The sequence below is a fragment of the Notechis scutatus genome, chromosome 3, assembly GCF_049901735.1.
Source record: "Notechis scutatus isolate UNSWTSFEM ecotype Mainland chromosome 3, rNotScu1.2, whole genome shotgun sequence".
In the NCBI taxonomy this organism is placed as follows: Eukaryota; Metazoa; Chordata; class Lepidosauria; order Squamata; family Elapidae; genus Notechis; species Notechis scutatus.
In genome coordinates this window covers 88,197,937-88,261,298 of record NC_142011.1, presented here as the reverse complement: position 1 = coordinate 88,261,298, position 63,362 = coordinate 88,197,937, and the positions used below count along the sequence as shown (strand labels likewise).

Genomic DNA, 63,362 nt, shown 5'->3' with positions numbered 1-63,362 from the left:
GATGAAGCTCCCACAACTTTTGAGGGCAAGCTGTTCCATTGGTTGATTGTTCTCATGAGAAAATACAACTTTACTTTTGTACATATCACTTTGGATGTGAAAATGCCACATCAAGTTGGATTATTCTTAAAGTAACTTGGATGGGACATGGTCATTTCTAAGATTTGAGGTCACCACTCACAGTGGATTTGGGTGACTTAGTTTCTGCTAGCACTAGCTGCATCTTGTCAGACATTGTTCAGACGAGAGATTATTAAAGGATCCAGGTCTACCTTCTCGGATTTACAATTGGGTAGCAAAAAACTTTGAGAATAGTAAGAACAAAAATATACATATTAATTGAGTGTCTTTTGCAAACAAAATTAATATAAAACTGTAGCATGTGACTGTAGCTGATGACTCCCAAGTCATCTTCTAAAGAGCAAAGGTGATTTTTATAGGTGTGTTATATAGTGGGTTAGATATCCATTCAAAATTTATTGTTTGCTTGCTTGCATGTACATTGGCTTGCAAAGGGATCTCGTTAAAAACAATAAAGCAAGAACTTAACATCTGGTAGGCAAAAGTGAGCACATGACAAAAGACATTTTGTTATCAATTGTGACAATGCTATTGAGACAGTAAGGAGCAGCATGAAAGGTAAATAGATTACCTGTGTACTAGGACACACACACTGAATCTGTAAAAATGCAAACAATTAGTTTCACCTTTGCTGTAAGAAATCAAACACTGTGTAATGTTTTAATATAAAATATCTGTTCTTAAATGTTATTTCATGTTAATCTAACCTAGTGCCAATTTAGGGACTGGAATTAAACCAGGTTGAACAAGTTATTTCAACTTGCAGGAATTTAATAGGAAATAGAAGATTATAGGACCTGATTATTACAAGACAATAGTCCATCAACTGTTTTTCTCTAGTGCTAGCTTGATTGAACTAGAAACTATGAAAAACACAAGAAATTACTCCTTCTATAGAAGGAAACCTCTAATTATAACTACAACAGACCTAAAATTGTGCTTTGAAGTCTGCAATTGGCAGGCTGTTTCAGCAATTAAGTTTTATACAAAGGATCTGCAATCTAATTTTTATGGCCTTCAGAATCTTTTTCCAAGATGCTATTGTCAATATTCAGGAATACATTTTCAGTATTGCCGACTTTCATGGTTTTATTAAAATAAGGGTTAGAAAAGATGCTTTTCACCTCTTCTTTATTCATTGTATTTTTTTGCTTTTAATATCCAATTCCACCCTTAGAAATGAGCAAACTAGAGACTTGTGCTCTCTGGAAATATCACTCCAAGCCTCGCAAATTCTAGATGTCAATAGGAAAAAAATGCAGCCCCCATAAACAAAAATGTTTTTCTACCTTTATTTATTGATAAAAGTATTGTTTATTGATAAAAAAATTCTCAAAATGTTAGACGGCCATGAGGAAAAAAAATAATAAAATTCAAGAGCTGGCAAAAATATTATTTCTCTCAAAGGTGAGGAACCAAATAATGACAACTGCAGATAAAACTGCATTCAAAATAATTCACTGTTGCTTAAAAAAAGAGAGAAAGAAATTGAGGGGACTAATCAGAACTTTAGGGAGGAATTAGCACTGCACAGCTGTAAAAGTTTTTTAGAGAAAGCTTGAAGCTTGATTCTTTTGTCAATACATTCAAATAAAACGCTTGAATTTCCACATACAATGAAATCTTCTCTCAGGGACTAATTGCAGGGAGTGGGTGTCCATTATTTCTGATTGTCTATTAAATTGGAAAGAATGTCATTTGCAATAACATTATTATGTGCCCAATCCAAATTATATTACTTGCACCGATCTTGTCATTTGGGTAATGACATCATTATACAAATGACATAAAACGTTGTAAATACAATGGTAACCAAAATCTGTTGCACCCAGTTCCTCTAAATTGAAGGGTAGCATAAAAAAATCAACTGTAACCTCTTCCAATGCCAAATATACATTATCAAGTATTTGAGACAGAAATTCTCTGCATTAAGCTCTTAAGGGAGATGATCAGTGATATCAAATAAAAGATATTGTGGAGATGTTCCTTATTTCTTTATGCAACACTACTGGGGTTTTTTTTTTTACTTAAAAACCATGAAGAAAAATTGGGAAAGCATGGTAGAATTACACAGGAAAGACAGAACTGTCTAGGATTCAAATAAAATTTTATGAATGCAATAGGAAAAAATCACAATAAAAGATTGCCCTGAAAGACCCAGAGTGAGCCCAAAGACAATTGAATAAATAGGCTGATCTTTTGCAAGAAGGACTAGAAACAAGCATAAAAATTCCTGTTTATTCTCAAGTTATACAGATAGTCCTTGATTTAGGACACAATTGGGATCAGAATTTCCATTGCTAAGCAATGTGGTTGTTAAATAAGTCACGTCCTATTTTACAAACTTTTTTTTTGCTATGATTGTTAAGCAAATCACTGCATTTGTTAAATGAATCATGCAGTCACTCAGCCAATCTAGGTTCCCTGTTGACTTTGCAACTGTCATAAATACAGGTTGATTGTCAGGTCCCCAAATTTTGATCACATGACTGTAGGAATGCTGCAACAGTCATAAGTGAGAGGACCAGTTGTAAGTCACTTTTTTTAGTGCTGTTATAACTTTGAACAGTCACTAAATGAAAGGACTACCTGTATAAGTTAATGATTACAATCCAGAAATACGTTAACCAGATTGTATGCATTTGCCATACATGATCCATCCTATAAGGAGATAATAAATCACTTTTTTAATGTAGGATTACATAAGATTGTGAAGAACTTCTTAAAAATAAAGCTGCAACTTTTTAAAATCTAAAATGCTTCTTTTATGAGTTTAGGCATAGAGAAGCATATATTTATGTGCACTGAATGCAATTGCAAGAGCTCTTCCAGATCACTTTCACTGCTTTTTGAATGCTACATCTATATTTATCCATGGATTTTAAGCCTAATGTTACATTTTTTTCAAAATCTCATTTTCAAAATATCAGTATTTAATCTATAATGCCTAAACTAACAATATATGTGTGAAACCTGGATATATCTGTTAAAATGTATTGTTACCAAATTGAAAAGGGCATGCCCTGAATTACAACTTTAAAAACTTCAAATATTGAAATCTGGTTTTATCTAACTATAAAAGACTTTTATCAAATGGTTGGGAATCACCACTGATAACAGAATTTGTAAGGGATCATCATCCTGTCAAAAGTAATGAAAAGGAAATCCTTACCTGTGGATGATTGTTTCTATCATCCGAAAAGTTTTTATCCTGTAAAAGGTCAATATAAATTACTTCAGTACAAGTAAGGGCATCTGAAAGAAAATAATCATACTCTCTACCTCACAGAAAGAGGACACCTTCCACTAAAAAAAGAGTATATGATATACATTTATATATGAGTTTGATTCTTTCCCTTTCTTTGACCTGATGGGAAGTGTGTTGATGCCCAGATTGTACCATAATATCAGAATTGTAGGGAAGAGGGAACAACCAATCTCTGTTGGTTCATACAAAACTCCTTTTTTGGCTTCCTGGTACGTCCGTTCTATTTCAGTTTTTTTTTGGGGGAGGGTTCGGAAAGTGTGGTTGTTGCTTTTATTAAATCTTTACTTTCTCTCCCACAACATTTCTCTATTCAAGAGCAAAGAAGGAACAGCAAAGTATGTTCAACAGCTGGACCTGGCAAACAATAGTCATTGGAGCTTCTTCTGCTTCCTTCTTTCTTCCCTCCCTTTCCAAGGACTTTTTACACTCCAAAGAGTTGTGAATGGCAATCTGTTGTGTTAAGCAGTTTTAGCCACAGGTAAATAGGTACCATCTTAAGATGGAAAGAGGAAGGTTCTCAAATGGAATAAATAATCCAGTTTCCCACTCTTCGGTTCAGAAGATCTTCACTACAACAGCAGATTAGAGTCCCAAAGGGCTCATCCTCCATCCTCTCTAACCACTGTATAAACATGCCCCATATTTTTTTTTATTATTCCACATCCTTTCAACTGTATCTTCATCTGAACCAGTAAAGGCAGCTAAACACCATCTTTAGCCATACCAGTTTCAAAATAAAATTTACCTCTTCTCCCAAAAATTTTTTGGCCATGGGCACAATCTGGCATGATTCACTGAGGGTGTAAATTGCTGCAGTTGAGGGACACTATTTTGACCAACTCCTGTTGGCCATTCTAGGTTATTCTGTTTGTTGGGAACCATTTTATTGCCATTTTGGCCAGATTGTTGGAAAGCCCAGACGTCTGGCAGAAGCAAAGGCTCAAACACTGACCAGTGCTTTCTGAAGGACTTCTCAGATCTAATGTGGGCTCTTTATAAACATGGGTTTAATGCTCTTTCTGAAAGAGTGCTAGACTTGCTTTCAATCATTGGTTTAGTGCTCTTCTGAAAGACCTCTGTTTAAAGGTCTTAACTCTACCTTCTACTCCATACAAGATAGATTTAAGCTACGAAGAACTAGGTTTTTCCAATAGGTTTTTGCTGGTTTTCCAGCACAGGGCACAATATATTTTTCCACAGTTTTTCCAACAAGGGATTTTATATAACCATACTTTCCATACTTTAATGTGGTTGGAAAGCATCATTTCCCTTTCCCTGCTATATTCCTCTTTAATGGCCATTCACAAGCTATTCTGGGTACTCCTCCCTACAAGGACTTGCTGTCTTGCTGCCTGTTTCCATTCTCTTGCATCACTAAGCAAGATCAAAGCTCTGCAGAGCTCCACCATAATTCAGAAATGAATCTCCCGAGAACGCAAACCTGTATTCTGGAGTTAGTAACAAAGAATCAAGGACAAGTGTGAATAGATAAATTGCTTTTATTGAAGACACCAGAATAGCTTTAACAACAAAGAACAATTACAGAGGGTCTAAAAATCAAAATACATTTGTAACAAAGCCAGTGCTTAAATATCATGTCTCTTCTTTACACACTTATGTGGCAATTTCTCAGTCTTAGATGTGTAAAACACCTGCACATTGCTTCTGGCCCTGTCAACTTCAGTCCCCACACTATTACTTTTCTCCCTGGGATCTGGACATTGCTATTTCTCTCTTACTCTCATGTGGGATAGGCTAATTTTACTTCCCTGTTTCCTCCCTCCCTCCCTATTTATCATGTAGAGCAGACAAAATTTCCCCACCTTAAGGGACATCTGTTATTATTATTCATTTATTACATTTATCTGCCCTTCCTTTCTCTTGCCTGGGGTACTTCCTAGCAAACATTGGAGAAGTTCTCAGTATCTTTGTCATCATTTCTCCCTCATCCAGAATTGTCCCCGTCCCCCACCCCATTAAAAGTTTGGGGTGGTAGTTTCTGTGTTCCTCTTGTTACTGATACATTTGCTTTCCTCCTTTTCCCAGGTCAGTTTCCTTTACAGAGAAAGGACAGAGCTGAAGTGCACAAAGAGCAAAAGGGGCATTTTTGACCCAGGAAGGATTGGCAAAAGACCAAATGTACTTTTAGTATAGATGGAAGCTGCACACAAAAGTTAATGGTATTGATCTATGTAAGTTCCACAAACAGTCCAATAAACTTGGCATACAACTTCTTAGACAGTTGCATTGAAGACTGGAACCTAGGAGAAAGCCAGTTGTATCTTACAGCAATAGAATGGTCTTCCTTTTGGTATGGGTAGCAGGGCATTTGCAGGATCCTTGAAGAGTCACAGCATATCTTGCAGTTTATGGTAAAAATGGAATGAGAGGAAGTCAAGAAGTATCAAGCAGCAGGTGCAAGCAGTATCATAAACAGCCTGAAATTAAGACATTTGAGTAGAGGCATGAATTAATTGAACCACAGCTAAACCTCAGGCCAGGTTTTGAGTTGGTCATTTATGCAGCAAAGAAAGTGTTGTTCTTCCCATTCCTGTCAGATTGTGGATGACAAGTGGAACTAATTCAATTGTCGATACAATGCCATTAAAAATGTTCTGTGAATTGAGTGGCCTCTGTCCAGAATAAAATGATCAGTCAATCTGTGGTTCTCAGGAATGTATGGAAGGCAACAAAAAGGGATGAAAAGCGCCATTTTAGAGAAAAGGTCCAGTAGTATTATAATGGCATCCAAGCAAACATGTGGTAATGAGTAATAAAGTCCAAAGCAAACTGTGTTCATTAATCCTTGTAGTTATGGGGAGAGTGCAGCAGTTCTGCTGTCTAGGTAGTATGAAGCTTCATACAATGATAAAAATATCAACTTTCACATCTGTTGTAAATTGAAGCCACCAGAAACCAGGGAATAAGAAGTGAAATCCAGAAGAATTCCAGATGAAAGGAATTGGGTTATGATCTCTAATAGTTAACAGAGCTCATGATGTTGTTGATGTTTTGGAAGGGAGAGCTGAGGATCTGAGAAGGATATTGCCATGTAAAGTGGTCAATGTGAGCACCGTACAACCCAACTCCAGGGCTTCAACATCCAAAGTGTCCAATTAGTTGACAGAGAAGGATAGAACAAGAGATAATAGTGGTGACCCATCCATTCTCTGCCACAGTTCCTCAGACCTCCCATCAATCCCCAAGCATAGTTGGATTAATATAGGCAAAGTCTTTGTAATCCTCTCTTTTACCTGATAGTACTGCTTCCAATTAGCCATTTAAGCCTCTTTTATTCCAACTGGCAACCTGACTGGAGATCAGCAACATACTTTCATGTGGAATGGTTTCCTTGTTAGAGAAGAGAAGTTACCCATTCTGATTCACCTTCCAATTATAAATCTTGAGAGCAATTTGTGGGAAAAAAATCCTTAAGTGTTAGAGAGGTGTACAAATCATACAGAACAAGAAAGGCAGAATATTTGCCAAGATTCCTGTTGTTGTGTGTCAGGTTTTTTTTAACTTGTTTCTACAATTGCTGGATCTTTGGTAGAGGCACACAAGAGCCCAATAACAACAGTTCCGCTTGTTCAATCTGAGTCAACCCATAATTCTGATATTGGAATAAAAGGTCGGCAACCAATATAACCATCAGTTAATTTGCAAGAAGGTTGATAGCCATGGTTTTAATCTTGGAGTCTTAAAAGAATTCTCTTCTTCTATGGGACTGGGAATAGGAATAACTTGTTTTGCTATCAGAGCTTCACGTCGTGCACAGAAATAAGTCTCTTTCTAGGAACTCAAACCTGCTCTCTGGAGCTAGCAGCAAGGAATCAAGGACAAGGTCAGATAGATAGGTTGCTTTAATTGTAGATTCAAAGAAGGTCAGATAACAAAGAAGTTCAGCTACTGCAGGACCTAGGAAGCAAGCCATATTTATATCAAACCATTATATTTGAACACTCCTTCTTTCTCCCACCCTTATGTGATAACAGACGTCTGCATTCTGCAGCCTTGGGTGTGGAGCAAATAGGATTTTGATAAGGGACTCAGGTTTCTTTCTTCTAATTTTTCCAGGCTCAACCCACCCAGACAACCCACCCAGACATCGTAACACCTAAATATGACATTTCAAGCACTTGCTTGTCCTCACTCAACCTTGCCCACATTAGTGGAAGGATTTCTGATCATTCTCCTAAACAAGCAGAAGGCAAGGCTTTGCAGGTACAGGAAAGAAATTGGGAAAACCCATCAATCATTTCCTTAGTAATTGCCTGTGTTGTTATTAAGGCAATCAAAGCCACACTTTTCTGTTGGTTCAAGAACTGATGAATAGCACTTTAACATGGTAATCTGATTAGGCTCTTAAAAACCCTAATTCTAGAAACTATTTACCAATTTAAATTTACTATTTAAACAAAATGAAGCTGAAATTCTTACCTGGTCATGAATTTGTTCTGAATTAAAGGGTTCGTTCTGAAATAAAGATAGCAATTAAAGATGCTTCATTATGTTGTTACAAATTATGTGAGAAATATGGGCCACCACCCATATTCAGTGCTTCTTGACTGCCTACCACCTCCATCCACGTGTTGTTTGCCTCTTTTGGATCTTGCTGGGTTCCTTAGATATTCACAACTTTCAGGACTTGTATAAGATGGAACTCACTTATTCTAATTATTACCTGCTTCCTCCTGCTCTTTCAGTGAACAGGTCATATATGTAGTGGAGGGATTGCATTGATCAGAAGCTTTAGGTAAGTTCCCTCCCACTTCGCTCTGTATCCTACTTCTTTAACTGCAATCTGTCAGCTGGACTATATTTTTAAATTCAGGTTTATCTTCTTTCCTGAAGCATGTTTAGTCATGCTTAGAAATAGCTATGAGGACAACGCTGGCCTTTTGCTGTAGTAAAACAGGGGACAATAGTAAGAGCGGTATATTTTATGTTGGCGCATACTTTTTCGCCACCTGAATAATTGGTAGATAACATGAATTTGGGCAGGACTGCCTGGAAGAGCCTTTTGATGCCATTTATAGTATCAGCACTTAGATGTATATACCACTTCACAGTGCTTTACAGGCCTCTCTAAATGGTTTACAGAATCAGCATATTGCCCCCAACAATGGAAGACTGAGTCAACCTTGAGCCAATCAGGACCAAACCCCTGTAATACTGAGTTCTCACCACTGTGCCACCACAGCTCCTTTATAGTTGTTTATAATCTATTTATTACTTCATGCTTCTGTAAAATGTCATTTTATATATCCCTTAAAACACACTACGTGGGATTTATAATGCCCGCTCTTGTCTTTAATGTCGTATTTCATAAACCTGAAAGTGCATGTTGTAAACAAGACATAAATACTGTAGTGTTCAACATTTGTGGAAAACTTCTATTTCTTTACATTTACAAATTGTACTGGTTTATCAAAATATAAAATACAAAATATACAAAGAAAAATAAAAATAATGGAAAAATAAGGATGAAAAGGGAAAGAGAAAAAAGTTCAGGGCAGAGGGAAAAAGAAAAAAAGGCTTTGATTTCTGAATTCTTTTGGTGCAGTAGAATATGGTAGTAACTTAAGGCTCAACTTTTTACTTTTATATAATAATATATACTAGTAGAAAACTTCTATTTCAAGCAGTCCCAAGTTTAAATGACGGACATAATCAAGTCTTTTGAGGTTAGAACATTTTGAGACCGTAACATTTTGTAAATTCTGAATATATAGGAGTTGTTGTTTTGGTTGGAAAAGTCATAATTTGAAATTTTTTTGGACAAAAAGTCATAAAGTATTTCTTTGATTCTGTTATTACCATGGGGCACGCATATTTTCCCCATATAGAAAACAATTGTAGTGTGTATTGAATTTTGGGCAGTTCTATGACTGATGGAAAGGAATTTGAAGTTCAAATCAAAAGTAAGAAAATAATTTTTGTCAGTGCTTTTTCACTTCTGGTTGCTCTTTATTTAGTTTTCTTTTCATTTAATGCCTTGGGAAACTATAAAAATCTAATCAGTAAGTAATGACTATTATACCAAGAGATAATCATTGGGAGCTCATGCACTAGTTACTGAGATAAATCAACAGATTGTGAAAATACACTGTTCTGATATGACATTATTGACCAAGCCTTCTTTGGAAGATAAAACATGTGCCAACATAACTTTTACCCTAGCATGGAAATCAGCCAGCAATATCAACAGTTCCTCTTCTAGATACAGATTACTTTGTAGTATTAAAAATGTAGCAGGTTATTATCTTTTCTGAATGATTTTTTAAAACTTTTCAATTCAGCCTGTAACTCTGGCATTCCTCAGTGGTTTCCCACTGCAGTTACATATCAGACCTGATGCTACTTAGTAGTTTCTGAACCTAGACACTAATCAATTAGAATAGAAGATGTTAATTGAAAATATAAGTAGCAACCAGAACTGGGATAAGCAAATAAATGTGTCTGATTATTGTCAGAAATAGTGTCTTTTTCTCTTAAGGGTTGACAAAGAGATCTTTATATCTGAAAGCAAAAGAGCTTAAACAGAGGTGGTATTCAGCATGTTCTGACCGGTTCTAGAGAACCGGTAGCGGAAATTTTGAGTAGTTCAGAGCAGTAATGGTATTCAAATAAAGTTGCTACCGGTTTGGTGGGCGTGGCTTGGTGGGTGTGCTGTGCACGCGCATGCCAAACGTGCACTTTGCGCAGGCGCAGAGGCATTCTAACTCGCCTTCTGCAAGCCTACACGATGCTGGTTGCTGCAGCAGCTGCCACGCAGTGCTATTCTGCACCACGCAAAGCAGCTGCACTTCGAATTCTGGCCATAAAAGTGAGTATGGGAGGCTGGGCGGGTAGGTGGGCCAAACACAGAGCAGCGGAGAGAACCGGTTCCGTCTCCGCTCCTTATTGCCGCTATCGGGCTCTCCAGAACTGGGCAGAACCAGTCGAATGCCACCACTGGTTCAGAGAACCTATGGTAACCTTCCCCCAGGAGTGGAGAGGGAATGTAGATTTTACAGTATACTTCCTCTGGAGTAGGGTGGGAATGGAGATTTAATCCTTCCTCTACCATGCCCACCAAGCCACGCCCACAGAACCGGTAGTAAAAAAAATTTGAATCCCACCACTGAGCTTAAAGTAAAAACAAAACAAAACACCCCTCACATTCACAAAGCAAAGTGAATCAGAACTTATAGTGATGAGAAGCACATACCCTCTTTCCCCGAATCTTATTGATCAACGTCTTAAGTATATTCTGTGGAAGAGAAAACACAAGTCATAAACCAGGTTAGTTTGATGCAGGAATCCTTCCTACTTTTATCTGATTTAAAGAAAATCTCCATTTGGTTAGCCAGTGTACTTACTGGAGCTGATGCAGCCCTTTTGCGTCTACAGTTTCTTGGGTTCTTCTGTTAAAGTAAAAATATTATAACAATGAAATGAAATGAAAACAACCGGTCTTTGGTGTCCTAAATTATGCCAGTGCAAAGTCAGTCAGATCTATCCACAGCTTGATTGTCAAAACATCCGAACTAACTTTTCCCACTTGGCCAATTTTATCTGAAAGACTACAGAAAAATATGGGTAAAAGGTACTTTTAAACAATGCTCATTCTATCAGAATAGGCACAGCTCTAGCATGGTGAAGTCACCATATCTTGTATTACAGTTCCTGGAATTTCAAAAAGCAAACCAATAATCCACTCAGAATATTGTAACCTAAATAAGAATACTGTACTAGGAAATCCACACAGCCACTAGATGGCAGCAAAGAGGTACAGGAAACACTATATTGTATACAATGTAGTGTGCAGCTCTAATTTGAAAGGTTTATAATTGATCCCATATAAAAATCTTGCTACTCATTCATCAGAAAAAGCTGAACAGTAGTGCCATTCATAAGTTAAGAAAAGCATGGGCGCAAAATAAGTGTAAAAGCTGTTGCAGGAAAAATCCAAGACAGCCAACGTCTTCTTTTCAAGTTCGAAAAAAAATTTTCTTCAAAGAAAATTTAAAATTCAAAGAAAAGACACTAATTAAAAACAACAACCAAGGGAAAGTTAAATATTTCGCTCCATTGTACTCTAATTGTTTCCTTTTCTTCAGAAAGGATTTTCTCCAAATGCATAGAAATGAAAACAAAGTCATAACGAAACATAGAAATCTTTTTTTTTTCCCCTTGAAGGCCTTTCTTATGTTAGCAGAGTTGTGATCTGTTGGAGGAATAAATAAAAACTTTGGAGATAAAGTCTAAGAAACAAAGGACTGCTTTACAACCAAAGTAATATTAGGTGTAACTTCTGTCATTAGGATTATTCTGAATTTATATAAAACATAAAGTGGAAGAAAAAAGTATTTCCTAGTATTACGTACAATTAGTAGAGACTGTTAAGAGATTTGAAATATCATCATAATCAACAGTCATGACAACTAAGGTAATAAAAGTGATCTAAATATATATTCATATTAATAGTTCTAATTGAGGAATATTGCCTTCAAAGAGTCTAGAAACGGCATGAGCAAAAGAGAAATCTTTAATTTAACCAAGCACTACTTTTGAAACTGCTTTAAATAGGAAAAAAAAAAATGCTCAGACTGATATAGAAGTGATATAGCATGAATAGGTTGTACTGACACTTTTAAATGGTATTTGGTGTTATTAAAATGTGTGAGAAAGAAAGCAGAAAATAGTTTTTTTTAATATCAACTATAATTTTACCGACCCATATTGTAAATTTGAAAAATGCAAAGATTTCTGAAAAAAAACTTTCTTAATCTTAAAGAGCCCTGCTTTTTATCTACAAATAAAAAAAAAATTATCTACAGAAAAAAGACAATACATTCATATTTTGAATGATACTTTTGATGGAGCATATTCATCCCTTAGTTACCACACAATTTAAGGTTCAGACAAGCGAAGTTAAACTGCAATTAAAGTAGAAGAGAAGTTCCTAATCTCATCAAGGGTGTGTGCCAGGGGAAGAAAACAGCAAGGCTTTATTCATTCTCAATATTGTGTTTTTTTCACAGGACAGGCAATTTCATTATGGCCAGTTTTGGAAATTGCAGATTAATAACATCTTGATACTTATTTTTTTCATTTTACGATCCTGTAATCCCTTTTATTGGGATGGAGTCTAGGTGATTGAACAGAGCTCAGCGTTTACTGGCCAGATACCCTTCCTGAATCCTACGAGGAGTTCACAGCTGATATTTTCTCCTTGCATCTTAATAGAGAAACATCTGTCACTGCCTAGGATTGAACTCTCAGCCTCCTGAGAGTGGGAGGCGAGTGTCTTCACTTCTAGGCCATTGTGTCGCTCATTGTGATACTTGAACATAATAAGCATTTCTAAGGGATATGGTTGAGTGGGGTTACAACTTTATGTCATTTGAGAAATAAGTGAAAGGTTACTATTTCAAAATAAAATATTACTTATTTTATATGAACTATTCTATACTTACTTCACCACAACCCTTAATATTGGAGCCTCCACTAGTTTGTGAACCCTGCCAAGGAAATAAGAAATGGATCCAATTATTTCTTAACATGAGAGAGCCACTTAAATATCATAGCCTGAGGAGCATGGAATTAAAAAATTATGCAAGTGTGTCTTATCCAAGAAGGTCACCCATGTTGACAAGAATAATAGAAAACAATTACCCTGGGACTGTTTTAGAAAAGTGTTTAAGTTGTCCAGGCAGATGATAGATCGGGGGTGTCAAGCTCATGGGCTGGATACAACATGTGCAGGCCAGGCCCATCCCAGCTCCACAAATGGGAAAACATTGCAAAATGTCACGTGATGGCAACATGACACTGCAAGTGTGACATCCATGTGATAGATAGATGATAGATAGATAGATAGATAGATAGATAGATAGATAGATAGATAGATAGACAGATCTTTTTTACATTCAGAGCAGAAATAAACATCAATGTTAAGTTTTAAGAAATAGTTTACATCTGTCCATAAAATATATTATCTATACATTGCTCAATATTTACCTTTCCATATTGAGAGCTGCAGCACTCAGTACAGAAAATGCATATAAAAATATTAATATATTTGCACAAAGCAACTGAAAGTAAATGGAAATGCTCATCTTTCTTTGTATTATCTATTGCTATAAGCACTTTTTTTTTTACATACATCATACAATAACAGTTTTTTACCTGTCCATATTGGCTGCTGCTCCCATAGGATCCGCTCTGCCCAGCCTGAACAAAAGATACATTATAAAACATTTATTTATTTCTTAAATTTATATGACTCCCATCTCACTTTGGGTGGCTTACAATACAATAAACACACAAATATACAAACATTAAAATTAATAAGACTTAGATAAAGCGAGGAACCCTTGCAATATAGAGATAGGACCTTCTCTCTTACTTTTACCAGCCACCTCCAGTGTAAAATGCCCCCCATTAATATAACTGCTCTAAGCTGCTTTTTATATTCCAAAATTACAATAAACAGAAATGCCCATGTTGTTATATTTAGAAGCAGCAATAAACCAAAACGATCATTTTGATCTATTACTATAGCACATTTTCTACATGTGTCATACAATAAAACAGTTTTACCTGTCCATATTGGCTGCTGCTCCCATAGGATCCACTCTGTCAAAAAATACGGGGGGAGGAAGAATCATAAAACAATACATTTAAGCAAGGCTGCTTTTTTATACTCAGAAGCTGAAATACATAGAAATGCACATTTCTTTTTTGTGATTATTTATTACTGTAGCATATTTTCTACACAAATCATATGGTAACGCAATTTTACCTGTCCATATTGGTTGCTGCTCCCATAGGATCCGCTCTGTCCAGTCTGTACAGAAAATACATTATAAAACATTTATTTATTTGTTTGTTTGTTTATTAAATTTATACAACTCCCATCTCACTCTTTAGAGAGATTTTGGGCAGCTTACAATAAACACACAAATATAAAAACATTAAAATTAACAAGATAGTAACCCAGTACATTTGCAGTATAGAAGTGGAATCTTCTCTCTTATTTTACCAGCCATCTCCAGTGTAAAAAAGGCCCCATTAATATAACTTCAAAAACCTGCTTTTTATATTCCGAAATTACAATAAACAGAAATGCCCATGTTATTATACTGTATTTTAGAAGCAGCAATAAACCAAAATGCCCATTTTGATCTATTGCTAGAGCACATTTTCTACATATATCGTACAACAAAACGATTTTACCTGTCCATATTGGCTGCTGCTCCCATAGGATCCGCTTTGTCCAGTCTGTATAGCAAATATATTATAAAAACAATTCATAAAGCTGCAGAAGAGTGCTACTTACATTCAGAAGGTGCAAAATGCTCATTTTTATTTTTATTGTAGGCCTTTTTTTACACACATTATATGGTGAGAATTAGTTCGGATTCAAAGAAGGGACAGGTGGTATTCCAGGGGAGCAAGAGAGAGCACAGTTGAGGTAGTTTGGTTAGGAGGAAAAGGGTCAAGAGAACTCCTCCCTACAGGTTCTCAGTGTCTATCTTTAATGATGCAAGTAGTCTGGCAAGATTCTGTCCATAGGTCAGGAACAATAAAGGAAACGGCTTTCTCTGCATATCTTTCTTTGGGGTTTTTTTGGAGCCTGACATTATATGGTAGCATAGTTTTACCTGTCCATAATGGCTGCCGCTCCCATAGGATCCACTCTGCACAGAAATATAAATTAAGATTTAACATTAATATACATTACTTCAAAATGCTAGGCCTGCAACTTTCTATATGTTATGACAAACAAAGCATTTAAAAATGGACAAACATAAACACACACACACACACAAATAAATTTTAAATAAATCCCCTTCTTCCTGCTAGGAAGTGTCTTCTGTTTCCCAGGGAGGCAACTTGTGAAGGTAGCCTCTGCCCATATGTGTGCCTTTGGCTTTCCTTCTGGCAGTATCTGGTCCCTCACTTTGGAATCCTGGCAAATAATCTTTCCCCCTCTAGTCTGGATTGCTGGCATTTCTGCCCAGACAGGAATGTTGGGGCTGCATCTTGTGTAGATGATATTCCTGAAACAAGTTTTGAGAGGACGGTCATAGTAATCAAGACCCCTCCTAGGACAGTTATGTCAGGATTGGCAGTGACAAGATTATGATCTATTGAATCTGTGGGGCTGGTACTTATGGCGTTGTCTTCTGCAGCAGTACAGAAATGTGGGCTTCAGTACGTCCTCATTTGTCTGTGGGAACGTATCGACTGTCTCATGTAAGTGTAGTACAAAGACCTAGAATCTGTGATGCCCAGGGGAGGGCATATCAAAAATGTTGAGTGGTGGTCGTCACTGTGCAGCTGAAGTCTTTCCACCTTTGATTAGAAAAAGGAGTTGGGCTTCAAACTCTCGTCTTGATTCTTTTTCATAGCTCCAGTGGAAACTCCTGCCCCTTATTACTTGGCATTGGTTGCTTTCAGGAAGTCTGTGACCAGAACTAAGTTTTCCAAACCACATTTGCATTTTCTACCTGAGGCTTTTCTTCCCTTCCGTCCTGGACTGTTTTTAGGCATTGGATTCAATATTTGGCCTCTGTCCACAGCAGTTACATAACCTCCTTCCTTTGACTTGATCTACGTATAGGATTTCTTTGCTCATCTCTGGCTATTGTCACATATTGCCATTATTAGATATCTACTGTATTTAAACGATAGTTTTACCTGTCCATACTGGCTGTTGCTGCCATATGATCCACTCTGTAAGAAAACGTTTAAAAATTACAATTTTTATTTTATGATACTTTGGAAGAGACATTTCAGATCTCTAACAAACCGTTCTGCTATTAATTAAAGCAAGTCCTTTTTTTCCTTTTTTGCAAGCCCTGAAAGAAACTCTGCTTGCATTAAAAGTAACCCTAATTTTAATGAATCCCTTGAAGGAGGTGCAAAACACTTCCGAAGCATTTTAGAATCATGTGCAGCCCTAATATCCTTATCTATCAGTATTACTGAGACCTACACTATATTGAATGCATTAGTAATAGCCAGAAGTTTTTAAGCTGTCTACATTAGCTGCTAGTGCAATATGACCCACTCTTCAAATAAATTATTGATTTGTTTGCTTGTTAGTTACATACAGTATATTTATAGACTACCTAATTCCCAAGAAACTGAGTGATTTAAACATTATGAAAGAACAAGCTTGATACCCATGCTTCACTACGAAACTATGTGGTTGGGCTTAGTTTTTGGGGAGAAAAATAAGGGGAAAAAATCTGCCTCTGCCTACCAGCATCCATCTGTATTCATCTGGCTAGCGTCCTGTCAGTGTGTGAGAGTTGAGGGCTGTTTGGAAACTGAAACTATTTGTTGTGTGAGCAAGGAGACAGCAAGGAGCCTGGGTGTGGCATATCTCAACTATTCTGTATTAAAGCTGGTTGCTGCTATGAAACTAAAACTGAAACTGAAACTCCTCTCCTCTCCTTGTGTTTTGCATTTGGAACAGATTTCTTTCCAGGTGGGGAGGGGGAGTAGAACTCCTTAGCATCAGAGCATGTTAATAATAATATACAAAATACTAATGTTCTGATGGTCATTTCAAAAAATCCTTTCTTAGTGAGCACCTAGAAACCAAGAGGAACATATATGTCAAATTTCAAGTTTGTAGGCTTTACGGTTCTGGAGATTTTGTGATGATGATAAATAGATTACATTTATATGTATATATTTTCTATTAGGCAGAATAAGTGAGTGGCTGAGAGTGTGGTGGTGGTGGTGGTGGTAGTGGTGTGTGTCTGTGTGTATGTAAAGGAGGAACTTGAGAAGATGTGGAAAATAATACGATCCTATGCAGAATCCTCAAACTCCCAAGCCTCTGGTACAGGACCCAAGATTAAGGAAGACATAGACCATCTATTCTATAGGGGTGAGAAAGGAATTTATTTTTTTCTGAAATGAAATTATAATCACCCTAAATTAAGGCTGTATTAAACTGTAATATCTTGGGGATACTGACTCTGGAGAAAAAAACATTTAGACGGATAGCTATGTTCAGACACATATGAGGAAGACCATTAAAGAATGAATTTCTATAACCCAAGAAATTATGGATCGTTATGGTTATAAGTCACAGGTACCTTGATTTCATTTAACTATGAAGGAATTCCTGACAGTAGGATCTATAAGACAGTTGTTTTTTAGATTGTTCTAGATTCCAACTCTACAATTCTAGCTTTCTTTTGTGTTATTAAGGCATATAACCTCCAAGGTCTTCTAATCCAACTTCCTGCTCAAACAGGAAATTCTATGTCATTTTGGACAAATGTCTGGTCAATGTCTTCTTAAAAACCACCCACAACTTCTGGAGGCAAGTCATTCTACTGATTAATTGTTCTAATATATACATATATTGTTCTAATATGTTGCATATATTTTTTATATCAAAAGAATATTTACCTGTCCATATTGGCTGCTGCTGCCGTAGGATCCACTCTGACCATAATGTGCAGAAAATAATCAAAATTATCCAAGGACAAAGTACAAAGCTGCTATAGCCTCTTTTTGTCTTACTTCTATATTTTACACACACACACACACACACACACACACACACACACACACAAGAGAGAGAGAGAGAGAGAGAGAGAGAGAGAGAGCTACCGGTACTTCTCTTTCCTAATCTCTTATCATTCTCCTTTACTAAAGTAATACAACTGGTGAAAAAGTATTCACTCCTTACGTATATCATCAAGATCCATGCAAAGTTCTAATATTGTTCAGAATATCAAACAGGGCATACGTTTTTTCCTCAGAAATGTACAATGATATAATATCTACACCAAACAATATTTTTACCTGTCCATATTGGCTGCTGCTGCTGCTGCTGCCATAGGATCCACTTGATACCCCCTGTACAGGAAATGTATAAAGTTAATATGTGCAGTTAAATTTTTTTCTTGAATAAATGCATTACTCAAAACAATGACTTCAATACCCACATATGTCACATGTACTCTCTATGTAAAGAGGCCTATCATTTGTGTATAGAACCAGTTAACAGTAGAGGGCAATATTGGCTATGATTTGAGGTTCCTCAAAGGAAAAAGCACAATTAAAAGCACAATTGCCCTTATCCCACTTATATACCTGTTTTCACACAGAAATTATTTGAACTATCTAGATTACAGGGGTGTCCAACCTTGGCAACTTTAAGACTTGTGGACTTCAACTCCCAGAATTCCTCAGCCAGCTTTGCTGGCTGAGGAATTCTGGGAGTTGAAGTCCACAAGTCTTAAAGTTGCCAAGGTTGGATACCCCTGAACTAGAACATCCCAGCCATGGATAGAATGAATATGATTCCCGTTGGTATCTTTTTCCTATCAAATTGTACAATTACAGGGAGGAAAAACATATTTACCTTTGGACAGTTGCTACTGCTGATTATTTTGCCAATAGTGCTCTGGAAGGGAAAACACATGTTCATGTATAATAAAAATGTACTCTTTTTTGTTTTGGGGTAATTTTTCATTAGGAACTACAAGTCTTTCCGTTCCGAGACAAACAAAGATTAAACAACCTAGATTAATGGACACAGCTATTCCCTCAACAACGTGATGAAAGTAATTTGCCATATTTTTCTGTGATGCTTTTCAGTTTAGTTTACACTAGTGGTGAAAGTGAGGCTGGTAGTTTCCATTGATATATGAGTCAGCTTCATCCTGCTCAGGTTGCATATTTAAGTTTTATCTTTCTTCCTTGTCAAAGTTGAGACTTTTCAATCATTGCAAAATAAACTACACCTTTGTAATCTGATTTAGTGTACATTCTAGATCAACCCTTCCACCTACAACATGCAGTAAAAGCTTTCAATTATTTTTTTTATTAGCTATATGAAGGGAAAACATAAGCAATTTATTTTGCATGACTTCATAAAATATTTCCATCATTACTTGAATGTTAACCTGTTTGTTAACCTATTTGTTAACAACATTAACTAGGAGGTTTCTAGTTTAGCTTCATCTCTTAAGTAATAGCTTCAGAGTTGCTTTTGGTGAGTTGGGCAGCTATACAAATTTGATTAATACATAAATAAAAAGGTTTTAGCATATTGCAAACAATACATTTCCTTAGTGACTTACAGTTTCTAATATTCGATGCACATTATTCTAACATGGCTGAGAATTAGTTTAAAATACCATAACATAATTGAGAATGCACAGAAGGAAAATAACAGAAAGTCTCCTTTGACTGAAGCTATTGTATTTTATTTAAAACAAAACGTGAATTATCATGCTATTACTTAACATTCCACATAAGCTGCAATGTTATGATATTTGCCACATCCAACAGCCATTGGGAAAGATTGTCAGATTAATCTGCCATTTAAATCAAGGTAGGTGGTTTAGAAAAAAGGACCTACCCCATCACACGGATTTCTGTTCCCTTGAGAATACGAACCACCCTGTAGTAAGGCAAAAAGAAACAAAGGCATACAGCTATTTCTTTTTAAGAGAATATAGTATCTCAATCACTGCTATACAGTATATTGATCACATAGTCAGAGATGGGCTGTTGGGGATTCGCAGGGGTTCGGGAGAGCTCCTAGCTAAGATTCTGTGCAGTTCGGAAAACCCCCAAATCCCACTCCTGGCTGGCCCTGCCCACCCCACCCGCCCCTCCCAGGAGTCCCCACGCACACAGTAGTTTTGGATGCAGGTAAGTGCAGGCACATGCAGAAGCTCGGTGAGGGCGAAAAACGGGCCTCTGGGAAGTTCGGGAGGACCAGAAATGGGCCTGTTTCTGGCTTCTAGAGAGTCTCCGGAGCCCATGGACGCCATTTTTGCCTTCCCAGAGGCTCGAGGAAAGCTTCCGGAGCCCAGGGAGGGCAAAAATGTCCCCCCACCATGGTGCAGAGGGCCAACTAGGACACACCCACCATGGCCACCTCCACCCAGCAACCAGGCAGAGAACCCATTGCTAAAAATTTTGAAGCCCACCCCTGCACATAGTGCTTCCATTGTGAGTCAACATCCCAGCCTCCATGTGGCATGAACAAGCAGGAGATGGCTACGAATTGCTAGAAAAATAATGGGCCCCTGTGCTCTGTAGGTGAAGTGGCACCCATCCCCCTCTTGGTGCCCTCACCCATCTTACATTTTAAAAAATGCAACTGAAGATAAAACTCATTTTGTTGTTTCGCCAGTTATCCTGGTTTAAGTCGGATAGTCTGGGTTGTAGAACGTGGGAGAGTATGCCAAAGTGCTCTGTAGGATTAATTGCTCTCATTAAGTGATACTGCTAAGCTGCTCCTAATGCCAAATCATGGAAGTCCACACATATCTCTTGCAGAGCAGTAAATTAATCTCTTGCCAAAGAATTTTGAAATCAGGCTGAGAACCCATGGTATAAGTAGAACTTGCTCTCGATGGAGGTAACAACAAAAAAGAACTGGAAAAAAAGCAGTTCAAGGAGATGATTTTTCACTGCTTCTTAAGCAGTGGAAGAATCCTACTAATAAACTGGTGATTGCTCAAGCTCTGTGGAGTAGAAAGCATTGAAAAATAATTCTCAAATTTGCATCAATGTTAGGAGAAAAGTCTGTAACAGGCACTGCTACAGCATTCCCAACCAGCATTCAATAGCTGCCAATCATCAGTGGTAAGTGGATTAAACATCACACCAAATTTAGAATGCCCATTCTAAAAGAATAATGTGTGTTTGTGTATGTTTACACGTGCATGCAATCTATAACAAGAGGTTATTTTTCTTGTTGAAAAGATGTTCTATACTCTGAGTACAAAATAGGCAGAAACTGCACAGGTACATGAAATTTAATTGTCTGAAAACAAATAATGGTTTGTAAAGGAAAGCTTACTTCATCTGATGCTACTAAGAAAAAGGCTTTGGTTACAAGGCAATTGGTCAAGAGAGTATATGCACTAGATTTCCAAGGGGAAAGTGTGGGATGCCCTAATTTGTTCCTATGCTCATCTAGATTGAAACTGGTGTCTGTGAAGGTCTGGAGCTGCCAAAGCTCTTTAACTTAAGTCAGGTTGTTGGGAAAAAGAAATAAGAAAATAGAATGCTTGTTTGCTTATTTATTTGTTTGCTTTCTATCTATTGACAAGAGCAATAGAAAGTAAACCCACCCTTCCTATAAAGGAACAATATTCATTCATTCAGTGCAGACTGGGCCTTTGTAAAATGGCCCATCTTTTTAAGCAAGAGTGAAACAATTAAAATGATGGGATATTAAAGATAGGTCAACCTGATTATTTCCAAAGATTGTTGTGATAAGCCATCCAAAAAGATGAATAGTTTTTAATATTATATTATGGTTGGTGACACAGTCAGCCAGATGTTTAGACTGGGTTTGGGGTTTTTATCCACCTATTGACTTTTTTCCCAAGGACCTGAGATTAGCAGATGTGGATGTTTGATGGTGTTAAAGGTAGGATGAAAACTGTTCCAAGTAAAGTTGCCTTTTGCAATTGATTGATGGTGTTCAAACAATGCCCCAGATGTTTTGGGATTGACCCGAGGGACACTTATTCTTATCATCATCATCATCGCTTTCTTTTGCCACAGTTGTTCTAATTATTATTATTCGAAAAGTACAGAAAACCAAGCAGCAGCTTTTGCATTTTCTGAAACAAATTCACTGAAAGATTGATTTTACCTGGGAACCATAACCTTGCTGGGATGAACCACTCTGCAAAGAAACAAGGTTTTTTTTATATATAAATTGTCTATTCAAAAATGCACAAAATTCTTTGTAGGAATAAACCAATACAGTATGCTCTGTCCTTACCTGGCTACTTCCAAAACCTTGCTGAGATGATGAACCAGCCTATGGGAAAAATAATGAGTGAAAACATTATAAATATGGATCTTATACAAGTACCAAGGATTATACAATATATCTTTTTAATGAAGATGTGCCTATGGTTTTGGCAGGAGGTCTTAAAACAGAATTAAATTCAGCCAACTTTGGATGGGTTGCTTTTTATTTACACCATAAGAAAAGAATGAGTAATTCTGGATTCTTTGCCCAAAATGTTCAAAATAGCCTAAATGAATTTAATTTCTTCCACTGAACAAGACAGTTATATTATAATATTCAAACAGAGCATGATTGTTATCTAATTTGATGAGTTATCCTGCCAAATAAGTTTTACACTCTTAATTTTAAAGAACTTCTTCATAGTGCAAAAACATGCTTTTCTCATTAAAGTGACCTGCATTAAACAAGTGTCCCTTCCTCTTTCATCATGGCTGCATTTTGACAAGTTAGACTGATTGCTCAGCTGCTAATGACTTCCAAGCTCTCTTTATAAGGATCACCTGCCATATTGTCTGAACATGAAGTTGTGACTTCTCCCAGTCCAGGGTAAGGCACATTTAAACAAAACAAATATTGTTTCAAATTTGCTGGAATTCTCCTGCAGACAGGATATATTTCCAATGGATGTTTTTGTGTAAATGATAAACCAAGATTGCTGTTTTGTCCAGATCTGCCCTATGCAAAAATGACTATGCAACATTACAACTTAAAATGCTAGCCTGGGGGAAAAACTTTGGGGGATATAGGAACTTTATTCCAAAATTTATATTACATCAATCCTTTATTAGGATTTTGTGATTTTTCTTATGGGCCCAAATGATATCTTTGGTTTTTTTTCTAGTCTTAGGTTATTTATTGAATATATATTAACTATATAGGTTTAGCTGTCCACATATGGCTGACTGGGGCATTATTACAATGAAAATGTATGCATGTATATGGTTTATATCTACTTCAAAGCATCCGAAGGTTTTAAAACATTTACTGTGGAACAGGTTCAAAGAAAGAATTTTTCTGTTCTTTTTTTTTAAATTGTGCAACCATTCTTGTTTTATTCATAAAGCTTTACATATCAGATGTTGCTGTTTTCTGCTGGAATTTTCTGATGTTTTCCTACTGAGTTTCTCTTTTTTCTTACATTTCTACATTTCTATTTAGTAGGAACAGTACACCTTTTGACTATATTAAAAGCCAATGATTTAAAAACAACTGAAATGTTTTGAACTTAAGAAACCTTTTACAAGTTCTCTAATCCTAATTTAACTGTCCATGACATTACATAGGAAAGAACAATTTAAGGAGAAAATCTTGTCAAATAATAAATAAGTTTTGAAGAAAGTAAAGACAAATAAGAGAGCACAGTGGCAATCTCCAGCCAGAGCACTTTTCTTTTGACTTAATATATTATGTTGTATAATTTCACATAATAAAAAAAATCAAATCAACACAGTTCTCCAATGTTAGAACATAGAATTTTACACAAGCCTGTAATGTGGCCAATGCAGATTTGTTTAAGTTCAAAGGAAAACAGTGTGCCCTTATTTTGTGTTTAGCATTTTTCTTTGCCAAAAAAAAAAAAAAAAAGAATGACACAGCCTTGTTAATTAGTTAAAAGATTGGGAAGATTTTGTCTAAAGCAATTTCTCAAGCACACATTAGCAATGCCACCTCCTGTTCAGTAATGGACTGGCATTGCTTTTTGGATGTTTAAGCACTAGATGTCACAATGATAATTATAGAGAAGAAAATCCAGAAGTTCAAAAATCAACAGCTGTTAAATCCATGTTTAGCTTGTCACTGGTTTCTCAAGGCAAAAGAATTTGGCAATTAAGGAAATTAAAAGCACATCTTCAGTGACTTTGGGGCAAGAATGGGCAATAGGTACCTTTCTGACATCAAAATATAACAAGTATTTGAAGGACCACCATTTCCCCTCAATGGTAAATAAATCTTACCGGTTTACAAGGATTCTTGTCAGGGGTATTTCCCTGTGGGGGAAAAATTAAATAAACAGCTCATGAATTGATGGTATCAAATAAATCATTAAAATATTGGTATTTCCACATTACAGCTTAAGTTGAGAAAAAAATGCCTCAACTGAAGAAAAGATGTTGCAATCATAAATAGAAATAGGAGTTCTTCACAGCCAACAGATGGATTCATGACTCAAAATTGATTATACAATTTTCTGTTAAAATGGATACAAACAGGCATTCATCAGATTATGGAAATAAAGAGCTGGCTCATATATAACTCTAAAGAATAGTTTAATGTACTGAAAACAAGTCACAGCAACTTTTCATATTCTCTTTACTTCTAATGTGGCTGGGGAAAAAAGAAGAAAACCTTGCTTCTCTTTTTTAATTATGAGCCACGGTGGCACAGTGGTTAGAGTGCAGTACTGCAGGCTACTTCTGCTGACTGCCAGCTGACTGCAATTTGGCAGTTCGAATCCCACCAGGCTCAAGGTTGACTCAGCCTTCCATCCTTCCGAGGTTGGTAAAATGAGGACCCAAATTGTTGGGAGCAATATGCTGACTCTACATAAACCACTTACAGAGGGCTGTAAAGCACTGTGAAATGATATATGTCTAAGTGCTATTGCTATTAATTAATTGTTGCTTGTGATGTCATTCAAATCTAACAATCCTGTTAGCTAATTATACATTAAAACAAGCTGTTTTTTATTAGTCAAACATAATTCAAATAAAACATGTATAATTTTGCTGATCTCCTTGCAGCCATGTTGGATGAGTAGGACAAGAGAGTAGATTTACTCTCTTTTCCATCTTATATAACCATGGCTTAAGATTATATGCAAGCTTTCTCAATGTCAAGTTGAACTCCAGCTATTACCTTCAAATTTTGTTTTCCATAATGTAGGATAGGGTGTAAAGTCCTCTCTTCACAAGAAGAACATAAGAAACACTTTAGCAGGTTGTTTTTTGTGAGAAAACACACTAACCTGACCCAGAGGTGGTATTCAGCAGGTTCTAACCAGTTCTGGAGAACCGGTAGTGGAAATTTTGAGTATTTCGGAGAACCGGCAAATACCATCTCTGACTGGCCCTGCCCCCATCTATTCTCTGCCTCCTGAGTCCCAGCTGAATGGCTGGGTCTTTTGTTCCCCTGCACAGAAGAACGGAGCTGGAAAGCAGATTAGTGGTGTGGGGAGGGAATGGGATTTTGCAGTATCCTTCCCCTGCCATGCTCACCAGGCCACACCCACCAAGCCACACCCACAGAACCAGTAGTAAAAATTTTTGAATCCCACCACTGACCTGACCACAGGGATTACTGCCAGTTGATACAATAGATCCACTGCTGCCAAATGTAGATGATGATCCACCAGAGGGTCTCCCACCATCAACTATAATCGAGGTTCCACTACCGCCAACTGAAGAAGGTCTACCTTCACTAACTATAACTGAAGTTCCACTGCCACTTACTGAAGTAGAAGGTCTACCACCACCAACTATAATCGTTTCACCCTGATGAAAAAAAATAGCACAACTGAAGACATTGTTTTTGTATGAAATGGAACATATTTCTTAAAATAACCCCACATCTACAAATTCTGGTGTGAAGAAAACATTGTCATAGAATATACAAAGGAGGAGAAAATTAGTTTTCAATTGCTAAAAGTAAAAAATAATACTTTAAGCAAATAGGAAATATAAAATTGTTGAGTTCAAGAAGGACTTCATATGTAGATGTTTTGGAGAAAGATGGGTGGTTGGGTGGATGATAGATATAGATGATAGATAGATGATGGGTGGGTGGATAGATAGATAGATAGATAGATAGATAGATAGATAGATAGATAGATAGATAGATAGATAGATAGATAGATAGACAGATAGACATAGATTAGACAGACAGACAGTAATATAATCCAAAATATAATCTCTTTTGTACAAAATCTGAGTTGAGATGGATACTGCAAGACTCCAGATATCATTATTGTCTGTATTGCAATGGAACCAATACTGATAAAGAATACAATTTCTGTCAAAAAAAAACCTTCCCAGGATGAATGTTTTCTATAACTTCAGAGATCATTTAGACAACTAATTTCTGCAGGCTTATCTGTAGCTAAATAAGCGATCACAAACAAAATTAGTGCCATATCCATGAAACCTCTTGTGCATCCTGCTGCTGGTTTGCATGTGACAAGTTCTCTGAACAAACCAAATTTGCTTAGTTTTGGGAGTGAGTAAAGGATTACAAATATTCTTCTCTGCACTTATTATTCCAAGTGAAAATTTGATAGTATAATTCAAGAATTTTAAATATGTCTTTGAGTGGAATTCTAGCAGCCTTGCCTAAATAAATGGATAGTAATCTCTATTGGAGAAGATTGTTTCTATGAAGAAACAATGCATGGGGCTGTTGTATAAAGAATTCCTTTCCACATTTAGCTTCACCCTCCCAGAAAAGGGAGTGAATTTTTATCGGAAGGAACTATACACAGGTTCCTCCCACCAGACTTCAAATGTTTTAGAGATTTTCAGAAGTGTATAGTGAGGAATAATACTCAAACTGTAGATCACATCATGACCAGGTGTAAGTTGAGGGCATATACTGGTCCAGTATCTGATTTTATCAATATAAACAATGCTGTGCTTCAATGGTTAGATGGCCCCCTAAACCTTGGTATTTGAACATAGATCTTTTTAACACTTATATTTTATTGTGTTTTACTAATCTAGGTGAAATGTGAATATATTTTGCTACTCTGTGTATGATATATCATATGCCAGGTGTCCCCAACCACCAGTCTATGGACCTCACCAGTCCATGGCACACCAGCAACTGGGCCACGCAAGCAAGCAAAGCCCTATCTGTGGCATACAGGCAGCATGCAAAGCCATGCACCCTTGAGTCCACGGAAAAATATTTCTCCACAGAACCAGTGCCCAAAAGGTTGGGAGTTCCTGCCATATGCTACATAAATAAATCATCTAGATTTCTCACATTGATATGTATCATCAGAAACAGCCCCCCTTCTCAAATCCTAGTGAAGCCAACAGGACTCATGTATGACAAAAGAAAGTTTACCTGAGAGACAGAAGAAGTACCACTCTGAGATGAAGAAGACTGTATAGTCTGTTAAGAAAGCAGAAATGTATTTTGGAATTGTAGATCCAAAGCTTGGAACGCTGATATGAAAATTATTATGGATGTACTGAATATGGATGGGAACAAAAATGATAATTCCTCACTACAATTTTGGGATCCTTCTGTGCGCTGCTTTCTGTTTAACAGCTGGCTCTAAATCAGCATAATGCAGAAGACAGATTTTCCACTGTCAATGTTTTGTGATATGTTAAAAATAAGGGTGAATTTGCTATTTCTCCTTCTGCATTTTTCTCTTTCCATAGAATAGAATAGAATTCTTTATTGGCCAAGTGTGATTGGACACACAAGGAATTTGTCTTGGTCAAATACTCTCAGTGCACATAAAAGAAAAGATACATTCATCAAGAGCCAAGAATCATAAGGTACAACACTTAATGATAGTCACAGGGTACAATAAGCAATCAATCATACCTTTTCGTATATTTAAAAAAAAAGGTGTACAAAAGATACACATTTGATAGTGTGTATCAAATACCAAATGACCCCAAAGGAATAAAAACAGTTTCAGTTTTGAGAATATATTTACCAATTTACAGGCTTGGCTGTTGTAGGAAGGAGAGGTCTGTTTACAAAAAAGAAAGAAACAGTTATTTGGAAATGAAGTGATGGAATGATTAGAAGTAAGAGAATACTTCTAAAACATACATAAAGTATATGTAAAGTTTTCCCTGACCAGTTGTGTCCGATTCTACAGTTCAGTGCTCATCTCTGTTTCTTGGCCAAGGGAGCCATTGTCTTAAGACATTTCCTTGGCCATGTGGCCAGCATGGCTACATACCAGAAGTGCACAGAGTGCTATTACCTTTGAACCAAAGTGATACCTATTAATCTATTCACATTTGAATGCTAGTGGAGAGGGGAGCTGGGGCAGGAACGGGAGCTCACCCTGTTGTGCAGCGCTCGTAACTCGAACCTGGGCTGTCCACTTTCCAGCCGACAAGCTCAGTGTCTTTAACCCCTGAGCCATTGTGCCCCCAAAGTATATGTAGGTCTTCATATTTCATATTTTTGTGGAATTCTCTTGGTAGCATTTTATAGCTGCAGAAGTCCAACATTTCTGTTTGATTACAGAGATGTTCGGTTGACAAGTTATGAGGAGATCAGTCATCCTTGATTTAGTATCTTTTGGCAGATTTCAGGATGTTACTGTTCAGTAGACTCCATATGCCTTGCTGGTGTTACCACCTTCACCACAAGCTATGATTCAGCAAGGAAAAGTAGACAGTTTTGCCTCTAATCATTCTTTCTGGAACAAGGAAAAGCAGCTGCTTGTCTTCCTCATCCGCATATTAATGTTATCCTAGAGAGAATACCTCCTGCTTGTGGATCTAACGACAGTCTCTAAAGAGTTCTTCTCTCCTTATTCAAAGCCTAGCTGCATGTTGCCATTTGTTGCCACATCAGCCACATCAAAGTCCAGATAAACTATCTAGCTAAGCCTAAAAGCAAGAATTAAGACGGATGGTTGAAAAGTTAAGCCTGGCTCAAAGTTTTGGTGAGAGTAGACTTCGACCTGGTTTAGACCAACACTTGCACTGGTTCTCCAGTAATAGTGAGTTAGACCTTTGACTCTAGACCTAGCTGTCCAGTCTAGCAGTGAAGGACAGATTTATCCTCCTCTAATTTGTCAACTTATCCTTCAAAATTAGAAGGATACCTATCAAACTACATTGATTCAGTGATGTTGAAAGAGTGCTTACCTTATCACAAACTTTCATAGGTTGTCCACTCTAGGGAAACATAACAGAAGCCATTTTAAAAACAAGAAGCATTTCATGTACAGGTGGACCTCAACTCACAACAGTTCATTTAGTGACCGTTCAAAGTTACAACGCCACTGAAAAAAGTGACTTATGATTGTTTTTCACACTTATGACTGTTGCAGCATCCCCAAGGCCGCATGATCAGAATGCAGATGCTTGGCAACTGGCTCATATTTATGACATGTGCAGTGTCCTGGGGTCATGTGTTCTGCTTTTGCGACCTTCTGACTAGCAAAATCAATGGAAAAGCTAGGTTCATTTAATAACCATGTTACTAACTAACAAATGCAATGGTTCACTTAACAGGAAGTGGCAAGAAAATTCATAAAATGAGGCAAAACTCAGTTTACAAATGTCTCACTTAGCAACATAAATGTTGGGCTCAATTGTGGTCGTAACTTGAGGACTACCTGTGGTTATGTTACAAATAATACATTAGAAGAATATGTTGGAAGAACATCCGATACAGTATATAATTATGATTGCTTTTCCTGTTAAACAAACCTAATCTCTTGAACGTAAACATTAATTGGGTCTATTATGTTAAGTGTAATTAAGGTACTGAATAGAGAAGCAAGATCTTTATAGTTTTTCATTTTTTCTTAATATTTTTCTCACAAGTGCAAGGTCAAAAAGAAAAAAGATCAACTGAATGTTGATACATAGGTTGTAATTCACTGACTAGGGAGCCTGTTGCTCGAATCTGATGTTGTGGGCTGAGAGAGAACGACTGATCCAAGCCACCCAGCTGACTTTCATGCCCAAGGTGGGACTAGAATTAGATCTCACAGTTTCCTGGTTTCTAGCCTGGTGCCTTAACCACTGGACCAAACTGGCTCTCTAATCAGATCTTGATAGTGAAATTTAAAAAATCAACCCAATTCAGGTATAATACAGAGAGGGTACTAAAAATATTTTCTGAGGAAAATGAATGGGTATCAAGAAGAGTAATGCTTAATTTTAGACATTAAAATGTGGGCTAAATGCAGAACTAAAGGAACTACATATGCTCCAGGTCAGCTGTCCTAACCTGGCATGAACCTGATGTATTACGATTACAACCAATAAAATTTCCAGTGATCAGCTTGGCCAAGAATTCTAGCTATGGTAATTTCTCTTCTGTTTAAGAAAATTAAGCACTTAACAGAATCTAATTTTCATTTCTTATCTGTGTTTAACATCCGGGAACTGGCATCTAAATCAGATCTGCATATGGAGGAAGCCAGGATTAAATTCTTAGGATTTTCCAGCAATTATTTTAGGATGGCCTGTTGTCCTACTCTCAAAATTTTCAATTAAAATGCCTTCCAGGTCAATATAACTGCAGCTACTCTTCTTTAAAATAGTCAACACAGCTTTACACACTAGGCAGATCCAAATCTGGATTAAAACTCGTGAATGTGAAAGGCCTATCATAAAGTAATCTCAAAGATTGCCCATTATTTGCTCAGCATCAGGTTTAGGATTCCGAGCATTGTGACTGAATTAATGCATTGCTCTAAACTATGATTTGTTTTAATGATTTATTAAACAAGGCCTGCTGGTCTGAACCATATATTCTGGAAGCAGAAGCCAGGTGACATTATATGATTTAGAATGTGAATGTACTTAATGTATAACATCTGTGGGGGGAAAGCAGCTCATGATTTATTTTTGAAAATAGGATTTGCAGTTTAGTGATCCAAAGCACATTAGGAGTGGACATAATTTTTATGATTTTATTAACTGAAGGCTTGAATGCAAATAAATAATGGTTACCTGAATTGTAATACGGATGTCACTTTGAGGATTTGAACCCTGTAGAAGAAAGCGATAATTTTACATAACATTAGTTGTAGAACTGCACCTATTTTATAGAGTTTAATAAATTTTTCCTAGCCTTCAATTTCTGTAACTACCAGTTGGGATACCTAAGGGTAATAGGATTCTGGGGCACTGACAAACCTCTGAATTCTTTACTCTTTATCCACAAAATTTGTCATTGCTAAACGTGAACAAATAAGTACATTTTCCTAAATGCAGATATTAATTTTAGAACAATGTTTCCATTCTCACACATCCAGAAGATGAGTAGTAATTTTTAACTCTAACATGCCCAAATCAATCAAACACATCTACTAAATAGAGTGTTAGATATCACTAAAAAAAAGGGTTAAATTTCATAAAAACTTCAAAGAGTGATTTAGAACTGGAGTTTTTAGCTCATGCAGAACATATATAACAGCAGCCTCAAAGAAAATCATTCTGGATAAAGCTCAGAGAAAACTTACATGGCATAAACAATTCATACAGTAACCATTTCTCCACTCAAAAAGGAAGAACAATTTCCTTTATCGGTTGAAAATACCATTTATATTGTCATACGCTGAAATAATCTGTGAGGCAAAAACTATTCATTGCGTACCATTTTAGGATGATGCATCAAAGAGGCTTTATTTTCAGTCATTTAACCATAAATAATTAATTACAGATACAAAAAATGAAAACAGCCTTCCTTTTATCTGAGGTCTTGTGAATGAGATGAGTGGGAATGGCAAAGCCTAATTAGGTTTCTCAGCAGATGGCACTATTTCTAGGAGAATGAAACAATTCCCTCTTTTTTTCTATTGTCTCCCACACCCCTTCAAAATCTCTTCCTATAAGATCTCCCAGGCTCTGTTGCAGATTCTGAAAAGTTAACAGGAAGTCACAAGGATGAGGGCGAAGAAAAGAAGTCCCCACACTCAGATTTCATTCAAAATTATGTACTAGTACATTGTTTCCATACTGAAATTTCTAATTTAATGTACAGTGCTTCCTCTCCTTCAAAAACATACAAAACAAAAAACACAGAACTGCTGCCAATGGAAATTTGCATGATTATCAGCTGGCTACATCCGCAAGTAAGGTTGTAGTCCAGATAGATTACTCCATGCTCCTATAGTAGCATCATCTCAACTCAATGTAGTAATTTGCCATGAGATTAAAGAATGGAATTTAGCTATCCATTTTTTATCTGTAATTCATGATTAATGTATGGTTAAATAACTGAAAAATTTGAAAGGAATAAATGAGACAAGAAATAATACCTGGCTCTGGATCTTTTCACCGTATTTAGTGCTCTGCAAAAGGATGGATATCAACATTAATTATGGTATTTTCTTGCAGATTAATCCCTGTGTTGTGGAAATATATACTAAATGCATTTTAGATTAGAATTTTACCCTAATTATTTTGAGTCTACAATAATTTCTCTTCTACAAATGAGTACTCTTTTCATCCTTGGAGATAGATAAATAGATGATAGGTAGGTAGTAGGTAGGTAGTTAGATGTGTGTGTGTATTTGTGTGTGTGTCTATGTCTGTATATATGTGTATATACATGTACATGTACATACCGTGTTTCTCATATAATAAGGCTGGGTCTTATTTTTTTTTGAGCCCCCCAAAAATGGCTAGGTCGTCTTTTCGGGGGTGACTTAATTCCCCCCCCCTTGCATCTTCGGGCGGGCGGGCGGCGACAGCTTGGATGTTGACCTCGGCGTTGGTGGGGCACTTCGTATCGGGGTCAATGCAGGCAGCACCATATCCGGGTGTGCAACAAAAGTACTTCCTAATGGCAAGCCCCCCCACCATTCCCCCCCATTTCACATGTTTTAATATAGGCCTTAATTTGGGGGGAGGGGCTTAATTTCATTTCATGCCTATAAAACATGCTGGGACTTCCTATTGGGGGAGGCCGTATTGTTGGAGAAACAGGGTATACATACACAGACACACACATATACATAAAATATATTTCCATAGCTGTCCGCCTTATATATCTATAATCTCAGATGGTTTACAAACAAGAATAAAAAGAGTTAAAAGAATAAAAACTAATAGAAAAGGTTCTGGCAACATCTCCACAAACAACCTAACTGGGCTCCAGTCTTAATGTATCCCAGGTCTTCAAGGCTTTTCAAAAGGCTAAGAGAAGAGAGGCCTCCCAGCTCTCAAGGGGTTGCATGTTCTAAGGATAGGAGTTAATACCATGAAGGTGCCCCTCCCATATTATCTCCACTTTCCTCCTGAATATTTCATTAGTACACTGAATTTGGTGTAATATGCCAATTTGGTGTTAAGGCACCAGGCTAGAAACTGGGAGAGTGTGAGTTCTAGATCCACCTTAGACCTGAAGCACATTGGGTGACTTTGGGTCAATTACTTTTTTCAGCCCTGGGAAGCTGGCAATGGCAAATCTTGCAAATCTGAAATCTTGCTAAGAAAACTACAAGGATTTGTCCAGGTGAAGAACCATTTTGGTCTAGTGGTTAAAGCATAACCAGGAGACCAAAAGGTCTAGTTTCAATTCTGCCTTAGGCATGAAAGCTGGCTGGATAACTTTGGGCCAACCATTCTCTCTCAGCCTACAATGTTTGACTCAGGCAGCAAGACTGTCAGTCAATTCCTGTTGCAGCCAATGGATCAACATTCTTGCACAAAACACGAGGGGAAAAAATAAGCAAGTGCTCTGAGCAAGTGTTTATAAGCTAATCATTCAAAACAGGGGTCCCAACCGCGGTCCGTGGACCGGTACCGTCCGCGAACAAGTCTTACTGGGCGCAGGTTGCTGGCGCCGCCATCTTTTTGGTAAAAAGTGCTTCCGGTGAGCTTTTCCGGTAGAAAGCTCACCGGAAGCACTTTTTCATCAAAAGATGGCGGCGCAGCGCTCGGTGAGCTTTTCCGGGTAGAAAGCCATTTCTACCCGAAAAGCTCACCGAAGAAGTAAGCGCCGCCATCTTTTCGTCAAAAAGATGGCGGCGCCCAGTTGATGCCGGTACCGGGCCGCGGCGCCCAGCTGATGCCGGTACCGGGCAGCGGGCCAAAAAGGTTGGGGATCACTGATTCAAAATATGAAATTTATTCCTCTTTTTCAAATCTGCCAGTGGGCTTTCTGCATCAATAACTGACATTATGTTTTAAATAAAGCAAAGGAAAACATATTTACCTGAATATGCTTGTAGTGGGAGTTGGCAAGTTGCTATAAGAATTCAGAAAAAAAAGCATTTGAATTCTCTACATCACTCTAATAAACGTATCTGTGTATATTGGCAGCATGGAAGGTTATCAAAGAGTTAGTAGTGTGGCGTGGACCCTTCCCCCCCCTTTCCAGGTATTTGTACAGAAAAGTTTATTTAGCCAGCTGCAGCAATTTATATATTGCAAATTTGTCCACACATTTGCTTAGAAGAAATTGCTTTTGAATGGATTGCATCATCGTTATTGTTAATTACGCTCATCTTGCTCCTTATTTAGTGTTCTTAGTGGAATTTGTTAACCATTAAGATAAAAAAGATGATTCACCATTCCACTAATCTAGCACTTTTGAAGGGAGGGGAAACAACACCTGCCTAAAAGCAATGTTTTCATAAACAAGGGGACACTTCCAAAGATATTGATGAAATATGTCATCAGACCATCCCTGGGCACTGTGTACTATAGACTCTCTACCTTCTTTAAAAATATTCTTGGCAAAGGATGCACCATCTAAAGTTATGATCTTATAAGCTGTGCTATCAAGTCATTCCCAGGTGTCTTGTTTATACTTGCTGTCTCTTAAGTCTCTTAAGTAAAATATAAAACATTTTTGTACTTTTCTTCCCCATATAGTTTGAACCTTGGTGTAGATCCAAAATCTCAAAAGTTTGCTGTATAACTAAAAGGATTTGGATTGGTATATTTTTCCCTGTTAACTCTCTCAATATTTATTTAATAAACTCCTCTTTGGCATTTTATTCTGGATCAAGTCTATTGCTTTTGAACTGTAACAAACCTGCTGATTCTCATCTGGCCACCAGGTGCCAACACACAATGTAAGAAAGTAATTCTGGAAGAATATTTTTATAGCAATTAGATGATAACTTTGGAATGAATGAAAGAAAATGGAACGTCTTTTCTTTAAAATGCAGCAATTAAATTGTATTTTGCTTGCTAGCTTCTTGCATGTAGACAATGCAATGACGTTGTGTTTTATATTCATGTAGCATGAATCAACTGTATAAATTCATTCTCATTTACAGGAAAATGCATTCTTTGCAGAAGGTTGTGAACCAGTTTCTAGCAAAGTTTGAATAACAAACTGTTTTTTTCAATTCTTGGTTCAGTCTGGAAATAGTGCGTATGAAAATTTGACATACAAGTGCCATAAAAATGTAAATGTATGTAAAGAATGTAGAGGAAAAAAAGTATGTTACCATTTTAGAAGTCCCCAAGCAGGCAGATCATTTGCACAAATAAATTTGCAGGTGCAGAAAATTGAATGCAGGAATTTAAAAAAATTAATTATTATTTCCAGAAGAAACTTTTATGGTGCATTCACTTTGCCTTGTTTAATGTATTTATTGTAAAGGAAAGTGTGAGTGTCAAGATGGCATAATTTCCCATTCATAACCTTCACATGGTTCCTTACTATTATGTCTCCTTTCTTTTTTCTTTACCGCAGAAAAATTGCAGAAGAAAAGATGGAAAGACTATCCAAAATCTTTTAAATGGATTAGAAACAGAGGTGGAATTCAGCAGGTTCTAACCGGTTCTGGAGAACAGATAGCAGACATTTTGAGTAGTTCGGAGAACCGGCAAATACCACCTTTGACTGGAGATTTTACAGTATCCTTCTCCTGCCACGCCCACCAAGCCATGCCACCAAGCTACACCACGCCCACCAAGCCACGCCCACAGAACCAGTAGTAAAAAAATTTGAATCCCACCACTAATTAGAAAGAAATTGACTTGAGTCCCATTGGGGAAACAAGCATTCTTACCGATGTATATGTTTCACGCTGTGAAGAAAGAAAGGATAAAAAAAATAAGGAAAAACAATAGTTACAAGAAAATCCTCTCTATTTGACTAGTCAGCAAAAAGTGCTTCGCATGATCAATGGGTTGCAATTAGACATTCACTTTGCATTCTTTTACAGTAATAAAATTAAAGAATTAAATAAGTAGGGCTTACTTCAGGTGGGAAAGACTTCGTAGGAGGATATACTATGACCTGTCAAAAATCATCACAGAGAAAAGTTAGATTTTGTTTAATTGAAAGAGCCGGAGTCCTTTAGAATTTATTTGCTCTCTATTATAAATTTGTTGTAAAATTTGAATGAATGGAAAAAAATCATTTGGAAATTGAATTGTAAAAGCTTTTAATTTTTTACACCAGGAAAAAAAAAACTATGAAATGGGAGAATGATTCAAAACTATTCTTCCCAAATAACTGATATCTGGAAAATAAGAAGGAAAACCGTATAATCATTTCTCTTTTTCTGCCCAACTGAACAGACTATTGTTAAGCATCATTTTACACAGAAATGGTGGCAGGCTGCCTCCTGAAAATCAGTGGGTGCCTAGTCACTGATTTAAATGAGAAAGTAGAATTGTAACTACAGTTATAGCTATGCATATCAGGTAGTAGTGTCAATACTGCCTGAACAAATATCAAATGTGCATCTGTATCCACATTAGCTACCTGTTCAGGAACTGAACAGGGCAGGGAAAGCTAATCTGCATCTAGACCATGACAATAAAAATGCACAGAATTAAGTATAATAGATTCAGTTTAGTGGCTTAGGAAAACAGGCTTATAACATAGCCTTTTGCTTGATTATCCCAGGTGGTGAGTTCTTCACAATATTGTAATTGTGTAGCGTTGCCCCATGGGTGGAAGAGTTACTGCTTTATCATAGGCAACCAAATATCTTAGCCCTTCTTTTCATGAGCCTAATGTTAGTCAATCTACTTCTAATTTTAGTTTTAAGTAGAGAGGCAGGATAATGACTTAGATTGAAAAGCAGAAGAGAAGTTTGTTGCAAGGAATGGTTGCACTTTTAAAATAAGGTCCTACATAAGGATATTTCAGAGATTTAGTTGAGGGGGGGAAAAACGTACCTTCCCTTTATCTGAAATAGTTGAAACAGACTGCAAGAAAAACAAAAAGCATGTGTTATATTTTGTTGATTGTAACATCACCCGAGGGAATAACAGAGCAGTCTATGCTACCCCTTGGACAAAAGTTCCATACAGAGGGGTTTTCAGGAGCAAGGGACATCACAAAGTCAAGATGTTGGTCAAACTTGTGTAGTCAATGCCCCTCCTCTTGATAACTCCCTCCCTGTGAAACCCCTGGTTCCATACAGGAAAGAATGAGAAAGAATCTCAATATAGCCCTGCCTTGATCCTAATTTACTGTAACAGGGAGGGAATGAGGGAGGGAAACTAAGTCAGCATTTCCATATTCTGTTATTGCAATATAGCCTATATCCAGGGGTGGGCTGCTGGGGGTTCGGGAGACCCCCTAGCTAAGATTCTGTGTAGTTCAGAGAGCCCCCAAATCCCACTCCTGGCTGGCCTTACCCACCCCTCTCCTCTCCTCCCAGGAGTCCCCACGCGACCCGTTTTGAATGCAGGTAAGGGCAGGGAGTGCACGGAGGCTCAGGGAGGGTAAAAAAATGGGCCTCCTGGAAGTTCGGGAAGGCTGGAAATGGGCCCATTTCTGGCTTCCAGAGAGCCTCTGGAGTCCAGGGAGGCCGTTTTCGCCCTCCCGGAAGTTCAAGGAAAGCCTCTGGAGCCGAGGGAGGGCAAAAACATCCCCCCCCCATGGTGCAGGAGGTCATCTAGGTCATGCCCACCGTGGCCATGCTCACCCAGCAACCAGGCACCAACCCTTTGCTAACATTTTTGAAGCCCACCTCTGCCTATATCAATAAGGTAGACTTATATTTCTTGTGGTGTCTGTTTCCTGACAAGGGTCTACCCTGAAAGGCTAGCAGTATACCAGTTTAGGAAACTTCCTTCCTCAACTGTCTCCATATTTTAGAAACCTTTAACATAGCGATTGATTTCTTACCTGCCCATAACTGCTGCCGCTACTAGTGTCTATGCCTCCCTGCAAATAAAATAACACCAATGTAAACAGAACTGGCAGAATTTAAGAGATTTGCATTTATAACAGGGTGTTCTTATTCATTAGTGTTTAATTTAAATCTCCACCTAAGTTAGGATCCTAGAGGTTTTTAGATGTTTCTGGACTACAATTCACACAATACTGATCTTTGGCTATGCTTGGTTATTGGGACCAAAGCGAGTGGAAGTCAATCTGCAGTCAAGGAGCCCACAGCATTCCAATTTCTAAACCTTGAGGAAGAACTTTGAAAAATCCTTGGGAGAATTTGTTAGAATACCAAATAGAATGATGCTGAAAATGCAGCATCAAGTTTATGGCAGGATACTTCCCATCCAATATTTTTCACTCTTCACGACTGGATCTGGACCTGACTGATCTTATGATGACATTTTGGGTAGGGGCAGTTGGTTCATTTCTGACTGTGCTCTTATTCATTAGAAATTGCAGCATATTTGGGTTTTGTTTAAAAAAAAAAATCAGTTCCACACAGTTGAATGGCCCATTGGCCCATTTCCCAACTCTTATTTTGCTTTCTGGCTTCTGGACCCAGAAGTTTGCAGTACTTTTCTCAAGTCTGCATATATTACAAGAGAGGAAAATGGGTGCCCAGGGTTACTAGCAACTTTTGTTTTCTTTTGAGAATGTAGGTGAGGTGATTTCTGTTACTCCAGGACCAGCCTCCAGTTGGAGGGGAGAATGCAGGATAGTGGGTGCTATTGGTCAACCGGAAAAGGGGAGTGAGCATTGATTGGCTCCTGACATTCTGTGTATTTTAAGATTTGCAGAAATAAAGATTATTTTGGATTTTACTTCAAATTTCTTTATGGAAGTTTAGGGAAAGGAAATATTGGTGTGGATGTGCTCATAGTTTGTATGTGTGTATGTTTAGTTTTATGGATTTTATATGTATTAGTTGCAACACAAATCGTTAAACATATGTGTCACTTTAAAAATTAATTTATCACAGTACATTCGGAAGGGGATTCCATTTAGTGGGACTCATTTTCAGAAAAATAAGAGGAGAATTATATTTTGAATATACTGAAAAACACAGGACTATTAAACAGAATAAATGCCACCAACAGCACCATTCAAACAACAGAAGAAGACTTACATCACCACAACCATATTTGTTGTAGACACTTGCAGTTCCACCCTGTATGAAAAATAGAGAATTAAATGAAGACACTTTACAAAATAGGAATATTTTGCATCGGGGATGAAGCTTTCATTCTTTTCATATACTGTAATGCTTTTGCTATGAAAATACCTGCTTTATTCTCAAAATAAAGACAACATCTAAGAATGTTGCCTATATTTTCAAACAGTCTTCTGTTTGCCACAATTTCTGTGGTCCTTTTTGAAGGGTTTATTTTTTAAAGGAGCAAACAAACAAAAAAGCCACTAGATCTTGATTGCTAGGACTGGAAGCCATCTTTCTGAAAGCATCATTTGTGGAAATTGTTTGAAATAGGGAATTTCTGGAAACACACTTTCCAAAATTGTTACTATTCTTGGAAGTCTAAACAAGATACATTCCAAACTCTATCACATCTGTAAGTCAAAAGCAGCATCCTCCATTACACTAAGAAGATAGAGAACTGGAAGCCTGTGTAATACAATGGCACTGCTGAAGTTATAACAATAACAATAGCACTTAGACTTATATATTGCCCCACAGTGCTTCACATCACTTTTTGGATGGTTTACAACAGGGGTGTCAATCTCAAGGCCCGCGGGCCAGATCTAGCCCACGGGGTGCTTAGATCTGGCCTGTGGGACTGGCCTGGAAATATCAAAGGACCAGCCTGTAGTACCTCTGCTGGCCAAAAGGGGGAGGGGGGCACATGCACCCCCTGTGGCCCATTTTTAGGCAGCAGAGTGCTGCAGGAGGCCGTGGAGGCTGAAAATGGGCTATGAGGGGCCATGCGTGCTCCCCGCGCCCTGTTTTGCCTGGCTAAGTGCTGCAAGAGGCCATCTAGGCTGAAAATGGGCCCTGTGGGCCCTGTGCCCTGTTTTGGCCAGCAGGGTGCTGCAGGAGGCATCTGTCCCATCTACCACCCCCAGCCCGTGGATGAGAACTACAACACTGATCCGGCCTCTGAAGAAATCCAGTTTGATACCCCTGGTTTACAATGTCAGTTTATTGCCCTCAACATTCTGGGTCCTCATTTTACTGATCTCAGAAGGATGAAAGCCTGACTCAACCTTGAGTCCATCAGGATCAAACTCTATAGTCTGTGGACAGAGTTAGCCTGAAGTACTGCATTCTAACCACTACACCACTAGGTCTCTTTGTTATGCTTTCCAAAGACTCTTGCCAGTTTTTATAAGAGAGCATCACTTAAATAGATGCACCAAAACTTCAATATTATTATCTGGTTTTAATTACAGCTATTTGAAGGCAAAGATCTAAATCATGGACAGGCAGATTTTGTTGTTCCTGTTATTGTTTTGAAGTCATGCGGTATCCTTATTTAGTTCATGTATTTCTTTTTTCCCAGGATCTCAAGGGAAATCCCATTGTCTATTTTTTTTTTCAAAACAACAACAATCTACATTGGGCTGAGGGAATGAATGATTGGCCCAAAGTCATCTGTTGAGCTTTCTTGATTGAAGGTGGATTAAAATCTTGGCCTTCCTGTTACTAATCTAATAATTTAACCACTATTCCACAGTGGAAATGATGTCACCAGAACAGGTAAAGCTAGAAAATATTCATCTTTTTCTTCATTTCTTGGGAGTTGGGAGAATGTATAGGACTTATGTGGGGTGGAGAATCACCTTAAAATGTGTGACATGGCAATATAATCTTGGTGGGATTCAGGATCATTAAAAAAGGTGGCCAAGCAGTTTTATGAAGGTTATGAGCTATGGGTGTCCCATCTCTGACCTATATGGAAATGGGAGAACTGTATACTTACACCAAGGCATCCAACCTTTCTGATGCTTCCTCCTTGGTAGATTAAGCCTCCCTAGAAGAAAGCAGGAATAGGTTATTCCTTTGCCAATGGTTTCACTTACTATGTCAAAAGAAACTACAAAGTAATAGCAGAGTTTTACTATTGTTCATCTACTCAAAAGAAAAAAGGCTTCATTGAGAATAATTATTGGTGTCCTTGGCAACAAGATATATAATTTGGAAAAAAACCAAAAGTTACTGATTTTGGTGCAGAAAGGGAATGAAACTAAATTATTGCTTGGGTTGATTTATTTGCTTTGCAGGCAAGGAAAAACCAGGAAGAAGATACAGTTTCTCCTATTTTCCAAAATCTAAAATTAGGGATTCACAAGTGGGGGATTCTAATGATCATAGGAGCCTTGTAGTTCAAATGCCAAAGGGATTGCATTGCATGTTGGAAATATGATAGTAGAAGAGATTCATGGTAAACATGGTTTCCATATCAGTGAGAGACAGACAAACAGATCATGGAGGGGATCTATCAATCTGTTGGGTACACAAGCATTTTACTGACTGAACCATATGCAGAGACAACTTAATCATATGCAAAAGACACCTTTTTCAGGTGAATCTATTGAACACATTGGCTTAATGTTCTTTCTTGTAAAACAGTTATGCTGATTTAGCACTGTCTCTATAATTCTCTCTCCATTAGTCATCCAAAGCCAATTTTCTTCAGGTTTGGATCCAAGCAGTTAAAATTCAGATCTCTACAAAGAATTCTGCTTGGTATCTTTTGCCAATGTTATATTGAGTATTAACTGTATACTCTCAATCCATCTATAGAGATTATACATTTTTTAAAAAATATATCTTTGTCTTAAATTAAACAACTTATTTATCTTTTAGAAGAGATCATTGGTAATTTTATAAATAGTTCTTTGTCAGACAACTCCAGAAGGAAACATGAGGGGGGGGGGGAGAGAGAGAGAGAGAAAGAGGGAGACAGAGAGAAAAGAACTATTCTACACTGACCTATGTTAGATTTAGTCTGTTCCATCCAATATTGTAGAACAGAAAGAAATAACATTGTGGCTTAAGAAACACTTTTTCTTGATATATATTTTTTTAGTAGAAGAATGTGGAAAAATAAGAGTAACTAATGTAAAACAATGTAATCTCTCCTTAACAAACCCAAGGATGGCTCTGCATAAATCTGTACAATTTGTACAATTAAAAGATTGTCGAGAAATGTGATACCAGTTACGGCAATTACTGCATTCTTCTCAACAATGTCTCTAATACTAGGTCTTTACCTAGTCCATGGGTCGGCAACCTTAAATACTCGAAGAGCCACAAAGGTCCTAACCGGAACCGCCTCCCCCATTCAATTCCGGAGCCAAATGGAATTCCAGGTCCCCCACCATAGAATCTCCTCCTAGTGTGGCATTTTTTTTCCTCTACCTGTCCTAACCGGAATTCCTATCAATTGTGGAGCTGACTGGAAAAATTGCCTTTGCCATAGAGTCTGCTCCTGGCGTGCTGTGCTTTTCCCCCTCCAACCGGAAGCTCCTCTCAAAATTGTGGTGCCGACCAGCGGTAGGGAGCCACAGCAGAGGGATGAAAGAGCCACATGAGGCTCCAGAGCCACAGGTTGCCAATCCCTGACTTAGTCCTAAACATAACTAACATTGAGGAGGAGGGGGGAGGAAATTCTTACCTGTGATTGACTGCTACTACTCTGTGAGGAAGATGTGGAACCCTGCGAAAAAACCACATTAGTAATTTATTCATAGAAAACGTAGATACTGATAATAGCATAATCAATATTTCCACATCCTATCCTTTCTGGTGAAAGTCAAACAATATTCAAGATGTGTAAGCTCCCGCATATACTCTTTTTCATTTTCATATAGCTTACTCATCTTGAATATTGTTTCATTTGAAAATCAGAAAATGAGGCCCAAAGAAGGGCCCTCACTATTTTTTTTCTTATCTACTGTAGTAGCTTACAATCCCCTCAAAAAAATGTTTGTACGTCAAATGATGCAGAGAATTATATAGTTTAGCTTTTCTGACTTGACATCTACTAATTGTTCTGAACTTTGGGAATTCCCTGCCAATCTAAGCAAACCTAATCTAACTGGGAACTATAAACTTTCCAAATATGACTGGTGGGCAACAGGAAAAATATGGTGGCCTAGTTGCGTTCTTCACCAAAGTTCTTCTTATGTTCTTGAAAAATTGAATAAATTACCACGTGAAAATACACCAAGGCTTGGGGTAAGACATATTGAAGGAATAATAATGCTTACCTGGACACATTCACTGCCACTTCCATAAGAACCACCCTAAAGTTATAAAATACTATTAAAATTCTAGATAATTTCATCAACATAATGCAACTTCAGGTTCAATACAGTATCAAGAGAGCATAAATGAGCAATTGCTTTGAAAATAATAACCTGATTTCTCATTAAAGCAGCTCAAAGTATTTGAAAATGCAAATCAAGTCTAAATACAGTAATATTTTTCTTTCCTATCACCCATCTTTTTTCCCCGATGTTCTTTTGTGAATTAGAGGATTGCACACTGAACCAAAGAGTGTCATAGGCATTTTATAATAGTTTGCAAAGAAGCAAAGAAACAGGAAATGGGATTCATCTGTATGTTGCCCCACCCCTTATGTCTGTTTAGGAATCTTGCTTCTCTTGTGCCATGCTTTAAAAATGCAATATGGTAATATATTTAGCAGAAGAGAGGTAAGCTGTTACATAAATAAATTAGGAGTACCTTGACATGCAATATGTGCACTGCTTCTAGGAATTGACCCTGCACCTAATGGGATCCATTGCCACTTCCAGTTTGGCAGCCAAATCTATTCATTTTTGCTTGAACTGTGATTCACTAGGAGTCATAATGAAGATAATTTCCAATGGAAATATTGGTGCTCTATAGATCTTTATGATGGATTATTTCTCCTGGCAATAATTTATGTCAACTTGCTTTACAGTGGGTTCCCAATGCTCTCTCTTTCTGTAGAGATTAGTTGCAGAAAATTATTTTATAGATGAAGCAGAGAGATAGCCTGCTGGTGATGTGGCAGTCCATCTCTTTGCAAATGTATAGAATTTTTGCAAACACAATAGGATGCAGGAAAGACATTAACTGGATGCTGTTTTTTTGCAAAATTCCACTGGTCAGCTGGAGAATGCACCCTTCCCCTCTTATAATATGTTCTGTATGCTGATGCTGATGGGAAGAGGATAAACACAAATCTCCTTGAGCCTGATTGAAAACAATGATGTTAAAGAGACTGTGGTATGGTAAAATGTAAACTGGTTTCCCAGGAGGGAGGGGCTGCATTCTGGAGGACAAAGAGGCTACAAAAGTTTGGTTGGCAGGAAGAGGGTTAAAATGGTTCCTCTCTTGCAATTGCCAGAATGTATCTATAGTAATGCATATAATTGCTTTAGTCAGGCAAGATTCTGTCTGAAGGTGAAGAACAATAAAGGAAATTACTCAGAAGTAGCTCTACATTACTTCTTAGATCTTAGGGCCTGACTCCTATGAGCTCAGATTTAAATGTATTTACCATACAAATCAAGTATTCAATGAATAAGGGCAATTGTATTGGAAATTGTCCAAGAATTCTTACCTGGCCACAGTTTACTCTTACAATAATGTTAGAAGACTGTAAAGACAAAATTAAAAACAAAAAAAACATTTTAATTAAAAAGCTTATGCCAAAATTTGATATGGTGTTTTATCATTTCTTGATTTTTAGTACACTTTCTTGATTTTTAGCATTTGACTACCGTGTTTCCCTGAAAATAAGACACTTCCCCCGAAAACAAGCCCTAGCCTGAATTTTTGGGGTGAGCCTAATATAAACCCTACCCCAAAAATAAGCCTGGGGGATGGGGGTGGCCTGCCGACCCCTTGGCACAACGCAGATACCTGTAAGTCCGAGCACGGAGGCAGAGGTGATGGAGAGGCAGGTGATCCGCATGTGCTGCATGGCTCCTGGCTCACGGGAAGCTTGCAGGAGCCTTGTGTGGCACCAGCAGGTGCAGGCAAAGGTATGGGGGATGGGGGAGGCAGGTAATCCCGACGCCCCGCACAGCTGCCTGCCCAGTGCAGCCACGGGCAAGCCGCGAGACAGTGGGATGGAGTGGGTAGCATGTTGGGATAACCTGCCTCCCCCCCATGCAGTTTTCACCCAGAGGGAGAGGACACTTCACCTGCTTGCAAATGGTATGCTCCATTTCAGTGTCCCATTTGCAAGCAGATAAAGCTTCGAATCTCCCTCATTTCTCCATCCAGGTGAAAAGTATTTGGGTTTTGGGCACCTATGGGTCGCTTTGGAACGGAAGGTTTTGCCTGGCTGCGTTGCTCGGCCTCCTGTTATACATGTTAAGTCGGAGTTATTTCTACAAACCTTTTTCCTACTTCTTGATGATGCACTGGTTTCTTTGGCCACATCAGCCACTTTGCCATCATTTCCTGCTGCATTGGAATCTCTAGGGAAGAGGATTTTGTTGGATATAACAACCCAGTATCTTTCCGGATCTTGAAAAACAGTTGCTCTGCAAAGATAACATAATTTCACTAGATCATATTTGGATTATGGTGAATTTCTGAATTATATTTTGTACATTTTTTTAGAATCAACATATCATACAATATCAAGTAAGCCATATAATAATTGAGAGCCAGTTTGGTCTAATGGTTAAGTCAGCATGCTAGAAACTGGGAGACTTTGAGTTCTAATCCTGATTTAGGCATGAAAGTAGGATGGGTGGCTTTGGACCAGTTACTCTCTCTCAGCACAATTCACCTCACGGGATGTTGTTGGGGAAAATGGAAGGGTGTTTAGATATGTCCATTGCCTTGAGTTTTTAATAAAAATAATAAAGGCAGGTAATAACCAAACAAACAAAAAATAAATAAATGCCACAATATCTTAAATTCTATTCCTTCTATCTTTCTAAAGTTATTTATTTTATTTATTTAGTTATTTCCTTATCTTAAAATTATTTCAGAATACTAATATTATTTTATAACAAATTATTCCAGAAAACCCTTCTTTATTTGATAATTTTTGAAGGCTGTTATTTCTGATAATCAAGATTTCCTCATATGATGTCTCTGATGGTATTGTTTTCTTTTAAATGGCCGAGAGCATTTATATATTTATATCCTCCACAAAATACATTCTTCCTTTAACATTTCATTTCATCATGTAGCAATCAAGGGGCTCGGTGCAAATTAATTGTAATGAAAGATGACATCTATGTATTTTTGCTCTGTTTACCTTTTTTACAATACCACATTAAATAGGTAAATAGGTGGCAAGCAATTTGTGAATAGACAAGCCTCAGTTGGCAGCTCTTTTTTTGTTAACTAAACCGAATTCCAAATTCCAAATATGTTCCAGTTAAAAATGACTGACTACCTCTGACATATGTAATAAATAATCTCACCAGGGACATCTGCAAAGGAAAATCAAAAAGGAAAGATGGCAGCCAAAATTGCATGACTGTGGCCACCATTTTGGTTTATTTGATACACACAGTCATCCAAACACACACACACAAATGCTGTATGCTATTAAGACTATGTATATGCTTGGCTATAATTATAAACATAATTAGACAATGATTATGTTTGTGTCTATGTCTGTGCCTGTGTAGGTGTGTGTAGGCATGTGCACATATGTCTCTACACACCAACACACATACAAAGTATGTAAATGCTGACACACACTCCTTACAGAACAGAAATTCTACATTGATATAGAGTTTCCTTATACGGTATGTACTTACACAAACTGAACTTTCTTAGCCTCTGGTGAAATCCAGACAGATGTAACATTATATTTCTCATCAGAGCTCTTGTGGATTAAAGTTGAATTCTAAAAAAAATAGAGATGAATCTGATGTATTATTTAGATTAGCGCTTCAGAAATGGGTAGGACACAGATATACTGGATTACTAATATCATATGCAGTCAGTATCCCAATTGCTACATTCGCTGGGGATAAGGGACCTTTAATCCAACATGCATATAGAGTTATTGCAACTTGGTTTGCTCTTCTAAATTCAAGGCATGCATGGAGACAGATGCTCTGAAGATAATATAGGAAAAAGTGGCCTTCAAGAAGTGTTTACATCCCAGCATTGTGACTCATAGTTTTCTGCCTCATTAGCTTTTGTGAAAAAAATTCATGTTCTGTTTTCTATATATTCTTCTGTCTTTTAACAAAATAGGCTTATTTCCTCAGTCAGAAATGTCTAGGCTTATTTCTTAAAGTAAAAAATCTTCATGCAGAACCTATAAGTTACATTGCTGTTCATTATAGGGTACATTCCAGATTCATGTGAGCTGTTGGCCTTCTCTTGTCAGAAGGAGCCCAGTGACTTGACTTCTTGAGATATGGAAACTGGTAACTTTTGAATGCTCCATTTGTGTCATTCAGCAACACTTCTATCTCATAGAGCAGGGGTCCTCAACCACCGGGCCGCGGACCGGTCCCGGTTCGTGGAGCACTCTGTACCGGGCCGCAAAGAATTTTTTTTTTTTAAATGGCGGCTTTCTTCGCCTTCGGTGAATGCTGCTGGGATCGGGGATCAAGGACACAAATGAGAGAAGGGGAGGGACGAAGCAACCAAAGCCTGTCCTGCTCTCTGGCTCAGCGGCTTCGGTTTCCTCCCGCCTCAATCCACAGTGCTCCGTTCTGCCTGCCTGCCTTCTTTGTTTCTGGTGAGAATAATAACTATTCTCCTCTTTTTATCAGCCGAACCTGCTCCGAAACGAAGAAGGCAGGCAGACAGGCAGAACGGAGCACTGTGGATTGAACCGCGCGCGGGCGGGCGGGGTGGGGGTGAACGGGCGCTTCGGAGGAGCTGCGGCGACAGGAAAAGCCACCCCCCCGGCTTCTTTGAAGCAGTTTCTTCCTGGGCTGGTGGAGCAGCGAGAGAGCGACTGAGAGAGGAACGAGGCAGACACCTGAGGGAGGGAGGGAGACACCTGAGGGAGGGAGGGAGACACCTGAGGGATGGGGCTGAGGGAGGCAGGGCCGGCGCTCCCTGAACTTGGTGGTTTGCTGGCAGACGTTTTATTACCCGACTAGGTAACAACATCAGATGTTACCTAGTCAGGTAATGAAACGTCTGCAAGCAAACCACCAAACTCAGATTCTTCCCCCGGTCCTTGAAAAAGTGTTTGTGCTTGAAACTGGTCCCTGGTACAAAAAAGGTTGGGGACCACTGTCATAGAGAATTCTGGGAGCCTTCCCCACGTATTAACTCTTGACAGAAACCCTGTGCTTGGAGACTAATGACTAGAGTCGGAGGTGGTAAAATAGACAATCAATTCTCTCATTACAATTTTTTTTAACATACACAAGCAATACACATTCTGATTTGCTGTTAACGTAGCAACACTGAGTCTGTCACATACAGAATTCCTGAGAATTCTACAAAATTATCCCCATGACTGAAGTTAGTATGTAGTGTAAGAGAAAACTGGAGAAGAGGATAGGAAAGCCCTTTCTGAATTTCCCCGAGTCAAGAAGATGCCATTAATCTTTAAAGATCTATACTAATGTGTAGAGATTGTATCCCATCATTCAATGCTGCTGAATCACACACATTTATCACAGAAGGAACCAATACTTTTAATCATATCACACAGACAAACAGAAGGAATAAAGACATACCAGCAAATTGTAACAGTCATGGTTCTGTGTATTGGGGTCTACAGTTACAAATGAACCAATGGGAACATTTTTTTCAATGTCTCGAGCTTGTAGCATGAACCATTTGAATCCAGCACCTGATATTCCTTCCAGATCCACTAAATGAGAAAAATATTATGCGTTATATTCTAGTAGTGCTAAAAAGATAATACATTCCCTTAAAGTTTCGATAACTTTATCTCAAGTTGCTATATTTGCATTAACGTGTTTATTATTTAGTTGTGGCTGTTAATGATACTTCTTTTAAATATTAAATATAGGAGTGTGATGTTTGTTTTATGACTTGGAAGTTAGGGAGACAGGCGCAACTGATCTACCTGCTGGAGCTTCATTCACAAATAAAGGTTCATAACTATGGTTATACAGCAATACTGTGATGTAAGGAAGGGCGAGTCATTTAAATCTTAGGAGAGCCATTTTGTGCTCTCCAATTACAACAGTTTTGTTTGGTGGTTAAGACACCAGACTAGAAACTGAGACCTTGAATTCTAGTCCTGCCTTAGGCACATTATCTCAGCCCTAGGAAGCAGGCGTTGGCAAACCACTTTTGAAACCTTACCAAGAAAACTGCAGGCAGTTGCCAGGAGACAAGATTGACCTTGAAGTCACTCCCCCACTCCCACCCCAATTACAACAGTAGCAGAACAGAGCCATCTAACAAAGGGGTGAAACCAGATTAGCCTTTTGTTTTCAGAAAACACTGGCGTCTAGGAAAGGATGGAGGAAGTGAGTAAGAAGGCCATTTTTGATATCTACCATTCTTCTGGAAATATGGTAATCCAAAGGGCTTCCCCAAACCTTCTAGAGCTACTTTTGCAAGGCCTATCAGGCTGCAGGGTAAGACAATGCTTGTAAATGCTCTTCTTTACTCAACTCTTGTTAAATGCTAGGTGTTTTGTATTTTTTATCAGATTGATCTAATCAAATGTCATGTTAACATATTCTATCCCCCCTCCCCCAAGAAAAAGGCTGGGAAAAAAGAATGAAAAGATGCAGAAATCAAGAAACAAAACATATGGAAAGTACCTTCAACTTCACTTCCTGGGTTATATTCCTCGGCTGATACCAAAAGGTGGTAGGGTGATGCAGATTCCTCTGGTTTAGTTAGGTTTGTTGACATAGTTTCACAGTCTATTGAAAAATTTGTGGATTGAAGGCCGATGACTCCAGAGATTAAGACTCCGCTCCACAGAAGCGCAAACAAATGGAATCTCTCCATCTTAAAAAAAAACAACAGAGGACATCACAATAGATGAACAGTACTGAGAGATGAAACCATTTATATTTTTATTTATTTATTTATCTGATTTGTCAATCTCTTACAAGGTAATAGGTATAAGTATAAACATGAGTAAGAAATAGCTACGAATAAATACAGGAAATAGCTATGAATAAATGGGGACAATAGGACAAGGACGGTAGGCATGATGGTGCACTTATGCACGCCCCTTACAGACCTCTTAGGAATGGGGTGAGGTCAATAGTGGTTAGTTTGAGGTTAAAGGAATAGGGGTTAGAGGATGTAACAACAGAGCCAGGTAGTGCATTCCAGGCATTGACATTGATATCATAGGAAGTAACAATGATGGCTGGCCCAGAGAATGAGATTATGCTAATATGATTGTGGGTGCGTAGATGAGGATGTGTCTTACCAGTGGCAGCCCTTCAGTACATATTTGGTTGAAAAACTATACAGGATAATTGTTAGAATTTGTTTTTTATTTATTTGATTTGTATCCCGCCTTTATTATTTTTACAAATAACTCAAGGCTACGCATATATCCAACACACCTTCCTCCTCCTATTTTCCCCACAATACCAGCCCTGTGAGGTGGGTTGGGCTGAGAGAGAATGACTAGCCCAAAGTCACCCAATTGGCTTTCATGCCTAAAGAAGGACTTGAACTCACAACTTTCTGCTGCTAGTTCTGGTGCCTTAGCCACTAATCCAAACTGGCTCTCAAAACTACAGGGGTATACCAGGGTGATAGGCTGTTCTATGAGGCTAAAATATATTCTGGGAAATGTCAGTGGCAAATCATTTCTGCACTGTTGCCAAGAAAATTATATTGATGGATCCAAACAGTCATCAGGAATCAAACTTCACTTGGAAATTTTCATACATGCAAATTCACAGAGGCTGTAATAAAATGTTCAAGAGTCAAGTGAAAGATTCTTAGTAGACTTAGATCATAGAATAACAGAGTCGGGAAGGGACCTTGGAGGACATCTAGTCCAACCCCCTGCTCGAGCAGGAGCGTCTATTCCAAATATTAGCCTCTATCTAGGATCGAATTCACAGCCTCCTGATTGTGAGACAAGAGTTCCACCCCTAGGTCACTAGCTAACAGAGATGAAGTTTAAATCAATATATTTTAAAAACTTTCCAAATACTGATATCAAACAGTTCTTCAAATTACAGTACAATAATTTTCACCACTGCCTGACTCCCCAGCCCTTCTCCTTCTGAAGAGTGTCTCAAACTTTCTCTGCATGCATTAGATATACAGTAGCACCTGTGCTACAGGTTGGCACCCACACAATGGTGTCAACAACAAAAAATCTACTTCTGCATCTTTTTCAGTTAGCTCATTAATAGGTAGCAATCTCTGTCATTTGCCCATCTGAATTGGCTTGATTTAAGAAGGCGTCTTTTCATTTGTTTTTCTTAAAATCTGCCTAGAATGTGAATGAGAATAAATGGGATTGACAGCTGATTTCTCATCCATTTTCTCACCTGTGTTCAAAATATTGTTGAGTGGCACAAAGCCTTAGTAAGACCACACCTGGAATACTGCATCCAGTTTTGGTCACCACATTACAAAAAAAGATGTTGATACTTTGGAAAAAGTGCAAAGAAGAGCAACTAAGATGATTAAAGGTCTGGAGACTAAAACATATGAAGAACCGTTGCAGGATTTGGGTTTGGCTAGGCTAGAGAAAAGAAGGACTAGGGGTTCCATGATAGCAGTATTCCAGTATTTTAGGGGCTGCCACAAAGAAGAGGGGGTCAACTTATTTTCCAAAGCACAAGAAACAATGGATGGAAACTAATCAAGGAGAGAAGCAATCTGGAATTAAGGAGAAACTTCATAACAGTGAGGACAATTAACCAGTGAAGTGGCTTGCCTTCAGAAGTTGTGGGTGCTTCATCATTGGAGGTTTTAAAGAAGACTGGACAGTCACTTGTCTGAAATGGTGTAGATTCTCCTGTTTGAACAGGGGGCTGGACTAGAAGACCTCCAAGGTCCCTTCCAGCTGCATTTTGATTGGTTGATTGAATGTCAGGGCCTTGGCACACTTTCTAATTGTATTTGTAAACGTGACATTAAATCCATTGGATTAACTCTAATGCTGAAGAAAAAAGATTCTTACTTATGTGATGGGTTTTTTTTCTGCCTACTTTTCTGCTAATTCTTGAACCTTCCAAATCTAAAGTATACTGCCATAAAAGCTGCATGAAAAGAGAGAATGGCTTCCTCCTTAGTTCTGCTACAAAGTGTTTGAAATACTGAATATGATCTATTGACTCAATGGCACACACCCATCTTCAGGTGTAGATAGATCCGAATTGGTCCTTTTCTCAATGGAAATGCTCCTTCCATGAATAGAATTCAGTCACATACAACACGGATTCCTTGCTAGAGATTGGTGTAGAAGACATTCCCTGGATTGGTGTAGAAGACATTCCCTGTCTCTTCCCTGCATTCTTAAAAAAATGGCTGTATTTTATAAATAACTCAAGATAGCAAACATACTGAATACTCCTTCCCCCTCCTACTGTATTTTCCCCATAACAACAACCCTGTGAGGTGGGTTGGGCTGAGAGAGAATGGCTGGCCCAAAGTCACCCAGCTGGCTTTCATGGCTAAGGCAAGACTAGAACTCAGTTTCCCAGTTTCTGGCCTTAACCATTAGACCAACTGACTTTTAAACTTAAAATATTATTAAGAAGAGACAGATAAAATTGACATAACATCTTTGAAAGGAAATATTAGTACTCTATCAAATCTTCATTTAAGATGTTTTGGTTCATAGAAAAAAAAGTGAGGGACGCTTGAGTTTTGTAAGAAAATAAAGTGTATGAGAAATGACTGCAGTAGAAGACAAGCTGTATAAGGCAGAAATCAGAGAAGAAAAAGTGTCCTAGTTCTCATGCAATCTAAATGATGATATTTATAATGTCTTAGCTTTCATTAAAGAATTTGGCCTTTTTCTTATTTCTACAAAAGTAAGAAAACTTTTTGTTATTGTCAACATTTTAAATACTGCTTCAGTACTAGGTATTTTTTCAAAAGTTCCTATGAAAATATCAATACCATTTTAGAGCATTTGCTTAACATGTTGTTGCGCTCAGTAGATATTCATCTTTCTCCATAATATTTCTACATTTCTCTTCAATGAGGTCTGTCAATACATCAGAGTCACTATGTGCATGGTAGACAGTCTATTCTACTAGTACACTTTCAATAGTGAGACATTTTGTGAAGTGGAATGAGAGGAATGCATATACCAGAGGTGGTATTCAGCAGATTCTGACCAATTCTGGAGAACTGATAGCAGAAATTTTGAGCAGTTCGAAATATCAGCAAATACCACCTCTGATTGGAGATTTTACAGTATCCTTCCCCTACCATGCCCACCAAGCCACGCCCACAGAACCGGTAGTAAACAATTTTTTGAATCCCATCACTGGCATGTACAGTTGGTTTCTATGAAATTAGAATTTTTGCTGCCTTGATTTTAGCAATCCTGTGAAATTCTCTTCACATGTGAAATTTAATGGGTAATTTACTGTGACTTCCCTAGCCACCTCCCTTTGAATCATTTATGCAGCCACATTTTTCTCAGACTCACAGAAACTGCTTCCCTGCTATCTCTTCAAGTGTGCATAGATACATAAAGTCAGGAACAATTTGTACAGACTTGGAAAAAAGGCACAATGCTTTATTTGAAGAAAGATGTTCCATATGTGCTCACCCATGTTACAAATCTCTTTTTTCTAATGCTTCACATAGCCCTGATAATTTCTGAAGTGTATAAATATAAGTTATTTCTGGTTTGGCACTTATTAATAATAAGAAATTTCTGAAATGGGCCCTTTTCTATCTAGTGGAGCTATTTGGTTATTCTAGTTAGATTTATTAGTATTCTAACATACAGTCCATCCAACAAGGAACAAAAATGGTTACACACATTTCAAAAGCATCCAAGGTACATACAAAAGTAATACATCCTGATAAAGTCTAACAGCCATTACCAAAACAATCAACTGATTATCCCAACTTCACAAAAAACACAAGCAAAACATAGAATCAAAAAAGTGTAAGAACAATCCATGAGTTTTGCCATCTTAGATTGCCTATAATAGAGGGCTTTTTCATTTGAAAGTGGAATACTCACTGGAATGCTTGGGCTGTAATCTTAATTTTTTTTTTTTTTGCTATTAAATATTACTAATCAGAGCCTGATAATACAGTGCACCTTAAAATCTTGAAGATCAACCAACAGATTGCACCATGAATACACAACAATCTTTTCCATGAGTTGTGCATTCCACAGGGTCTTATCAGTGGTCTTATCAGTTGTTTTCTGGAATAAATTTACACTGAAAAAAGAAATCTTGTTTGTGAGCCAATCAATGGAAAACAAAGAGATCTGCATTGGAATTAACAAACCAATCAATCAATGTGAAATTGGACTCCATTTTTGCTTAATGTATCTGTGACCATGAGAAACATATCATTTTCTTCACCCACCCACCCAGCATCACAACAGCTGAATAGAAGCACATGCTTATATGTGTAAGATCCAATCTCTGGCTACTCCAATAAAATATAGAAAAACTGCCCAATCAGGGTAAAAAATAATGATTAAACAGATCACTTGATTTATTTAGTTTCAGCTCAAATTCTCAACTTTCTATTTCAGATGCAAAGCCCTTAGCAAACAAGAATCAATGGGTTACTAAACATTTCCAGAAGAGATTCCAATACTGCATTTGAGGTGTGTGAACAGAAACCAAGGACACAATAAACCACTGTTAGTAATTAGATGCAGAGATTGTGAAAATTCTTGAGTAAGGAATTAAATTACACCATAGGTACAGCCCAGGAAGAGTTGCTTAGGCTCTGCAAATAGTACAGTCAATAAAAGGGAGTGAACAATCAGATGGTTGTAGAAACAATTGTTCCTATTAGGAGTGGGAAGGACAGATTGTTTCATCTGAGGTTGCCAGGAGAAATTGCACTCAGGTGGGAGTTTTTGCTTGTGTTTATTCAAGTATCAGTACAGTAGGTGTGGTTGCTCACTTTCCTGCAGAGATATTGACCTGGCTTGCCTCTAATTAAAATTTAAGTATAGCACGTGGGTGCTGATCTATTACAGACTGTGATAAACAATGGTTTAATATGAGCTTGTCTCTTGTTATTCAGATCTTTCTTTCTGACTCATAATAGAAGTACTGTAATATATTCCTCTCTTCTTTTCCAAAATGTAGCATGATAGCAAAGTGACTTGAGAAATAAGAGTTTAACAATTATTCTGCCCCTGAAAATGTTACTTTCTAGAGAGAAAAAGGGCTAAATAAAAACAATCCCACCCCACCCCCCAAAATAATCTTAATTATCTTCATCTTCATCACAATCATTCTAAGATGCTTGATATGTGCAAGTAAAATATATGTATTTTAACACATTATGAAAGGAAGGATATGGGCAGCTCTTATGTGGAATCATTTATTTGGAAATTATAATTAGCTCTCTGTTGAATATTCACATGGGAACCCATCTGACTGCCTAGGGTCTAGGCACTATATCTGAAAGAAGACTGTGGTACATCAGATTAGATAACATTACAATGCTGCATTGAATGCAAGAAAACAATAATATATTGTTCTACTTGACCTCCTCCTTTTAATGGGCATGACATGTCTAGACACTGCTTAAATACCGTGTTTCTCATATAATAAGGCCGGGTCTTATTTTTTTTTGAGCCCTGAAAAAATGGCTAGGCTGTCTTTTGGGGTGACTTAATTCCCCCCTTGCATCTTTGGGCGGGCGGGCAGTGGCGGCTTGGATGTTGACCTCGGTGTTGGTGGGGCACTTCGTATCGGGGTCAACGCAGGCAGAATCATATCCGGGTGTGCAAAAAGTACTTCCTAATGGCAAGCCCCCATTCCCCCCATTTTGCATGTTTTAATATAGGCCTTAATTTGGGGGGAGGGGCTTAATTTCATTTCATGCCTATAAAACATGCTGGGACTTCCTATTGGGGGAGGCCGTATTGTTGGAGAAACAGGGTATATAAAACCTAGCAAGTTGGCATGCCCGATTTTCTCAATAAAATCAGCACCACAACTTCAGGTTCTGGGTGTTGAATTCCATGCAAGAAGTGGCATCTGCAAATTTCTGCATAGATCTATGGGAATAACAACCATAGGAATGACAGGGCATTAAGCAGGGAGACATTCAATGCAATTGTTCTTGCACATGTCGTGATGGACTGGTTTAAGGAAGCAGTAATTGTCTGATCTGGCTAGATGACCCAAAACAATGGAAGGAAAAGTCAATTAAGGAGAATGTCCATGGACAGAACTGTATGGAATCCTATACATAAGGTTGTTATAGTCTAAATCATAAACAGAACAATTATCTCTACAACACGTAGTTGTAGATATTCAGGATTCGAATATTGTACAACCCTGTACATTTATCAAAAGCAGAAGTGGTATTCAGCAGGTTCTGACCAGTTCTGGAGAACTGGTAGCGGAAATTTTGAGTAGTTCAGAAAACCGGCAAATACCACCTCTAACTGGAGATTTTACAGTATCCTTCCTCTGCCATGCCCACCAAGCCACACCCAAAGAACCGGTAGTAAAAAAAATTTGAATTCCACCACTCATCAAAAGGCCATCTGTACAAAGCTAATGAAGATGTTTGCCTTCAAAAGATTTTACAGTAAAAGATTATTGTGCCACCTTCAAGACTCATACTGATAAATCCTCAAAAGCTTACGTTTTCTGAGAACTCCAAAGGAGAGCTTCTTCTTGACCTTTTGTTCTCACAGCCAATCTGTTTAAAAAAAATGCCTATAAGTTAAAGTTTTGCCATGTTTTTAATTGTTGAACTTTTTAACTCAGGGAAGTATATCATCACACACATATAGTTGTCCCAAACTGTAGCTCTATATTTAATTTACACGGTCATTCCTCTCTCTTGTTCATTAGCTTAGTTGTAGACAAGCACATACACATATAATTACAAACTGAAAAACATCTTTTTGTCTTTTTTTAAAGCAGCTGCTCCTGCTCCGTTTCCCTCATCTGCATACACTTTGATCAAACCACCTCACTGATGTCAGAAAATATATTGCAACTTATTATAAATATGGTGGTGGAAATTTTTGGAGAAACATGTCCCACATTTCTGGAAGTCACTAGATTGAGGATGGCTAAAAACAAGGAAGAATTTTGCTTCATTTAGATAACTGCAAGCAAAGAAAATTCAACAATCTGATTTATTTATTTTTAAAAAGTCTCTTTTGCACATGAAGGAGACTTGAATGGAACATTAACACTAATAAAAAATTATTGAAACATCCAATTGAAACTATCCAATATATTCTCCGCCCAGAATTATGTGACAGTGAGATTGGTGGCATATAAATTTAATAAATAAATATTCTTTCACCTTATATTACTCAAAATCTCTGCCTGTAGTATTAAGACTGCTAAACTAGCCACGTTTGCTAAAGTTATCTCTAATGGCTATCCCAAGTGGAAACTCTGAATTCTCATTTATTTGCTCATACAAAAGGAATTGTGAAAAAGTTCTTTCTTATTTGAAAAGCTTCACATACTTGAAATTTAAAGATGGAAAGAATCTTAAAACATTACAATGCCTATGTAAATAAGAATGTATACAAAGTAGAATTTTTTGCTTAGAATTACACGTGATGCTTGCAAGCTACAGTATTTTTGAATTCTGAATTCATTTACAACTAAAGAATTGACAAATAAAAAATACGAGCTGCTCATACATAAATACTTTTCCCCGTAAACTCTTTAAATGGATGAGGCTGGGAACAGAATACAGGCATTAATTTTTAAACACTTGAGAGAGACAACAAATATGAATAGGAAGCATGCCATACATTTATCTTTCATTTTAGAACTACATATGTATCTTCTTGTCCTTACCTTTTCTATTATCAAACATCTATTCTAAACATACACCCACTTGTAATTTAGCCTGATCTTGTACAAAGCAAAGTAATTAATACATTAGTTCTTCCGGTGTAGGAGGCTCAGCTATGAATATTTTCACCTCTATGAACAAACTCCCCAAAAGTTTCAGAGAAGAGTCCATTTAAATATCACCATGATTTAACCCAAGTTTCCTCAGATTTTTTACATTGATCTGAATGCAGTGTTTAGGCCTCCAAAAATTATCCAATTCTCCGTTCAGTTTAAAATTTTCTGATCCCTTTGCAAACCTTCTGGAATAAAATCATTGCAGACATCCAACAAGCAACATGCCATTCTGGGAAACTAAAGTCAACCAATGAAACTGGCTCTCTTGCCACTCTCATCCCAGTGATTCCACCAACACACCTTGTTTCTGGAATCCTGATCAGCAGGCAGCAAGCCTTGTGGTCAGTGTGCAGCCCTGGAGTGCCTGAGCCTCAGGAAAGGATGGCAAATAAAGCATCAAAGAAGTGTCAGGATCTACCAATCATAACCAGGGTGGAGAAAGGCAGCCAGCCAATCAGTGTTAGCAACTCCTGGAAAATTAGGCTGAAATATCCTTCATCCCTGTGTGGCAAGAGCCATGCAAATTGTTTATGAGTCATGCCTTTTTTCTGAAGTTAAACCTCTTGAATTGAAACTCATTAGATTAAAATGAATGAAACAAGGGATTTGTATTGCTTGTGGAAAGCAATACAAAACAAAGTATCTCAGATAGTTAACTATTGCATTGGGACATCATACAAATTCTTTCAGACCTGCATCCATTTTGCACTTGGATTTTATTTTTATTTTATTTTTTATTTTATATTATTTATTTTCAATTTATATGGCTATCCAACCTCATGAGTCTGGGCGGTTGAACACCAGTTAAAAACGTAACAGTAGCATACAGTAGATCAATGGCCCTCCTCACACTTTTGAGCACCAGGGACCAGTTCCATGGAGAAAGATTTTTCCACGGACGGAAGGAGCATGGTTTTGTGTGCTGGCTGCATACTATGGATGGGCTTCACTTGTTTGCGTGGACCAGTTTGCTGGCATGCCATGGACTGGTGCCAGTCCATGGACCGGGAATTGGGGACCCCTGCAGTAAGCCAAGATAAAAACCACAAGCAACCATCAGAATAATCTCATGGACTGTATCTTCTAATCCCCATACTTGGTGACATGGGAACCCTCCACAAAAGGTCAACAGGATTGGAACTATCCTAATCCCTGGCAGAGTGGGGGATGATGTTCAAAAGAATAGATAGACTTTCTTCTTGTGTGCTGCCAGCCTTTAAGAGAAAGGATTCGTAGCATGCCCCTCCTGCCAGATCTGATGGTGTTTTTGAGAGCTAATTTCTATTCCTCAGATTTTTTTTTACCTCTTAACCTGAAGAAAAGACTTATAAACCATTTCATGAATCAGAATGCAAAGAGAAGAGAGGAGAAGGCCCAGAGCAGACCACAAGTTATATTTAATGCAACGTAAAAATGTGGAAATGAGCTGGTAAGGTTTTTAGCCAATACACCCCAAAGAGGAATGTTTAAATGCTGTATTGTATTTTGCATCACTCCAAAACTCTGTAGCTTCTAACTGTTAGTTTAGCAATTCGTTATTTTACCTTTTTACAATTTATTTTAAACTTACATAAAAACCAAACTAAATAAAAAACTTACATAAAAAGGCCTCAGCAGTTAGGTTAAAAATAATCGATGTAATATCGCATGATAAAATAACCACAAAACAGTGTTTCAATTCTAAAATACTAAAATTATTTTTAAAATGCCCTCACCCCCCAAGAAAGACCTTTATCTATTGCCAAGACTAGAATATAATCCTGTTACAATTGCATGTTACTGATCCCAAAGAAAAGTTAGTTCCTAATCCACATTGATTTTATGCCATCAGATATGTGGTCAACTCTGAGTGACCACCTTAATTCCAATCCACATAGAGATAGCTAAATACAGGGGATCCATGGGGAATTAGATAGACTAATGGAAGCTGCATCCATAGTTCTCTATAGTCTTCCCCAACATCCATGGGAGCAGCAGTCCTCAGATTTAATGAGCTACGGAGGCCTTCATAAAAAGAGGGAAAGCCAATCTATTCCACATAATTTAGCAGAGATGGTGTGATATGATACTTTAGCCTACCCATAAGCTGTTTGGGAGATGTTACAGCTCAAGCAAATGTGATCACTTCTTGAGCACCTGAGCAGGTATATCAGGAATGAGAGTCAGATTCCTTGTTAATTTATTGTTTTGTGGGGTTTTGCTATAAAAAGAAATGGGAAGAAACATTTTTGGTACATGTTTAATTTTAGGTACTACAGACATAGACTTATTATTTAGTTTTAATCAAAGCTATATAGATACTAATCTCAGTACAGGACTCTGAGCAGCTCACATACAGAATACGATTTTTTTAAATTAGCAAAACTGTGCAACAATTTAACACAAGAAAAACAACATAAAACCATGTAAAAAATCTATAAGAACAAAATTCACACAAGGGGTAGAAATGTCAAATATGGCTGTATGTCAAGCACGCAAATGTCTTGAATCTGCCCTTTATATTGTTAATACATAAAGGAATCAACTTCACACTGTCAGCAGAAGAGATTTGGTTGAATTCTGTATAATACTCAATATTTTTGAAATATATAACAGGTTGGAAGGGATCTTGGAGATCTTCTGATCCAAACCTCTGCTCAGGCAGGAAATGCCATATCAGACAAATGGTCGTCCAATCTCTTCTTCTTAAAAACCTCCAGGGTTAGAGCACCCACAACTTCTTAGGCAAGTCATTCCACTGATTAATTGTTCTTACTGTCAGGAAATTTCTCTTTCTATAATCCTTTGATTATATATCAAGATATCATCTTTTGACACGCTTCTTGTCAACTCATAAAATATTTCTATGGTCTTTTTAGAGTTGCCAACAGAAAGGGAGGGGAGAGCAGTGCGGGAAGCTTGCAAACCGAAAGTGCATTCCATAAATAGTTTTCAAAGATAGTAAAAGATAGTAACTAGGTGACTGAAGTTTCTGCCGCACAAAATTCTAATTGGAGAGCATGATTGATGACTCTTGGCTATGGATGTGTCCCACTGGAGAATATGAATTATGATACACCCAGGGGATGGGGGAAAACCAGGGTCAAGGGTGACAATGAATTATGTGTCTCAGAGTCGGCTGCACCCAGGCAGTGCCAGACATTTTAACTCCCAATAAATCCTTTTGAAGTTTTGGAAGTTTGGCTTGAGACTCATGATTTAAATGGGGGTAACTGCCGGAATCCTGACACGTCTGCAAATTGTGTCCCAGACCTTGTGAACTCTGACTGGTCAGAGATTGGAAATAGATGCTGCAGAAACACCCTTTTTCAGAAACAAACGAAAGGTGAAAATAGAATATCAATGCATTTATCACACCAATTCTCCCAAAAATGCAACCTGTGTTGCTAATACTAAATTCATTTTTCACTTTAAAAAAAAAAAGATTAAAGCTAAAATACATTGCATTCAGACTTGGTACAAGAAAATTTGAAGTACCTTCCGTTTCAACACAAAAAGAATTTGACTGGACTAATCATATTTAGCTCAATTCTAAGAAAACAATTTAGGTATCTAAGAAGGATTTTAGAAGTAGATTGGAACAGCTGCCACTACTGCCCCAGCATCCATCAACTACAGCAATTGTCTCATAGGTGGGACAGCCCTGCTGCAATTAAAAAAATTGACATCACTGCCTGCAGTAGATCATCTGCATCGTTGAGAGTATCATCATGTCATGAAGTGATCTATAAAGGTGTTGGAGCAGTGCATTCCTTTGTGTTTTGACATTATGAACAAGCTGGGAGAGGCTTAGGGCAGATAACTCTTCTGACTGTATCAGCAAATTTTAAATATTTGAGCCTCTTTTCCATCTCAGAGGAACTTATTATTAATTTTCATTATGCAGTTTATGGCAACGGCATCTTTTTTTGGCAACACTAGCTATTGTGTATATTGAAAACAATCAGATTATGGCTTTCTTGCTAGGACTTCCATTGGGCCATTTCATGTCTCTAAGAGTTTGAAGTGCTTTACTAGCATCAATAAGGATGATATAGTCTTTCAAGTGAGTGGATTAATATGCCTTGTTAATCCCAAATTTACATTTCAACACACGACTCAGCCCTGAAGCCAGGGCTAACCCATGATTAAGAAGTCTATCATATTCCTTCCTGTGTGTGAAAAAAAAGGGGGTTCCTCCCTAAAATGGTCCTTCTGTGGGGTCATTCAAAGGATCAAAGATGTTTCCCTCTTTCCTTTTCTTTACAAATGGCTACCTGTAGTTCATAGAGATACATTCCCAAGTTGAGCAGATATCAGGGGAACTGATGGGAAGAAGGAACTCTGGGATTTCTATGAGTTGGTTAGTTTGGGATCAATGAAACTGGGAGGTTTTCTAGGAGCTACTCAGTAATCTGGACAAGGGAGAGAGATGTAGCTCTGGATGTTAACAGTGACACCAATAGATAGTCTTTTCAGCATTTTTGGACGATTACATTCAGGGTTGTACAGAACGTGAAGATATTCATGCAAAAAGAGCCTATTTTAGCCAATAAATTGTGATTAAATATACAAATAGGCTAATTCTATTGTTTTCTTCCCTCCCCTATTCTTCCAGACGAAGCTATTTTTTTAAATTCAAGGAATGTATTTTAATGGTACTCTCTTTCCTTGCAGTTTGTTTGAATAAAATATCATAAGCCTTGTCCAAGACATTTATCTAATTTATCTAAATTTATCTAATTTATTTAAAGCTATTCCTTTTGAAATCACTAGAGAATTATGGCATTTTGTAGTGTTTGTGTATTTGCAAACATAGAGGCACAACAAAATATTGTATATCAGATGATCCAAGAAACACCATCCTTCTTTAAATCCTGTGAGCTTGTGAAGCTCGCATCTACTAGCTACTCATGTAAATATCTTAGCCCCATTCAAAATGAGGCATCTCTAACTTCAATGGAAGTTCTGTTATTTCTTTTCATATATAGACACTTAGAACTCTATTAGACATAGTTTTATGCAGATGGTGAACAATAACTGCCCATCACAACAGGAAACAAATGGGACTTTATGTAATGGGAAATGCTTGGTGATGCTGCAGACTGACGGGCTGGGTGCTTGACTGCATTCTTGGACAATTGACCCAATATATTTCAGTCTGCAGGAGCAATAATAATACGGTTGAATCCGTCTGAATTGGAAGTAGTGACTTTAAGCTGCACTGAATTGAAGATTGAACGCTACTGAATGAGTAAGTAAGTAAGTCAGTAAGTACAGTAAGTAAGTAAGTACAAAGTAAATCTAAAATATATTCTGGGTGGGATTCTACCAGTTCGCACCTATTCACTAGAACCGATTGTTAACATTCTAAGCAGTTTGGAAAACCGGTTGTTAGAAAAAATTATTGGCCTAATCCTG

The 63,362-nt window shown here is 37.7% G+C and overlaps 1 protein-coding gene and 1 long non-coding RNA gene across 22 annotated transcripts; one reads left to right on the top strand and one right to left on the bottom strand.

Moving 5' to 3' along the window:
* Nucleotides 1-4,830: 4,830 nt before the first annotated feature.
* On the bottom strand, nucleotides 4,831-58,362 carry LOC113414723 (uncharacterized). Of its 21 annotated transcripts, none has more exons than XM_087960691.1 (39): nucleotides 58,263-58,362; nucleotides 56,665-56,721; nucleotides 49,677-49,869; nucleotides 48,612-48,748; nucleotides 46,716-46,804; nucleotides 45,329-45,476; nucleotides 44,546-44,581; nucleotides 43,203-43,238; nucleotides 42,608-42,649; nucleotides 40,910-40,960; nucleotides 39,100-39,141; nucleotides 37,929-37,967; nucleotides 36,971-37,000; nucleotides 36,042-36,080; nucleotides 35,851-35,868; nucleotides 34,038-34,070; nucleotides 32,137-32,169; nucleotides 30,827-30,865; nucleotides 29,006-29,035; nucleotides 27,832-27,867; nucleotides 27,225-27,272; nucleotides 25,445-25,654; nucleotides 24,119-24,151; nucleotides 22,131-22,169; nucleotides 21,999-22,031; nucleotides 19,740-19,781; nucleotides 18,738-18,779; nucleotides 18,176-18,229; nucleotides 17,777-17,812; nucleotides 16,043-16,078; nucleotides 15,004-15,039; nucleotides 14,576-14,620; nucleotides 14,142-14,186; nucleotides 13,940-13,975; nucleotides 13,526-13,570; nucleotides 12,814-12,858; nucleotides 10,714-10,758; nucleotides 10,563-10,604; nucleotides 4,831-7,825 (listed from the first exon to the last, which is right to left on the bottom strand). In XM_087960691.1, the coding sequence occupies exons 3-39, from the start codon at nucleotides 49,867-49,869 to the stop codon at nucleotides 7,730-7,732; spliced, it is 2,079 nt and encodes a 692-aa protein (XP_087816817.1). In that variant the 5' UTR covers nucleotides 56,665-56,721; nucleotides 58,263-58,362; the 3' UTR covers nucleotides 4,831-7,729. The 21 variants fall into 21 exon arrangements, with proteins under 21 accessions (XP_087816817.1, XP_087816818.1, XP_087816820.1 ...); XM_087960692.1 differs by having other exon boundaries at nucleotides 14,142-14,177; XM_087960694.1 differs by lacking the exon at nucleotides 13,940-13,975.
* On the top strand, nucleotides 10,047-38,788 carry LOC148131275 (uncharacterized). Its single transcript, XR_015748664.1, has 3 exons — nucleotides 10,047-10,178; nucleotides 22,614-22,709; nucleotides 35,532-38,788. It is a non-coding gene; the product is annotated as an uncharacterized LOC148131275 (long non-coding RNA).
* Nucleotides 58,363-63,362: the final 5,000 nt, after the last annotated feature.

Coding starts and splice junctions, on each gene's coding strand:
- LOC113414723 (XM_087960691.1), bottom strand. CDS start 49,869: ATGGAGAGATTCCATTTGTTTGCGCTTCTGTGGAGCGGAGTCTTAATC. Junction 18,230..18,737: donor GCAGTAGCAACTGTCCAAAG/GTAAATATGTTT, acceptor TTTCCTGTACAG/GGGGTATCAAGTGGATCCTA. Junction 10,605..10,713: donor AAAGGGCTGCATCAGCTCCA/GTAAGTACACTG, acceptor TCTCTTCCACAG/AATATACTTAAGACGTTGAT.